This window comes from Cibotium barometz, chromosome 60 (assembly GCF_041138505.1).
Source record: "Cibotium barometz isolate CiBa-2024 chromosome 60, ASM4113850v1, whole genome shotgun sequence".
Lineage (NCBI taxonomy): Eukaryota > Viridiplantae > Streptophyta > Polypodiopsida > Cyatheales > Cibotiaceae > Cibotium > Cibotium barometz.
In genome coordinates this window covers 28,207,680-28,279,768 of record NC_141105.1, presented here as the reverse complement: position 1 = coordinate 28,279,768, position 72,089 = coordinate 28,207,680, and the positions used below count along the sequence as shown (strand labels likewise).

At 43.3% G+C, this 72,089-nt stretch overlaps 1 protein-coding gene across 2 annotated transcripts; it reads right to left on the bottom strand.

The window, feature by feature from the left end:
• Nucleotides 1–30,019: 30,019 nt before the first annotated feature.
• Nucleotides 30,020–56,919, bottom strand: LOC147605203 (pentatricopeptide repeat-containing protein At1g07590, mitochondrial-like). Of its 2 annotated transcripts, none has more exons than XM_086794418.1 (3): nt 56,549–56,919; nt 55,293–56,421; nt 30,020–31,618 (listed from the first exon to the last, which is right to left on the bottom strand). In XM_086794418.1, the coding sequence occupies exons 1-3, from the start codon at nt 56,581–56,583 to the stop codon at nt 30,380–30,382; spliced, it is 2,403 nt and encodes an 800-aa protein (XP_086650544.1). In that variant the 5' UTR covers nt 56,584–56,919; the 3' UTR covers nt 30,020–30,379. The 2 variants fall into 2 exon arrangements, with proteins under 2 accessions (XP_086650544.1, XP_086650545.1); XM_086794419.1 differs by having other exon boundaries at nt 55,293–56,424; nt 56,549–56,892.
• Nucleotides 56,920–72,089: the final 15,170 nt, after the last annotated feature.

Sequence of the window (72,089 nt, the reverse complement as noted above, 5' to 3'; positions counted from 1 at the left end):
GAATGGTTGAAGGCTCCATAGAAGAGGAGCAAATTGCAACATCCTCACTTTCTCGAGCCAGGGATAGTTGTGAATGATATTCACATTGAGAATAAGAGTGACCTTCTTACATTAGGAGACCTTTGGACATCTTTTGGGCCTTGTAAAGATTCCTAATTTTTAGGGATTAAGGCTAATTTTGTGCTTTCTTAAGGAGACAAGGTCAATCAAGAGGGCTACTTGGACCCTATAATTTAAGCTTTCTAGCCCATAACTCCCCTACAAAAATAGGGTCTAATGTTGTCATTATCTCTCCTCTTATCTTTCTAGCAAGCTCATAACTAAGGGGGAGGGGGCATAATGGATAAGTTTTTTCCCATTTTGCAAGTTCTATACTTTGAAACTGACCCCAGACCCATATATATGTAAAACATTCATTTTTAAACCTTGGTTTTCCCCTAAAACCCACTCTATCTCATCATTGAATGCCTCCACCTTTTTCTCCTTCATTTAATGCCTCCACTTCCCCACCAAATCAACCAAATCAAAGATCTCTTGTCACTTTCCACATCATCAATCTCGCAACTAAGGGGGGCCAAAATTAGTGATTTTTTCTCTCTCATTTTTGAACTTTTTTTTCTTTAAAAGTTATCCCAAACCCATATATATGTCAAGAAGTCATTTTTCAATCTCTTTTCCCCCCCAAAATTGAACCAACTCTCTCTCTCTCTCTCTCTCTCTCTCTCTCTCTCTCTCTCTCTCTCTACTCGTCCCTCCACTGTGAGCTTGGTCTGCATAGCCTCACTCTATCTCTATCTCTACAATCCTCTCATCTACTCTGAACTCTCTCTTTCTCTCTCTACTGTGAGATAATGGCCTACAAACACACACACACACACACACACACACACACACACTCTCTCTCTCTCTCTCTCTCTCTCTCTCTCTCTCTCTCTCTCTCTCTCTCTCTCTCTCTCTCTCTCTCTCTCTCTCTCTCTCTCTCTGCGCCCACCCCTCCCGCTTGCACCCCTCCCGCTTTGCTGCCCGCTTGCACCCCTCCTGCTCTTCGCTCTCCCCCCCCGCTGCTTGCCTGCGCCCCCCCTTCCGTTTCGCTCTGCGCCCACCCCTCCCGCTGCCTGCCTGTGCTTCTCTTTCACTGTTCACCTACATTCGCCCCCTCTGTGTGCAGCCCGTCTCTTTCGTCAAGCCTCTCTGGCACTGTTCACCTGCATTCGCCCCCTCTCAGCCCGTCTCTTTCGCTAGGCCTCTCTGTCACTGTTTGCCTGCTTTTGCCCCCTCTGTCTGTGCCCTTTTCCCACCCACCCTTGCTCAGGCCCCCAAGGCAGCAACATAATGGGGACTTGAATTTCATCCATTTCTTCTCTCTCTCTCTCCCACATATTTACCTGCTCCTTTCAAACATTCCCTCCCTCTACAATGGGAGGGTCTGTAGATGACAAAATCAGCCAGCTTGATCATATCCTTAGGAATCTTATTAAGGACCAGAAGAAGACATTGGACAGCACCATCACCGCCATCAAGAAGGACTTATTGACGCGCATGGGGAAGCTGGAGGCTGAAGCCGAAATATGGAAGGAAGAGAAGCTTACCATGCAAGAGGAGTGGGAGAAGGAAAAGCTCGCCATGCAGGAGGAAATTAACCTTTTGAAGGGCGAAGTGGCATCCTTACCACGGGAGGAAGGAGAGACTCTTGAGGTGGACAAAGAGGCAATCAAAGAAGAGATCACCAAAACCCTCACCCACACAATCGAGGGGAAAATGGAGGCGGCCCGCAAAGGATGGGTAGAAGTGATGAAGAAGAACATCAAAAAGGAGGTGCAAGAAGATGTACAAGTGATGAAGAAGAACATCAAGAAGGAGGTACAAGAAGATGTACACATGATGCAGTCTACTCTTAATGAAGAGAAGATGCGACGGATCCGGCGCCTCAACATCCGAGTCACAGGGATACCAGAGAGCACTACCTCCACCCCCGAGATTGACGGGCGGAACCTATGTACCAAGGTAGGACTAAAGGAGGATGAGCCGCTCCCATTCACTAGAGTATGGAGGACCAAAGGCAAGGCCTTAGTGCTACAGTTCCCGGACGAGGAGAGTAGGATGAGCTTTATGAGAAGACGGGCTATCTTGAGGAGCTTGCCAGGGGACCCCATCTACTTCGATGATGACCTCACATGGATGCAACTGGAGCACAGAAGATTATGCATGCCGAAGATCAAGGCAGCATGCAAAGAAGGGAAGAAGGCACATTATAGGGATGGTCACATCTACATTGATGGGAAGAGGGTTGAATAGCGCCATTTGGCCTATGAGACACGGAGGAAACAACATGAAGACAAAGAGATACACATAGTAATCTGGAACTGTAATGGAGTCCTATGGACACATCCAGGGAGACTTGAGGAGGTGATGGAGGGCCGGGATATCATCTTGATGACAGAGACACATGAGAGCCCGGAGAGGGGCTAACCACGGGTTGAGGGTTATCAGTGGGAGTCAGCTCACCGACAGGGGATGAGACAGGCCACCTCCTGAGGTTCAAGAGGTATTGCAGTGCTTTTCAGGCATGTGTTACATGAGCATGTTCGAGTCATAGCACGAGACTCGGAGGCGAGATACATGTGGATTAGCTTACGCCTCTCGGAATACAGATGGATTTATATCGCCCTTTGCTACTTTCCTCCGAAGGGGTCACGGTTTGCCACCACCGAGGAACCGGGTGGAGGAGAGGCTAGTGAGTCTCCATACTCTATCTTATCTGAGGAGATCTTACACTATTCAACACTGGGAGAAGTCTTCTTGATGGGGGACTTCAATGCACGGACTCAGAGCAGACAGTGCGAGATCTATGACTTTGAGGATCCCCTGAGACTAGAGCCGCTAGCTACAAAGGATACAGGGACCACTCGGATCTCCGCTGATGGAGGAGCTGATAGCACTGGATATGGGCAACATTTGCTGGAGCTTGGGGCCCGACACCATCTCGTTATTTATAACGGGTGGCCAGATTCAGGTGGGTTGACTTGCTTTCCAGTGGGAGGCGGTAGTAGTACAGTGGATTATGTGATGGGATCCCGGGAGGGAGCAGATATGGTGTCTCACTTCACCGTACCACCATGCCCCATTGGGGCGGATCATACATACCTATCCCTCACTTTCAGGAACTTTGCAAGTAATGGCCCGAAACATGTGGGCAAACACATGCATAGGGCTGCCCGCTAAGACCAACCGACCTTGAGGCCTTTGTGTACTTCAAAAAGAATGTATATCATTGGCCATCTTTGCTTTAAGAGCAAATATAGTCCAAACATCAGGCATTGGCCATTCAGCACTAGAGAGGGAAGGAGAGGGGACTTCTTCAAGCTTACCAAACCCATTGACCTATGTCGGGACTACATATTTGTGGGTGTAGAAGAAAATCTTTCGACTAGCAAGGTTAGAAGGGGCACTGTTAGAGAATACACCATCCCCAATGTGCACGTGTACGACATAGAATGTTCCTGTTCGGCTCCTTATGGGCTGCTCCTCAATGATGTTGGAAGTAAAAATATCTGGAAATGAGGAAATTGTCAAATAAAGTTGAAAAGAACAGTTCACATACCGTGTACACTAACGTATTAAAGTGAAAGCATATAGTTGCAAGGGAAACGAGGACTATGACGATGTGGGCTCAAAGAAATTTTTGATGCCGAGTACACATGTTGCACTAGGGCCACCAATCCATCATGCCTTGTTTCCTTGAATCCTAGTAGGTAGACGCCCCTTCCCAACGGTGCTCAACCACATCTCGACACCAAACTCGATGCGGTCCAGTGGCACTGGGCTACAAATACACCCAATCTCCCTTTGAAATTGTTTTTCAACCCAAGCACTGTGTTCATCCCTGGTATTGTGCATGACCAGAGCCCCAACCTCGTCCCTTAGCCTTCTCCTTAACAAAGATGCACTACTCTCCATGGTGTGTTTTGTTAGAAAGGTTTTAGGGGGGAGAAAGAGAGAAATAAGGTTGCATAGTACATATTAGAGATTGTTGGGGGGAGAGGGAGATAGATGTAGTTGCTGAGGAGATTCGAATGTGTGCACGCGCACATGATAGAGATAAAGAAGACTATAAATTTGAACACAGTACAGAGAAGGAAGGGAGAGAGCGAGAGAGAGCGAGCGAGAGAGAGAGAGAGAGAGAGAGAGAGAGAGAGAGAGAGAGAGAGAGAGAGAGAGAGAGAGAGAGAGAGAGAGAGAGAGTTGCACAGTAGAGAGATAGGTTGAAGATTTACTCACAGTATAGAGAGAGAGAGAGAGAGAGAGAGAGAGAGAGAGAGAGACTGAGCTATGGAGATTTGAGGTTTGGGGTAAAGAGGATGATGTTGGAGAGAAGAATAATGTGTAGGGAGAGAAATCTGAGGTGAAAAAAGAAGTTTTTTGATATAATATGGTTTGGGTTGGGTTTTGAGAAGGCAAAATGCACTTTTGATTTTTTTTAAAAAAAAAACCTATTTTTAAGGGTTTTTTGACCCACGAGATTGATGCACTTGAAATTGGTGAAGCCCTCTACTTTTTAGAAGCTACCCCCTTGCTTTATGGCACCCTCCTACTTTTTGCACTCCACCTCCCTAATTTATGAAGGCCACTCCCTACTTTTTGAACCCCACAAATGTAGTAAATGAGGGAGACAAGCCTAGTTGCCCCCTACTTTTGGAGGAGACCAAATGTGCACACTCCTCTCTTCCTATTAGTCCATTGCTAATGAAGGTCATTAGCAAAGGGCCCAAAAGATGTCCAAATGTTTTCTAATGGAATTCCACCATGTTTGCAAAAGGATGTAGAAGGCAACAAAAGTGATGGTAAGCAAAAGACAAAAAGCGAGAGCAAGATGACAATGAACTTTGTGAATAAAAAAGTGAGTGTGAAAAAAGCTGGTTTGATAATAGAAATATAGGGTTTTGCATAAAAATGGTAGAAAGTGAAACACACAATTTCATGACAAAATTAGAGTGTACACAACTCCATGCGATAGGGTGGCTAAGAGAAATGAAGCGGAGGCCACCCCATGATAACCCAACGGCCATGCAAACAAGCCAATGCATGATCACTACGTGGACATGGACATGTGTTATATGAGTGTGTAACAAAAATAGTGTAGGTAATGGTTCTGGTAGCCTTCCAAAATAAGGCTTCAATTTGAATCCATTTACAAGCTTTGGAAATTTCACACCATCTAATGATAGTAATTAAAATGTCCCTGTTTCAAGCTTATGGATATCTAGTATGGGCTTGTCCACCTTAACTTGAATTTACTTGGATGTGGACCCATTCTAGTTAAACAATAAGACCGAGTCACCTACATAAAAATTTTTAAATTTAACATTTCTATCCACAAAAGGCTTCCACCATTTCTAGATGACATTAGCATTCCAGTTGCTCTAGAGCCTTTTTTCTCCTAATGCTAGCAACTGCTCTAGCTGATGTGTGACGGATTCTTCCGGTGATAATCTATGAGTTACTACCACCCTGAAATTGGGAGTTATATATTCCATTGGTACTATTGCTTCTAAACCATAAACCAATGAGAATGGAGTACTTATAGTTGCCACTTTATATGTTGTTTTGAATGCCCAGAGTGCTAAATATAGCTTCCCATCCCAATCTATTCTATTCTCAATCACTATCTTCATCAGGATTCTTTGCAATACCTAATTGGTGGATTAAATCTCATCATTGGCTTGCAGATAATAAACTATGGATTTTTTTAATGGATAATCATATGATATTTAGTTAGACTTTAGATGACATGGCTCAAGAAATATCCACCCTGATCACTAATCAGTTCTATTGGGGGGTAGCCAAACCTAGTTGTAATCATTTTGTATAAGAATTTGGCTACGAATATTGCTAGATTATATCTAAGAGCCTTGGATTCCACCCACTTCGGATGACATGGCTCAAGAAATGTCCACCCTGATCACTAATCAGTTCTATTGGGGGGTAGCCAAACCTAGTTGTAATCATTTTGTATAAGAATTTGGCTACGAATATTGCTAGATTGTATGTAAGAGCCTTGGATTCCACCCATTTAGTGCAGTAATCCATGGCTACTAGTACATACTTGTTGTTGGTTCAGGCTTTAGCAAATTGCCACACATCTTTGAGCGTTGTCGGCCATCATAATCCAACTTGGAATATCTTTTGACCTGTGATTTCTTTGGAAAAATGCCCTCCACTAATGCCTTGATGGGCTTCTTAGATCACTGCTATCTTCTTATGATCTAGGACACACTGCCTCAAGATCTAATCAATTTCATCTTGTACAATTGCCCAGCTACCACTGTAAATGTTCTACTACAAAGTTCCAGGCTCTTCCAATGATCTTGGCTTATGCCTTCTAGAAATGGTCCATTCATCAAGAACAACATTTCATCATACCATGTATTTGGTGGGATATCCAAAAACGAACAATTTTGCATCCAAAAACTGATTTGGGACACCGTCCATTGGCTCTCCGGATTCTATCCAAGATAGAAAATCAACAACTAAATGCTCATTACCAGGTCTATGTTCGATGGTGAACTCGAACTCTTGCAGTAGAAGTAACATCCATCCTGCCAAGTTACCTATAAGATTAAGCTTGCTCACTAGATAAATTAATGCATGGTGATTAACATGGAAAAAAAATTGATTACCCAAAAGATAATGACTAAACTTGTTCACAGAATACACCATGCCCAGAGCTTCTCTCTGTCATGGAGTAATTCTTTTCAGCCTACAAATAGCATATGATTGGCATAATAAATTGGACAAAACCATCTAGCCTTGGTTTGTTGCATTAAAGCACTACTGATGGCAACATCTAATGCATCCACAAAAACATGAAATTGCCTCTCCTAATTCGAAGGTTGCACAATTGGCGTTGCTAGTAGATAACATCATCTTTAGGTTCCTGAATTCTTGTTCACACTTCTCATTCTAGCTGTAGGAAGCTAGAGATAAATGATCAGTCGATTAAAGGTTTGGCAATTGAAGTTGCCCGCAATCAATGATTGAGGCGATTGGAGACAACAATCGGTTGACTGAAGGTTTGATGATTGAAGTGGCACCAATCAATGATTTTTCTTTCGATTGGAGAAGTAGTCGATCCATGCTAGCATTTGGCAATTAGAAGCAGAGAATCGAGCGATTTAAGAGTAGGATCGACTGATTGATGAGTTGGATGGTCCACTTGGACCATTGGATCGATGATTATATATATATATATATATATTTTAAATGAGTTTTTTGGGATTTTTTTTCTATTTTCTCCTTCTCTGCCTGGCTTCCAATAGTTTGTTAGTGCCTAAATTCATGTCATTAATTGTAGACATCCCTAGAATGCATAAGACATGTGGTGTGAGTACACTCAGTGGGGTTCATGGGATTTTGCTATCGAGGTTTACTAAGAGTGTTCCTACATCTTTTGTATATTTTAAGGACTTTACGCCATCGCTCCTCGTTACTCCCTCTGACTTGACACTTTATGCCTATTGTATCCCGCATGTACATAGGTGACTCAACTAAACTTTTATGCTTGTCTCTCTAGCACAAGGGACTCGACTTGTGAGAAATAGCAATCGGTGTTCATGTGTATAAGTGAAGTGAACCTTTTTAAGGAAATTATGCTTGGGTGTGTTTTGGCCTTTTGCAACTTGACTCTTAACTCTTATGTCTTAGGCTAATTTTGGTCATTGTGGTGATGACGACTTTTGATTATGCCATTGGTGCATTTCAGCCTCTAGTGAGACGACTTGACTTAGAGTTGGATGCTTACTTGATGTCTTTTTTCCCCCCCTCTCTTGCTATTCTTTAAGCAACGGTGTCTTTAGCTTTGTTACCGAGTTAAGGGGTTCTACATCATCTTGATGAGCTTGGCTTCTACTACCCAGGTTAAGAGTGAGACTTTGATGGTTCTTGGGCTTCCTTGTGATGGGACAATCTTGACACTATGCTCACCAGAGGGTTCAATGGTGGGTAGGGATGTTGGTATTTCATGATGGAAAGCTGAAGAAGAGAGTAATCCTTTTGTTTTGAAGATGCTATTTCTCTTCAACAGTCCATGTGTGATCTATCTTAGCTTTCCCTTTATCTTTCTTCTTGGGCATCCACACCTATTTTGTGCGATTTGTTGATGAATGGTCCTTGAGCATGATGATGGTTTTGTCAACCTTTCTTTCCTTGCTTTAGAAAGGTTTTGTCAACCTTTCTTTCCTTGCTTTAGGAAGGTTGCATCTTTGGCTTCTTTGTGCGATTGCATCTTTGGCACCCAAATTTGGCTTCTTCCTTTTAGTAGTATCCTTGGGCTATTAGTAGTGACCTTTATGTGGTCATGCATCCCTACTATGTTGTTACATCACTGTTTGGCTTTTGGCTTCTTGTTATCAGCTCAGGGATCCACACAAGCTTGTCTCGTCAACTTTCATTAGTGTTGTTTTGGGGATGCTCTTCTTTAAAATCCACACATGTTTGGGATTTATTCTTGGGCTTTGGCTATTTGGTGGGCACATAAGTGGGCTTGTTTGGTGTCTTCGTTGTACCCACACTTGCCTTTATTTGGTTCTTTGGGGCTTTATGAGAAACTGAGGTAGCATGATTGGAAGTATTCGTTACTCGCATTTGGTTTCTCTTGTAGTGTCTCCTCAATTTTTGAGGAAGCTTTTTCTCCTTTGATTAGGATTTTGCCTCCTTGACTATCGATTTTAAGGGATGTGGTGGGGGTTAATTAGATGAGGCCTTAAGTTTAGAGATTTATTGCACTTACCAGCCCGATGGGACCTGCTTGTAGTAATGTTAGTAAGTTTTGGATCACTGTAGAGATCTGTCATGGCTGTCCTTTAGCAAGAGAAGAACACTCACCATCCATTGTGCTATCTTGATTATGGCTATCCTCATGGTTTGGTCTATGCTACATTTGTGTTTGTTGTTGGCGATCCATCCCCTTCAATATCCCTTTACATTCATTTATAAAGATTTCAGATTTTTTATACCAAAGCTTGGGTCAGATCTAGGGAAGTTTTTCCTAATGAGACCCAAGTATCATATGATATTAAGTTTCTCAGTGCTCTTATATCCCAATAAAGCAAGTTTGGCTATGCTTATTTGTTCAGGAGGAAGTGTAGGCAAAGCCTTGTGGGTTTGACCTCTTCCTCCTTATGATCATTATACATTTCATCCATGTGGACATGTATAATACCTATCCTTTTCTTTTCTCTTCCCTAGCCTTTAGCTTCCCATTGGGATTGCTTCTTCATTTCAGACTCCTGTTTTCTCTTTTCTTTAGCCTTGTGAATGGCTTGAAGTAGTTTATAAGACAATGGCCCATAGTACTCTCTAAGTTTTCTCCCAGTGAGGAATCCTTAAATTTGGACTCCATTGAGGGTTTCTAGGCATAATGCCTCTCTAGTCGTGAGCTCGTAGATCCTGAAATCCCTCTTAACTTCAATTTTCTTTTATTTTTCTTGAGGTTATAAAATAGGACTAGATCCCCTTCCTTGAATATCTTGGTTTTGGTATTGGCATTAAACCATCTTTGCTTGTCTTTTTCTTAACATACATGCCCCCGCCACCACTGAGTGTACCCTTACTTTATCAGATAACTCAAGCTCTATGAGTCGTTCAAATACCTTGTTGCCCATCCATTCTATTTTCTTTTCTACCCGCAAGGTTGGGATCATAAATTCAATTGAAAGTATAGCATCAAGTCAGAAGACTAGGTTATAAGGCGTAGTCCTAGTTGAGGTTTTATAGGCAGTTCTATAAGCCCATGAAGTAGATGAGAGCTTTTGATCCCAATCTGTCCTTAATGCCTCTATTTTCTTTGTAAGCATAGAGCATAGGACCTTGTTTGTTCTTTCATTTGTGGATAGTATGGGGAAGACTTGCAGTGTACTACCATCGATTCTTCTAAGAGAAATGCCACCACGTCACTTAAGAAATTGGCCCCTTGGTTGCTAATTAGCTCTAGAGGGCATCAAAACTTAGTGATGATGTGCTCATAAATGAACTTGGCGGTTGTTCCTACATCTGCTTTTACTGTGGCTCGAGCCTTAACCCACTTGCTCACATAGTTGGTAGCCAACGATGATGTATCATGCTTGTTTGCCTCTAGGTGACCGGGCTAATGGGTCCTATATATGAATTCAATACCCCATTTGGCAAAAGGTCTTACAGACATGATTGGTTGTAATGACATTCTATCCTTTTGTTGTGGAGTTGGCATACTCATCACATAATGTTTGACATATTCCATTGTGTTGCCAAAGAGCATCGGCGGCCACTATAGTCCTATATATTCCTAGGACATTTCTTACTATAATGTCTCCTCCAAAGTGTCCTTCGGTGACTTTTGCATAAGCTTGTTCTAGAATATCAATGTACTTGTCCTTACATACATAGCGTCTTAAGGCATCATCTTTCCCTCTCTTATAGAGTTAACTTGAAATGAGGGTGTACATGGCTGCAACCTTCACTAACTAGCATTTTCTTCTTAGGGACATTGCCTTATCTAAGGAGGGAAGTCCATTAGTTAAGTATTCAAGTATTCATCAATTTCACAACTCCACCTTAGCACTAATCTTATTTGAAATAGAGATTCATATGGAAGATCATTCCTCGATCCCTATTAGTCCCTCCCCATTGGAAATTCTTGATAGGAGATTAACTCTAACATGTGATGTTCCTTTATAAACTGTTTTGCAAACTGACACCATGAAATCAAATTCCAAATGAAGCAATAAACACCATGTAATTTAGCATGTGGTTCATTGTTTGTTCACAAGGTAAGGCAAACCCAATTGTCTACAAAAAATACAAACTTATTAATGGCAAAACTTCTTTACCGCATCGCGAAGCCGTCCCTCTCTGTGTTTGTATATAACTTATTTTAATCATTGAGTTGCCTAACTAGTGGCATAATTGATAGGAAATTCCATGTTCTTTTTGCTAGGTTGAACTAATATGCATCTTATGAGGTAAGCTATTGATGTATCTATGTGTACATTGAAGATAACATCGCATCTTGGTGCTTTGAGAATTATGTGTGCTTAATCTCATCAATGAATTGGAGCTATTAGCAAGGCCTTTTTAAGCTTATGGAATTACTCTTCACACTCCTTAGTCCACACAAAATATTTTAACAGGGCATATAGCAGTCTAGCAATCCCCACGTACATGAATATGAAGCATCTATAATACCATGTGTGACCTTTGATGACTCTTTGGACTACTTTTGGTGTTTCAGATCTTTCCAGTTCTATAATCACTCAAATCTTTCCTTTATCTATGTAGATTCCATTTTTAAATACCATGTGCCCTAGGATTACACCCTATCTCACCATGAACTTGCACTTTTTAAGGTTTAGACATAGTCTATATAGTCAACATCTTTCCAATACTAGCTGCACATGGGGTATATGCTCTCATCTCAACTTTGAGTTCATGTAGAAATCATCCCCATATCTTTAAGAACTTCCTTAGGAAATCCTTGTACTTACGTTGTGCACATAAGTCTCTGAAACATAGCTGCCTAGCGTGTTGGTTAGCGAATGTTATCTATTGCTGGTCCTTTGGGTCAATGAATATTGGTTTTTCTCGGAAAATCCATGCAAGAATCTATAGGCTTCTTTTCCTATCACTCTTTCAAGCACATGTTCAATGTATGTAACGATCTCTTACCATGGCTACATTGACTTTTTTCAAGTTAATTCATACACAGATCTTACCGTTCTTCTTGGGCACAATCATGACTAGTGACACCCAATATGTGTGCTCAATCTCATACATGAAACCCACATTGATAAGTCTCAACTTTATCTTTGATTGCCTTGCCACATAGGTCTCATTATATGTATACAATTGTTGTTACCCAGCCTAGCACCATCCACTAAAGGAATTATGTTATGGCAAACCTTTGGAGGAACTCCTTTTAAATCAGCATAGCTCCAAGAAAACACATCTTTGTATTCCTTGAGAAATGCTACAAGTTTTATCTCCTCTTCCCCTAGGTTAAGTTAGTTGGCTATCCATACCAATTTGGGTTCCTCCCTAGGCAATGTTAAATCCACTTATTTTGCATCTTCTATTCCATCATAGGACACTCTTGGTTCCTCAGGTTTTTACCTTTTTGGTGGTGGCATGCACACCTTCTTGTTTTCCATTTTGTAGTTCTTAAATAAAGAAGGGACTTTTTTAGAGTCCTCTTCTTGATATCACTAGTGGTTGGGTTTGGCCTAGAGTCCTTTTTAACTCTCCCTTCCTTTATGGCCTTGTTTTGTCTTCTCTGTCTAGACTTGGAAGTCTTTTTGGAGTCCATCGAAACCACATTATAGGAGTAGTCATGGGCTAAAAATTCAGCTATCTCAAGATCTATTTTCATTGCATTTACACTTGGTTTTTTCATTACATCATTCCAACTAGAGAAAAACTCATGTTCTTATCTTCTTTGATGATATCTTGGTATACTCAAAGAATGCTGCAGATCATGAAGATCATGTGCACAAGGTCCTAGAAATCCTAAGGAAGCACCAACTCTTTGCAAAAAAGAGAAAAGTGTTCTTTCCCTGTTGACTAGGTGGAATACTTGGGATTCATAGTGTCTAAAGATGGAATTTCTCCTGACCCCGCAAAGATCCAAGCAGTCGTAGATTGGCCAGAAACCAAGACAGTAAAGGAAGTCAGAGGATTCCTAGGATTAACCGGATGGTATAGGATCTTTATACCCAAGTATACTCAGATAGCATCCCCTTTAACTAACCTTCTCAAGAAGAGTACCCTATTTCAGTGGACTACAATGTGTTAGAGTGCCTTTGATAAACTGAAGACAGCCTTAGTAACCAACCCTATCCTTAAATTGTGAGATTTTACCAAACCTTTTGAGGTAGTTACTGATGCCAGTGGGTTTGCCTTAGCCAGTGCTCTTATGCAGGAAGGTCATGCAGTGGCCTATGAATCCAGAAAACTCAAAACACATGAGAGAAATTATGCCATCCATGACTTGGAGTTACTCTCAGTAGTTTATGCTATGAAGTTATGGAGACATTATCTTTTGGGACAGAGGTTCACCTTGATGACAGATCATCAAAGTCTGAAGTGGATCTTCACCCAAAGGGATCTCAACATGCATCAAAGGAGATGGATGCAGACCCTGCAGGAATTCAAATTTGAAATTAAGTATCGACCAGGGAAAGAAAATGTGGTGGCAAATGCGCTCATCAAAAATCCTCCATGCTTGCAATTACAGTGGTGTCAAATCCATTAATCAATGAAGCAAGGGAGAAAATCGTGCAGGACAAATTCTTTGCCCCTATTGCTACCCTTCTGATGGATGCAGGAAAGCAAGACTAGGATTTTGATAGAAGCCCATGATAGCTTGATAGCTGGACATCCAGGGTTTATAAAAACCTATATGTTTGTGAAGAAAAGCTTCTTCTGGCCAGGACTCAAAAAGGATGTACTTGATCATGTACGGCAATGCTTAATGTGTCAGAAAGTGAAGGTAGAGAGAGTCAAGATGCCAGGGAAACTGCAGCTTCTAGACATTCCACAGATGAAGTGGGAATGTATCAGTATGGACTTTGTCACTGGATTACCTTCAGTGCAATCATGTTACAGCTCCATTTTTGTGGTAGTTGACAGACTAACCAAAGTTTCCCATCTGATTCCAGTCAAAGAAACATACACTACAGTGGATGTTGCCAGAGTTTTCCTTAAAGAGATCTTCAGATTGCATGGCTTACCCAGGAGGATAGTAAGTGACAGAGATCCCAAATTCCCAGAGTTTTCCTTAAAGAGATCTTCAGATTGCATGGCTTACCCAGGAGGATAGTAAGTGACAGAGATCCCAAATTCACGTCAAAATTCTGGTCTGCATTCTTCGAAGCAGTAGGAACTTTCTTGGATCTCAGTACAGCCTATCACCCCGAAATAGATGGACAGACTGAAAGAGTGAATCAGGTAATAGAAGATATCCTTCGGTCATGCTGCGGTGGTAGGGAATCCAAGAAGTGGTTAAGCCATTTATATCTAGTTGAATTTGCTTATAATGCTTCTTATCATCGAAGCATTGGGATGAGCCCTTTCAAAGCTCTGTATGGACAAGATTGCCTTACACCATTGAATTGGTCCGACCCATTGATCAGAATCGAGATGTCCAGATAAATGCTTGATGACATGGATCAGCAAATGCAATCAATCCGTAAAGATATTAAGGTAGCCCAAGATAGGCAAAAGTAGTATGTAGATAAAAAGAGATCAGAGAGAGAGTTTGAAGAATCAGATATGGTCTTCATTCAAGTACAACTAAAAAGAAGTTCCTTATCTTTAGGGAAGTACAAGAAGCTCTCTCTCCCAGATACTGTGGACCATATGCTGTTATAAAGAAAGTGGGCGATCTAGCTTATAAACTTCTTCTGCCTCCCCATCTCAAGGTACATAATGTATTCCTCCATGTCAGTTTGCTTAAGAAATATGTACCCAGCCCGAGTCACGTGCTTGATGTGATGAACAATTGATTTCTCCAACTCAAGGCCAGATGGTACTCCAACCTGAAGAAATCCTTAACGTTCGGGAGAAGGTTCTTAGGAGCAAAGTCCTCAGAGAGTTTTTAGTCAAGTGGAAGTTCTACCCTCTAGAAGACGCCACCTGGGAGAAAGAAGAAGAGTTGGCAAAAGATTACCCCCACTTTGCGAGATGAGGACATCTCGCGTTTTTCAAGTGGGAGAGGATGTAAGATTCCTCCTCAGCCTGAATAAGGAATAAGCTTTTACCTCAATCCCCTGTAATCATTTCCTATTTCAGAATACAAGAAAATATTATTTTTCCTTGTTTTTACCTAGAGAGAAGAAAAATTCTAGAGAGAGATAATTTAATATTGATATTTTTTTGATATAAAAAATTCTCCTAATATCAAAAATATATTTCCCTGAAATAGAAGTTCAAAATAAATTCTCCAAGGTGCATTAGGAATCAATTAAAAATGATATAAGGGACCTTAGTCTAAGGGTCTAGATTTTTAGAAATTTCTAGATTATAGTCAAATTGAGGTTCCAATGGGCCAATAGGATTAATCCAAGTGTTGGGATGAGAGAAATCCAATGAATAAAAAAAATACCCAAAAATGAGTAAATGCTCACATAAGATGAAGAGTTGACTGAGTACAAGGTTTATTAGTAAAAAATTAAGAGATATTACTAAAAAAATGAGATATTTTGGAGGAATGATGAATTTTTACACCTTGGTAAGGAGATGGCGACCTTTGAGGTAGGCGCCTCCTTCACATGTGTGCGAGGGTTTTTAATTTAAAAAAATTGTGATATTTTTATCTCTCCTCTCTCCTGGATCAAACTGGATCAAACTGGGAGCTAAATTGATCCAAATCTTGTCCAAATTCAGCCCAAACTGAAGCTGAAAAATTCTAGAACCTAGTTGGACTCAATTAGTGGCCTCCCTCACCTATAAATAGACCCTCATTCTTTTGTATTCTCATCTGTGAGCTATACCATGCCAGTATTACATTAAAGTAATCATATTTTCTATTATCCCTTAAAAATCCTCTACTTTTGGAGAGCTTGGAGCTTCTCTCTCTCTTCAACAACTCTTGCAGATTTCTTCTGAACTTGCTAAACCAATTGATTGGTTGGGGGCTTCAATTCTAGAAAAAGAAGCAAGTTAAACCTTGAGGTAAGAAGGAATTTTATGGTTTTTGTTAATATTCTCAAATGACTTCTCTTCTAAACCTCTCTCAAGCTTGAGAAGTTTCTAATTAGTTGTTTTAAGTTCAAATCAAGCTTTCCCTAAGAATTTTAATGAGTAATAAAGAAAAAGTTAATCTTTATGCTTATTTAGAATGCTTTCTTATGAATATCTCTCTCTCCAAAAAGAATAGTCATTCCTATGGCTAATTCTTTAGCAAAAGAATGCTTCTCATTGATAAATTCTTATTTCAAAACCAAACTCTAAGCTTGTTAAGCTAGAGGATAAGGAAATGGTATTTTATGCTTTTATATTAACAAAATAATGGTAAATTCTTTTAGATTATTTATAAGTAGTTAAAAAACTACTTATGTGATTCTAAGTGTGAAAGAGATAATCCTATCATTTTGGGAAAAGAGGAATAATAAAATAGCTTAATCTAGTAGAATAATTATAATTAAGTTTATGATTATGATTTAGTTTCATAGTTTAGATTTAAGTTTAAGAATAGATCTTCTATCATAATTGTATTACAATGTCTTATTCTTTTTTAAAAAAATTAAAAATTATCAGTAATAGTAGCGAAGCTATAGCAAATTTTTAGAAAATAACACATATCTTATTTTTATGCATAATGCTAAAAGAGGACTTCCTACCATATTCTAGGATTGGACATCCAATGCTAAAAGAATGATTTTCATCATATTCATGGTGGGAAACAAATTTTTAGTGTTTATGCATAAATAATTAATTAAAGAAAAGAGAAATTTTGGTAAATTTATTTTTATACAAAAAGAGGAATTTCCATGATAATTGAGATCCAAGTAATTAAATGATAAAAGAGAAATTTTTGGTATATTAAAATAATGGATATTTTTATTTAATTTAAAGAGGAATTTTAGACAAATTTATTTTATGCATAAGAAATTTTTTAATGTTAAGACTTTGACTCATTAGATCAATTCTCAATTGTGTGATACACATACTTGAGGAGGTTTCTATATGATTGGTTGAAGCAATTATGCATTATGGAGCTGATTATGGGCTGATTAAACAGGTTGTCTATAGTGATTAGTGAAACAGAGGAGGGTGATTAATCGACTAATTATGGGCTGATTAAACAGGCTGTCTATAGTGAAACAGAGGAGGGTGATTAATCGACTAATTACTCTCAACTTAAACAATTGGTCTAATTCCTTTAACGTGGAGTTAGTAGACATCATTGCTAAGCTAATGAATGCCTGGTCTCTCAATTTGGACAAGAATCAAAGGAATTAGAGCACTTTTACTACTGGTCTTTTTTGGTTTTACTGGTTTTTCTCAAAACAGAGAAGGGGATTTGATAAATTTGGTATGTACGCACCTTGGATGGTCTTGATATGCAACATTGAGCTTGTTTAGGTGTCAATTCAAGTTATCCACACTTGATTGAACCACTACATTGCAATTTGAGGCCTTGGAAAGCGTCCCAAAATAGGATACTTTGGACTGTGTATGCCAGTTCAGTTTGGATGCAATCAGTTTGGATGCAATCAGTTTGAATTTCTACATCAACAGTGAAGTTCTTTGAGTACTTTGGAGTATCTGGGGAACACTTATTAGAGTGTGGTTGAGATGAGGAAGGCTCGTTTTTACAGATTTGGACATGTGCGGAAGGTGCATTTGCATTGAGCAAATATGTCATACAACCCAGTACAGATTGTGGGTGAGAAGTTGGATAGAAAGAACTTCCAGGCATGGAAGTACAGGATTAAAAGCTTTCTAAAGGAAAAAGGATTTTGGAACCTTGTTACAGGTGTGCGGAGCCAGAGCCGGAACTACCCCGACAACCTACACAACAACAGGTTGTAGCTCATAAGCAATGGTTAGAGAGAGCATACAAAGTTTTGCATTACTTGTCTATATGTATCTCGGATGCTATACTCATACATATACATGATGTTGAGAATCCTAAGGATGCATGGAATACATTGGTAAAGCTATTTGATACAGATACTAGTGCTCGTAAGTCTCAGTTGAGACAACAGATTCATAATGTGAGCGCAAAGGAAGGAGTATCCATGATTATGTTCAAGAGATAAAGAAGTATGCAGATGCAGTGGCAACTATCAATGCCCCCATGCCTGATGATGATTTGGTAGACATTACCTTGCGTGGTCTTGGCAAGGAGTACAAGTCTTTTGATACATCTATTTCTGTTCGGAGTACAGGTTTACCAAATTTTGATGAGTTGGTTTCACTCTTGCTTGTTGAGGAAATCAAACTCAGTGACTCTTTTCATGATGCATCTATTAGCCCCATGATGATAATGGCAGAAATCAGGCTTTCTATTCAGAAAGGGGATTTAGAGGCAGGGGGAGATTTGAATCACGTGGTCATGGTAATGTTCGTGGATGGTAGGATAGGTCACCACAACAGAATTTTCAGCCTACATATGGTGCTAGAGGTGGTCGTGGATATACACCTCAGAGAGAGGCAGAGGTAATCCTCATGGAAGAGGACGTTTGCAAGGCCAACAAACATCTATGCAAAAGGTGGAATGCCATTGCTGTGGGAAATTTGGTCATATGGCACGTGATTGTTTTCGCAAACAAAATGATTTGAGAGGGGGTAGAGCACAACATCGTGGACATTATGCACAACATGGTGGAAATTATGCACATGGTGGAAATTTTGCATCAAGCAGTAATGATGGCAGTGCAAATCACTTGTTTGCCATGAAACATGTCGTGGGATCTATGATGACAAATGGTGATAGTGATGACACTTGGTATATCGACTCTGGAGCATCAAACCATATAACTTGTCATGGCGAATAGTTTGAACATATGAAGCATGTGGATGTGAAAGGCTATGTGGAGACTGGAGATAATACCCAACATGCTATCACACATGTTGGAAGTGTACCATTGGTTATGCACAATGGTGAAACAAAGTCTATGGCAGATGTCTTGTATGTGCCTTCTATTACAAAAAGTTTGGCCTCAGTTGGTCAAATGGTGGAACAAGGTTTACAGGTTTGTTTCAAAATGAGCATGGTTGCTTCGTTGAGGATTTCAAAAATGGATGTAGAGTCATTGCCAAAGGCAAGAAAGAAGGCAGGTTATTTAAGTTGGATGCTGGGATTCCTAAGTTGAAATCAGTCGTGTTCTCTAAAAGCTGAAATGTGGTACAAGACATTGACATGTGGCATAAAAGGATTGGACATGTGAACATACAAAGGTTAAAGAACATGCAGGCAAGAGGCATTGTTAGTGGGCTGCCTAGATTCAAGTATGATGGGAATATGCATGTCTGTGATGCTTGTCAGTTTGGAAAGCAAGCAAGGTTGCCATTTCCTAAAGAAGGCAACATGAGTAGCAGGCCACTTGAGATAGTTCATAGTGATGTATGGGGTCCTGCACAAACCCATCCATTAAAGGCAGCTTGTATTATGTGACATTCATTGATGATTTCAGCAAAATGACTTGGATTTACTTTCTCGGAGAGAAAAGTGAAGTGTTGGAAAAGTTTATGGACTTCAAAGCTTTTGTAGAGAAGCAATATGGCTCTTGGATAAAATGTTTGAGGACACATGGAGGTGGTGAATACACCTCACATGCTTTTGAGAATTTCTTGAGAAAGCATGGCATAAGAAGGCAGTTAACTTGCAGGTACACACCTCAGCAAAATGGTGTTGCTGTTGAGAGAAAGAATAGAGTCATTTGTGATGTGGCTAGGGCGATGCTCAATGAAAAGAGCATGATGCCAGACTCTTATTGGGCAGAAGCGTGTGCCACATCGGTGTATGTACTTAATAAGACACCCACAATAGCCATACATGGAAGTACGCCAGAGATGCGGCTTACAGGTTTTAGGCCAGACATTGGACACCTCAAAGTGTTTGGTTGCATAGCTTATGTGCATGTGCCTGATGAGAGAAGGGAGGAAGTTGGATCCTAACGTAGAAAAGTGTGTTTTTATTGGGTACGCACAGGATCGCAAGGTACATAAATGTTACAATCCACAAACTAGGCAAGTGGTTATCTCACAAGATGTGGTATTTGATGAACTTGCTAGTTGGTACAAGGCAAAGGATGAGGGTGTCATTGATTTCGTTGATGCTAATGTGCATGTGAACTTGCCACAAGCAAGTTCTATTTCTATGTCTGGGCTAGCAGAGTCTGAGAGTAGCACTATACGTCCATGGTCAGGACGCTTGAGACATGAGAGTGTGAGCAGCACTGGGAGTAGTGTTGTGGATAAAGGGAAATAAAAGGTTGAAGGAATTGACATTACAGGTTATGAGTCATCAAGTTCAGAAAGTTTGGATGAGGAACTTGGCATACCAGTTTTACGCACACCAGGTGCAAGGCACGATAGATATGTGCCTCCACATACTAGAGTGATAGGTGTTCATATTGATCCGCATGCATTGCGGAGATCCCAAAGGGTCAGGTATCCAATTGATAGGTTGACATATCGTGACTTTGCTATGCATTACGCATATATGACCTCTTTGGTGAAGCATGTGGAACCTACATGCTATACACAAGCTATTGGGAAGCATGTATGGGAGAAGGCAATGGATGTTGAGATGGACGCATTGGTTCAAAATGACACTTGGGATTTGGTTGCCTTACCACACAAGGCAAAAATGTCATTGGTTTGCAAATGGGTTTATAAGGTGAAATGCAAATCAGATGGTTCCATTGAGCGCCATAAAGCACGGTTGGTAGCTAAGGGTTGTGCACAAACCCAAGGCTTGGACTATGATGAAACATTTAGTCTAGTTGCAAAGATGGGAATAGTGAGAGTAGTCATTGCTATGGCTATAGCAAATGGTTCCATTGAGCGCCATAAAGCGCGGTTGGTAGCTAAGGGTTATGCACAAACCCAAGGCTTGGACTATGATGAAACATTTAGTCTAGTTACAAAGATGGGAACAGTGAGAGTAGTCATTGTTATGGCTACAGCAAATGGTTGGGAAATGCATCAAATGGATGTGAAAAATGCATTTCTAAATGGTGATTTACAAGAGGAAGTTTATATGGCACAGCCAGAAAGGATATGTACACCCGAGGTACCCCACTCATGTATGCAGATTAAAGAAAGGATATGTACACCCGAGGTACCCCACTCATGTATGCAGATTAAAGAAAGCATTATATGGTTTCAAGTAAGCACCTCGTGCTTGGAGTGATAAGATAAATCGATATCTTATCTCCCTTGGATTTTAGGTTTCTTCAGCAGATTCTTCACTCTACGTGAAGAAAACAAATCATGGGATTGTCTTGCTTGTCATCTATGTGGATGACTTGATTGTCACAGGAGATCATGCTACATATGTTATGCATGTGAAGAAGGCATTGAGTGGGCAGTTTGATATGAAAAACTTGGGTGAATTGAGATATTTTCTTGGGATTGAAGTGATCAAAGACCATGCAGGGACATGGTTAGTGCAACGCCAATATGCATTGGATATGTTGGCAAAATATGGGATGACAGGGTGTAAGCCAATGAGTACACCTTTGGAGCAGAATGTGAAGGTGCGGGCTGATTTTGGTGAAGAGTTGGATGATCCATCTATGTATAGAAAGATGGTTGGTAGTCTTATTTACATGACTATCACACACCCGAATCTCAGTTACGCTGTGGGGCTAGTAAGCCAATTTATGCAAAGCCCCAGAAAACCTCATTTGGATGCAGTGAGACGCATTATGCACTATGTAAAGACCACTGCACATTATGGTCTTCTTTATGAGCATGGTAAAGGCTTGGATGTACATGGCTACACAGACGTAGATTGGGTAGGTAGCTTGTATGAAATGACTCTGCCAGCATTGAACGACTCTCCCACGTGCTGCCGACCTCCATACTGACACCAATCTTCTGTACTTGCGCCATCGACACCCTGTAGCACCAATTCCTCCTAATAATTCTTCAACCACCAACTTTCCATACTGACACCAATCTTCTGTACTTGCGTTATTGACACCCTCCAGCACCAATTCCTCCTAATAACCACACCAATCAAGAATCCATTGCCTAGGCTTGAGGATGGACCTAAAACCAAGAGAGGGGAATATTAACCCAATGTCAATGAGGACCATCTACATGCATCAACGGGCTTAAACCATCACAATGGATGTGCATTAGCCATGAGTAAAGATGAGCCGTCTACAACAAGCTAATAGTGTTTAGAAAGACTTGAGAGTCACCAAAGGATGTACACACACAATGGGCACCGCATAAAAGATTTTGTTTGCCCTCAAGAATGTGGTGTTCACCCAAGTGGTGGAAATTAATACCGTGATTACACTTAATGATGTACTCGCCGAGGGATGACCAACCCAAGTAAAAGAGCCGGCAACAACCACCCAATGTATGCTTAGACTAGCCTAGATATGATTAGACAATAAGTTACGTGTCCAATTAGCTATTAGGTGTGGAGGATGACCAAGCTTATAACTCTCTTAGTATAAGTCGATTTCTCTAATGAAAAATGGAGAATCCCTTGTGTTGAATGAGAGTGTGATGTTATTTCCTTGTTCCCAAGTTTTCTTGCGCTATTACCTCTTTATGTGTATACTATTGCTTATGTGTGAAAGTGTGTGAGTGTGTGTGTGATCCACTTGCCTTCTTGCCCTTCTTTGGCTTGCATATGAGTGGATGCATGAGAGAGTGTGAGAGAGGATTGGTGTCTTGAGAGGCTAGTATGGTCTCTTCTCTCTTAAGCCTCCCAAGCTCTACATAGACACCACTCTTGGTGGGCTAACAACAAGAGGTGGGTCTTCTCAAGTTGCTAGCTAGCGTCAATGTAGCTACCTTTTCTCCAAGATGATGGAGGTGATCATCCAAGTTTACCAAGATAAGAGAAAGCTAAGTGCATTGATTTTGAATCAAATCTTTGCAAGCAAGAGCAGCAGTAGGCAAGCGCAATAATAACATGCGTTGTCACATCCAAGTCGACCTTCTCAGATTTTGGATTCAAGGCTATTTTGGGCCCTCTTTTGGCTCTACAAGTTTTTCGCCAGCACTCTGTGGAAGTGTCAATTTTAAATGTGTATGCCCAAATATTTGGTTCAATGCATAGTTGCAGAAATTTGGTTGCAGAACATTTTGTGCAAAGAATTTGAGATTTGCAGGTTCTTGGCAGATGTATGTTTATGTGATTGGCTCATATCCACTTGTAGTATAACAGGTTTACAATATCACATAGGAGGTGACTAGGTTGGAGATTGCAAGTTTGCTATAAGTGCAAAAGTTTCTACAAGTACTATTTGGTAAGTTACTGTAGGTAATCATATCTGACAATCTATCCCAAATTGTGAGCAAGAAGCCAGACAAGAACAACGTCTAGGCATGGAAGTTGAGAATGAGAAACCTCCTCATGGGAAAAGGATATTGGGAGTTTGTTTCAATTGACAAGAAGGAGCCGGAGGTTCCAAAAGAAAATGCCACTCCTCAATAGGTGTAGGGCCTTTAAGGCATGGCATGAGAGAGCTAGCCACACACTTGCTATTTGTTAGCATGTCGGATCCTATAATTAGCCATATACAAGATGCCTAAGGATACATATATCTTGGTAAAGATATATAGCACAAGTACCAAGGCAAGAAAGATGTATAGCATAAGTACCAAGGCAAGAAAGATGTAGCTAAAGTAAGAGCTACATAATGTGCAAAGAAATAACCATTGAAAGTTAAAGGACTTGCAGATACCGTCATCTCTATACTGGATCTTCAATTGATGGTGGTGGCAGTCACATTGAATGGGCTTGGCAAGAATGATCCATTTTATACATCTATCCAAACTTGAGAAAACTTTCCAAACTTTGAGGACCTTATATCCCTTCTGATCATTAGGAGATAAATGTTCGGGGTAAATTATCTTTCAAAAATATACAAGAATATACCTTCTATATGGACACAGGTAGAGGTAGAGGTAGCTCTTCATCTAGAGTAGATTGTTTTGGAAATAGATAGAGGTAGAGGCAGATCTTCATCTATATGCCTTCTATATGGACACAGGTAGAGGTAGAGGCATATCTTCATCTAGAGTAGATCGTTTTGGAAACAAAAATCATGGTCAACAACAACCAGAATCTAATGTACAAACATGTGGAAGAGGCAACTCTACAAGCAAGGGGAGCTAAAGAGGCCAAGGTGGATAGCAAAAAAATCAGAGTGAAAATAGCATGGAGTAATATTATATGACAAACTGGGGCATATAGCAAAGGTCTGCTTTAAAAAGCAGAATGGCATTGAAAGTGGAAAGTTGCAACAAGGGAACTATGCATTTTCAAGCAAGTAATCAAGCTGAAGATAGAAGTGAGAAGTTTTTTATAATGCAACATATGCTTAGTTACAGAATCTTAGAGATGTATGGAATGGTGATTTAGGTGCTTCTAACCACATGACAGTCATGGTGGTGAGCGGTTTAGAGATATGTAGAAAAAATGAAAACTAGGGTATGTGAAAACAGGTGATGATAGTGCGCGCATCCTACTGTGCATGTTGGTAAGGTGCTATTGTCTATGCAAGATGATGAACTGATGTACTTCATCCTCCAAACATTACAAAAAGAACCTCGTTTTTGTTGGACAAAAATGGTTGAGAAAGGTTTACAAGTGTTTACAACTGAGGATTAATCCTCATGGATGTATGTAAAAAATTTCAACAAACAGTTCCATATGGAACATAATTAGTAGAATGTTTACATTGGATGTAAACATTTTTGGAGTGAAGACTACAATGTTTACACATTTCGTATAAACGCATTAGTCATTTCAATATTCAACAACTAAAAAATATGTAGGCCAAAGTATTGATTTAGAAGAATGAGTACATATATCGACCTACTACTAAAGGAAGAAAATGTTTTTTATCTAAAGAAGAGTATTTATATTGACCTAGGAAATGTAGCAAACACTTGTTTTCATAAGAAGAGTATGTGTACCATAGACATACCTCTCATAGGAGGGTATGCCTATTTTGAAAGAAGAGTAATTGTATCAACGTATCACGTATCAATAGACATACCTCTCATAGGAGGGTATGCCTATTTTGAAAGAAGAGTAAGTATCAACCTATCAAAGGAAGGACACATCTGCTACTAGAACAATATATTATGTATGAAACCATTAAATAAAGGATACACAATTCTGCAAGACGGGTATAAGACCAACGATTACATTTGTTTTGACTAATTAAAAAAATGTGTATATTATAATTGAAAAAGAAGGGTACATCTATTTTATCTCCATTCTAATTGAAGATGACTATGTCCACTATAATTTAAAAAAGGGTACATCTATTTTATCTCTTAAAGATTTGTACAACATACCTTTTTGATGGGTACGCCCACATTAATAAAGGAAACAAGTTAGATAGATCCATGAGATCCTTCGACGACATGACATGCCCTCATCATAGTCACATCTCCCATCAGGAGGCTTATAGAGTCATGTTTCAGTTTTTGGTTTTCATGTTTAATTTTTCCATGGCATTGTATTAGTCATGGGTATTTTCACTAGTCATGGGTTTCTTCTACTGGCCGACTTGGCTATTTGTGTTATATATAAGAACATACTTTTCGCCATTTAATTCATTCATCATTTTCCTCAAGTGTTGGATCATTGTTGGATGCTCCAAGTCTCTCCTCTGCTTCTACTTGCTACCTTCAACCATTCTCTCATAATATTAGAGCACTGAGGTTCTCAGCCTCTCGCTTCCACACTCTACAAGAAGACTATCAACAAATGTTTTCTTCTTTTTTTTCCAACCCTCCCTCCCTGTAGTTTAATGCAAGTTTTTGCAGCATCCCTATTTTTTATACTCTGTGTGTACACTAGACTAGTCTCCCTCCTTGCAATTCAACACAAATTTTTTGTAGCATCCCTATTTTTTGTACTTTGTCTATGAATTGATTCCATTAGCCTCTCCCTCCCTTACTTCATTGCGCATTGGGTCGACTCCCATCTTCACCCTTGTGCCGTGATCTCCGAAAGGAGTACAGTTCTACATCTTTTTTAACCTTACCTAGCATCTAGGGAGGAGTGGATAGCCTCCAGGTACCTACATGCAACTTTTCTACTGTAAATTCAAGAGGAGGATTCCATGGCTTCTACACTGATTGTTATCTCTTCATCTATCCCGCAACTTCCCAAGGAATTCATCCTAGATGGGACCAACTACCTTAATTGGTCTTTGCAGATGAAGACTTACTCCGGTATCATCGGCTATGGGGTATTGTTATTGGGGCTGAGACCCCCAGCCAACTGTAACTTCTCTTCGGACTGAGATTGATGCCTCCCTTGATAAGGATGCTCAGGCACATGTGTTCATCATCTTCAACATTAAACCATCTTCAACATTAAACCATCTATTGTGCTCGTCAATTTGATGACAATGATGATGAGACCGTAGAGGAATTGTGGGATGCCATTCAAAGGAGGTATCATAAAGAGAACTCTACTCAGGAGATTACCTTGGAGAATTAGTTTGCCAACCTGAAGATCTCCAATACTCTCAACATCATGGATTCCATCATCACATAGTTTGTTACCATCCAGAAGCAATTGGTCTCTTTGGGGAGCAAGGCTACTGATGAAGACTTTGTTCATCGGCTCCTAGCCAACTTGCCCAAAACCTTCTCATCTTTCTATGGTAGTATTTCACTTCTTCCCTCTACTCCCGATTTGCATATTGTTGTTGGCATGCTTCAGGATAGAGCTACGAGGAAGAAAACAAGCCAGGGTGCTTCCAAGACTCTTCTTTAGGTCAAGAGCAAAGGCAAATGGCAGTCTAAGGGTTCCAACAGCAACAAAGTTGACACTAAACCTACTAACAATCCTGTTCATAAGGATCTTACTTATCATTATTGTGGTCACAAAGGTCACAATCAGCTTGACTGTCGCAAGAAGAAGAGAGAAGGTGGTTCTCCAAAGAAGCCCACCAATCAAAAACCTCCATCTACCAACCAATCCCAGAGTTCCTCTTTCCACCAACAAGGAGACTGTCTTCATCGTTGAGGAGCTTCCCAAGGACTCACCTGTTCTTTGCCACCACCTCATGTCTTATGGATTGGGTGGTTGATAGTGGGTGCACTACTCACATGGCTCATGACATGTCCATTCAACATGATATTCGGCCTAGCTCTTCGAATGTGTCCATTAGTGATACTTCTAACCTTGAGGCCTCTTGTTGGGTAACGTGCGACTTAACTTTTCTCCTAGCCAGCCTTCTACCATCCAAGATGTGCTTTATGTTCCCAAGCTCTCTAGCAATCTACTCTCAGTGTTTCGGATTGCAGAGAAAGGCTATGGCGTGTAATTTGAAAATTTAGTTCTCGAGGTAATTGACAACATTACCTTGCAAATTGTTGCCATAGGTGTATAGGAGGATACAACATTGTGGCATGCTCGCTAACGGGCACTTGAACTATTCTTCTCTTCAACAGTTGTCTTCTCAACAGATGGTCAAGGGTCTTCCGCAGCTGAAATCCTCCCACTCTACTTGAGTGGCTTGTTTGCATGGCAAGTAACACAGAGAGCCCGTCCCTCACGAGGCTACTAATCGGGCTTCACATCCTGGAGCTTATCCATATGGACTTGTGCGGTCCCATGCAAACTACTACTACCCAAGGTGGTGCCAGGTACTTCATGCTTATTATTAATAATTTCTCACACAAAGTTTGGTTGTATCTCTTGGCAGAAAAATCTCAGGCTTTCTCCCGCTTTCAAGAGTGGGTGGCTCTGGTCGAGAATGCGACCACACAAAAGGTTCGACAAGTCCATTCAGACAATGGAGGAGAATTTATCTCCAAAGTCTTCCACAACTTTTGTTCACAGAAAGGTATTGGCCCATTAGTTCGCCACACCTGGCACTCCACAACAGAATGGTGTGGTTGAACACAAAAACAGGACTGTGCAAGAGATGCCCCATACCATGCTTGCTTCTTCTGATCTTTTCCTCCCTCTTTCTAGGGAGATGCTGTGGCCAACCACTGTTGTCTACATCATTTCTCCCATAAAGGCGGTTGCTAATATGACACTAAAGGAGGCTTTTACACGACAGAAACCTTCAATTTCACATCTCAAGGTTTTCAACCGTGATGCCCATCGCTCATATCCCTAATTTTGCCAAGTCTAAATTGGATCCCAAATTCAAGAAGTACAAAATCCTTGGTTATAGCTCTCAATCCAAAGCTTACAGATTATGGAATTCGGAGACAAAGTCCTTGGTGATTTCCTGCGATGTTCACTTTGTTGAACCCCCATCCGATGATTCCCAATCTCACCCCAAGCTTACCATAGAGGTTCCTCATCCTCCTACTTCCTCTTCTTCCTCAGCACCCCACCCCCTCAGCTTCTCCACCCCCAACTTCGCCATTCTCAGCTTCTCCTCCTCCTGCACCTGTGTGACGAAGGATTTCCCCTAGGCTTTCTCAATGACTGGAAGCCACTATTCATGACTTGTCTCTCAGATGTTGATCTTCATCAACTTGCTGACTCCTCAATAGCACCTTTGACATGGGCACATAGCTTACAATAGCTTTGTCATTCATGTAACCTTGCCTTGATGAGTAGAGTGGTGCAATCATATGAGCCTACACAGCTAAAGAGACTCTTTCTCTTCTTGAGTGGCAAGAAAACCATGGAGGCCGAGATTGATTCCATTGAAAGGAATGGTACATGGGAATTTGTGGACCAGCCTTTGCATAGGCACATCATTGGGGTCAAGTGGATCTTAAAAACCAAGTTGCAAAGGGGTACTCTTAGATTGAGGGTATTGACTATGAGAAAACTTTTTCCCCTACAACTAGATACAACACTATTCGGACAGTTCTTGCTCTCTCCGCTCATCCTCACTGGCAGGTTTATTAGATGGATATCAAGTCTTCCTTTCTCAATGGCAACTTGCATGAGGAGGTGTATGTTGAACAACCTCTAGGTTTTCAGGTTCCGAGACACAAGGGTAAGGTGCACAGATTGCACAAAGATCTTTATGGTTTGATACAAGCACCCAAGGCATGGTATGATAAGATTGATGCTTTCTTTCTTTCCCTTGGCTTCCAAAGATGCTTTGCAAACATATGTCTTCGCTCAAAATGCTTTGATCTATTTGATCCTCCTATATGTTGATGATTTGTTGATTACTAGCTCTCATCTTGCCAAGATTGAATAGCTCCGATCAAATTTAGCTCACTTTTGAGATGACTGATTTAGGACGTCTCCACTGCTTTCTTGGTATGGAGGTCTATCAAAAATCCTGATGGAGCTTTCCTTAGCTAGTACACATCTATAGCAGCTCCTAGAGACATTTGGGATAATAGGGTTCCGTCCTCTTTCTTGTTCGATGGATCCTAACTCCAAGCTTTCCCGAGAAGATTTTACTTCCATCTTTGAGGACAATATGCAATACCAGAGGCTTGTGGGTTGCCTTATTCACTTGACTTATACCAGGCCCGACATTTCTTACAATGTCGTAGATTCTCTTCCACTCCCTGACATTCTCATTGGCAGGCCACTCTCAAGGATCTTCGATACTTATCTGGTACCTTCGATTATGGTCTCTCTTTCAAAGACGGCATTGAGCTTGTTGGATACTCTGACACTGATTGGGCACATGATCAAGATACCACGCAGTCCACTTCTAGTTATGGCTTCACTTTAGGTTCCGATCTCATTTCCTAGCGATCCAAGAAGCACGATACAATCTCTACTGAGGCCGAGTACCAAGCCTATTTAGATACTTGTGAGATGTTATGGTTGATACAGATGCTAAGTAATCTTTCGGACTCCACTATTCGCGTTCTTACAGATAGCCAAAGTGCCTTGGCGTTGGCTCGAACTCCATCTTTTCATAGCATGCCCGAACACATTGAGGTCCATTTTCATGAGTTGGCCACTGACAGCATCATTTCTCTAGAGTATTGTCCCTTTCACGACAACCTAGCTAACCTCTTCCTTGAGATTCTATTGGTCAGCTCCTGACCCGTACGAGAGTCGGTCCACCATGCTGGAGCTAAGAGGAGGTGTTGGACTATGTTCATCCCTAGCAATTATCCCATTTATTGCAACATATTTATCTGATGTATTTTACTTGGTCATGGGTATTTTTTTCCATGTTTTTAGGCACTTTTCCCAATCGTAGGTATTTTCACCAATCATGGGTTTCTTATATTGGCCAACTTGGCTATTTGTGTTGTACATAAGACTAGCCAAGTAATTCATTCATCATTTTGCTCAAGTGTTGGATCACTGTTGGCTGCTCCAAGTCTCTCCATTGCTTCCGCTTGCTGCCTTCAACCATTCTCTCAATCATTTAACAAGAATAAACCCTGCCGGGTTTATCCACCAATTGTGATCGCTATCTATCACTCAATACAATATAATCTCATTTAAAAAAAGACATGATTGTGCTGACAGGGTGGTGGAACAAAGACGAGCAGAGTTAGAACAGCTGTGATCACAACATCAGTAGCCTGCCAACCATAGATTTTCCAATCAACTTAAGTCTCAAGCCCACTGCTTTGTTAGGTTTTTCTGTGTTCCCAAAACTAGCAGTAGAATGAAAAGGATGTAGATGCTCACATTGCCCTTCCATTACTAGTCCTTACAATTTTGATTCCACTGCACAAAGGGAACTATCAAACTCCAGTCCATGATCGTATATACCTAGCATCAAGTACCCTTGACCCTGTACAACTCTCTTCTGATTTGTGAATTTGGAATGGCACCATCAGCACGCATTCTGTCAATGAACCCATACGGTGTCATGTTTGCCTTGACATAGGCCTTCAGCAGAGCACTGTACATTTTATAGCCACAGGGATATCCTGCAGCCCTGAGATCTTTGATGATGATTTCTGCGTTTTCCACATCACCCTTCTCCCCAAACATCTCAAGTATGGTCAAATAGGAGGCATACCACAGCTTGTGGCTGGAGAAAGTTTTACTGGCCTTTTGGGCCTTTCTAAAAGTCTCCATGACTTTCTGCTCATTGCCAACCCTAGCATACATCTCAATAAGCTGGTGATAAGTGGAAGAGCCAGGGTTGAAAGAGTCGAACATTTTTTTCACCAAATTCTCTGCTTTTTGGATCATCCCATGGCTTAAGTACACGGAGAGGAGTGCATTATATTGATGAAGGCGTTTGATACCCAACTTATTCACAACTTCCTTGAACATCTCTTCCGCCCTCTCAATTTCGCCTGCCTTTCCCAGTGATTCAATCATGATGGAGTAGTCATCTACACAGGTTTTCGAGATACTCGTGAGCAAGTCCCAGACTCTTTCAAGATCATCTGCTCTGCCTTGTTGGGCATACAGTTTAAGAAGCCATCGATACACCACCTGCTTCCTTCGGTGAGGGATTGATTCTACTTGTTTGATTGCACTCTCTGCCTTACCACGTAAGCCAGCATTGATATAACCCCTGGCAAGTATAGCATAAGATGCAGCATCAGGCTTCACTTTGTTATCCTTCCCTAGCCATTTCCACACATTTCGCATCCCAGCAACGTCACCTTTTCTTGCCCGCAGGTCAAGTATGATATTGTATGTGTACAAATTGGCATCTACACCATGCTCATCCATGTCTTTCAGTATATCAGCAACATCACTAATTTTTCCTCTCCCCTTGTAGAAAAGCATCAACTGGTTGTACAAGAACACCTGCTGGCTCAGACCCACTTGTCTTGCTCTTGAAAGAAGTTTCTTGGCACATTTTTCCATGTTATGCTGAACATATGCTGCGAGTAGAACACTGTAAACCATGGTAGTTTGAAATTGCTTGGGAATATCTGTGTAGTATTTTGACGCTTTCTTTACACCATCAATCTTGCTGATCAAGTCTATGCGAATGGCATAATCCATGTCTGTCACCTCAAAAGGCTTTTCCGTCATGACCCAGTCAGAAACCTGCTTTCCAAAAGAGTAACACAGGCACATTACTCGTGTTAAAAAGACAGTTTAATACAAAGAAACAGAGCCACAATAAAGTATACACCTAAACCCTAAACCAATTAGATCCTAACTATAACACCCATGCAGAAGAAGTTGAAGAAATGTCCTTACAATACTATGAGCCTGCAAGTGAAGGGGTTGCCAGGGCAAGAACCCTTTTGTATGCATCAGAGGGGTATGCCTGAATTGGATCAAAGATCCAAGAACCGTTGTTATGAGCATTCAACAATATACAAGAGATTAGGTCTATCTTGTCTATTGTGTGTTTTCAAGTTAAGTAGGATTAGTGTTAATCTACCTTGCTAAGCATTTAATCAAGATCATGCTTCCACAACACATGTAATAGCAAAAGTAGAACACCTGGTTCTGCATCATGGTCACTACCAATAGCTTGTCCAAAAGAACAGACTAGTCATGCACTGAACAGGAAAGAAAGCAGAACTGAACAGGAAAGAAAGCAGACCAGCCCCATGTCCAAGGGTATGCATGCAGAATTTGGTTGGGAGTCGAACAGCACAAAGGACACATGGGAATGATGATGCGGTGATGACGTTGCATTGATGAAGTGGCAATCGGGTACAAGTAGCCGACAACAGTACTATTGGCCAACTAGGAGCATTGGTGCATGTATATACGTGGTGGGTAGCCAAATCGTCATATTCATATCCTTTCCTTAGTGTTGGACTTCACAAAGTGTTTCTCTGTAGGCGAAATGCTAGCAAAGAGTGTAAAGTAGGTCATATTTGACGTCTTCATTCTCAACCACATCTTGTACTTGAATTTCAATTGTATTACTTCTTTCTTGTACCTAATACAAAGCAATAGTTTAGGACTCTTGTGTGTGTTGTCCACACTCTTCTTTCTATCTCTGGAAAACCCTAGCACCCAGGCATAAGTGTTCTACAGTTGGTATCAAAGCCTAGGGAACTTGCAATTTCTTTATATTTTCTAGCACCTTGCTTGGATAGGGTAGAGCACTTAGATTCTAAGCGTCCACAAGTTCAGGTTTGGGAAAAATGAACATTTGAGTTCTCTTCATTGCACCTAGGTTATTATTTGGGGTATATTGTGCTTCCCTGTCGCACCAAACCCTTAACCTCATCGCGCAAGGCTGATGTAACACGCGGAAGCTCTGGGAGTCTTCTTTCAGCCCTAAACACCATCCGGAACATGCTGATGTAAAAACGCAAGAAGAAGAGAGAAGATAAAGAGAGCTAGCTGAGGATTCAGTATATAATATGGTACAAAAAGGTACATCTGTCTGCTGCCTCCTTGAAAAGGTATAAAACCTAGCCTAATCCTAGTTCTATGACTCAGCCCCAAGTCAGGACTGAATGAAGAAAACGATAAGCAATTGTGCCTTTTTATAGGCCTTGGAGGACCTAGTGAACTGGCCGACCAGCAGCCGGCCAGCTTCTAGACAAACAAATCCAAGTCGGCGGGCTGCAGCCGACAACTATCCTTACAACCGACTGCTGTACTTGCAGCCGACAGGAGTTTCTCATCCATCACCAGTCCATCACTTGCCAAATCTAGCAACTCATGCTCCAAAATCTGCTCTTATCTGGTTCTGATCTGTTTTTGTCTGGTTGCTCTCCTCAAGATTAGCCTTGAGATCAATCCAATGCATGTCTTGCACATGACATCCCCCTCTACTAAACTTGATGATAGGATTCCAATCTGTTTCTTGGATGACTATCATCATCCCCTTCAATTCCTGGAGTCCCTCTATCATCCTTCCTACTATGGCAACCTTTTCACTAAACACCCAGCCCGGTCTCCAAATCCACTCTTAACTCTGACGAAGATCTATGCACTTGTTCCATCCAATCCCCATTCCATTCCTTCCCTGCCCCTGAACACTTTTTGGTCTTCTTTCCTAAGAAATGAGTTTGGCACTCTCACTCCACCCCTTGGAGGATCAACCTCCCTTGGAACTGTTGCTTGAAATCCTTTCCTAGGTGCCCCAAGTGGCACCCGACTCACATGACTGCCATCCCCTTGGGCTTTGTGGAACAACACCACCAACAAACCTCTTGGGAGTTCTTCCCTGTCTTGTGTTCCTTGCCTTGGGTCTCGTACTTGTGCACTTTCGTGTACCTTGGACCTATACACCTTCATCTGGGACTGAATCAGTGTTTAGCCTTGCTGAGCTTGATGCTCTAATACCCCAATGTTACACGCGGAAGCTCTGGGAGTCTTCTTTCAGCCCTAAACACCATCAGGAACATGCTGATGCAAAAACGCAAGAAGAAGAGAGAGAAGATAGAGAGAGAGCTGAAAATTCAGTATATAATATGGTACAAAAAGGTACATCTGTCTTGCAGCCATAGGCTACCTCCTTGAAAAGGTATAAAACCTAGTCTAATCCTAGTTCTATGACTCAGCCCCAAGTCGGGACTGAATGAAGAAAATGATGAGAAATTGTTCCCTTTTATAGGCCTTGGAGTACCTAGTGAACTGGCCGACCAGCAGCCGGCCAGCTTCTGGACAAACAAATCCAAGTCGGTCGGGCTGCAGCCGACTGCTGTCCTTACAGCCGACACGTGTACTTGCAGCCGACAGGAGTTCGTCATCCATCACCAGTCCATCACTTGCCAAATCTAGCAACTCATGCTCCAAAATCTGCTCTTATCTGGTTCTGATATGTTTTTGTCTGGTTGCTCTCCTCAGGATTAGCCTTGAGATCAATCCACTCATCGCGCAGGGCTGAAATCCCTCACCCGCTCCTTGATCACTTATACTTGTCATGGATTCACAACTCACTAATTTGCTTCTAACCATGAAGGCATCCATGGACACGCAGGCGGCTAAAATGGAGCCTATTGTTGGAGAATGCACAAGCGGAAGCATAAATAAAAATAGAGAGAGAGTAGAGAGAGCTTGTGGACAAGATCACCTTTTATATTAACTTGAAGCTTTACAATGGCAATCAGCCAGCAAGAGAATGTTGAACTTGTGCAAGGACTTGGATGAGAAAGTGAGAAATGGGAGGCCTCCTTATATAGTCCATGTGTGAACTGGCCAACTGCCCATGACTCATAAAATAGGAGAGAAATACATAAAATGCAAAATAAATGGTACAACCCAAATACACTGAGATGCATAAATTCTAACACCCCCTCTGCAGCTCAGTGTGTGCAAGAGTATGAAGAAGATAAGCTGATGAAGATGCAACCATGGACCCTCCAGCACCGCGAATACTGGAATCACCCCAGAGAGAGCACCCGCCAACCTGTTTCCTCGAAACAAAAATGCCACCACAAACAACAAGGAACTTTGCTTGGCTACGAATTCCCACACAAGTGTGCACTGAACTCCAAGAATAGATGATGAGCTGCTGGACACACCGCGTCCATAATCCACAGCAGTGGAAGGAAAACACATCACGTCCCAAAAGCCTTGAACAATGAACAGATCGAGTTCATAATCTTTGCTACACAAAAGATAACCATGTCCTGCCAAATGTCTGATGCTTGGAACTCTGAATCACGGTCCCCATGCACCAGTAAGTGGAGCTGTAATCAACCCCCTCTCCCGCCCACAAGCCTGCTCTAGCTGGAAGCACATGGGGGGAAACTGGATGTATACTATACAAGTACACCATCTGGGTCCTCCTGAGCCGGAAGCGCCTTGGGAGCCCTAGAAGTGGTACTAGAATCTTTATCACTATCAAGTGTCACGTTTTCTGCCCTTTCTCTGAGATGAAGCCTTGCCCTTGGTCTTGTCCTTCTTCTTGGAGACAAACAATCCTTGGACAGATGTCCTCTTTTCTCGCAAGAGAAGTAGCGACTCCGACCTTTCTTCTGAGCTGAGAAAAGTGCCTGGTCAAAACTGTTGACTGACACCTTCAACTTACCCTGTGAGACGAGAACAAACTCTTCCTCCAATAGTAGGGAGCTAAGATCATCAAAATCCAATTGAGTGGATGTGACCTGGCACCGCAAAGATCGAGAAATCACATCATAGTCCGGGGAAAGCTTGGTGAGGATAACTGCAGCCAATTGAGCATACGACAAAGCAACACCCATAGCCAGTAACTCGTCATGCATAGCCTTAGCCTTCATGAGAAACGACTACATGGAACTGCCTTCAGGGAATAAAAAACCGTAGAGCTGCCCTTGTAAGGTGACTGCCCTCATCGACGAATCTCGAGCAAAGAGATCCTCCAATTTAGACCATACCTGATGAGCACTGGTGAGTTTGCACGGCCAGCGAGACCTCTGTGATGGTTCACACAAGCACTGAATGCGCCTTCGAATCCCGTTTGTCCCAGTCTTGTGATTCCACAACAAATTCATCCTCTTGATCCTGAGTTCACCTCCTAGAGTTCTGAGGACGCTCGAGCTTCCTCTCAGTGCCCTGAACAATATCCCACAAACCCTTGTGGATGAACCAAATCCACATTTGAAGCTTCCAATGGGCATAGTCGGGTCCTTTCAACTTGTCATCCTTGTTCGTATAGGGGGGAGCCATATCCACAGTAACAAGAAACACAAAACTCAGCTCTCCAAGACCTCTCCAATGAAGCGAGGCTCTAGAACCAATCAGCCCCCTCTCAAATCTGAGAGAGAAAGAGGCTGGACAGCAGCAAAACAGTCCCAGAAACCACCGGGAACCTCCTACCAGAAGGGTAGGGAATCATGGAGGAAGAAGGAGATGTAGTGCCACTTGTCTGGCAACACCACATGAAAAAGAACTCACCAACAATTGATGCCGGAGCAAAAAACACAGCCAAAACTCCGATGCTTGCCTCTATAGAAAAAAACACAGCCAAGAAACTTCACAACTTGCCTCTTTAGAAGAAAACGCAGCCAAGAAACTGGCCGGCAGCAAGAAGAGGGCTAGCTGGACCAGAAAACGCAGCAGAATAGGGAAACGCAGCCACTGTTTGGGACTGATCTGCAGCCAGAAGGAGCTATGGCAAAAAACACAAGGCGCAAAAGAGATGGCGGGCCAGATTTGCAGTATGATGGAGCAGCCTGAACCTAAGCAAGTGATACCATGTTGGAGAATGCACAAGCGGAAGCATAACCAAAACTAGAGAGATGGCTTGTGGACAAGATCACCTTTTGTATTAGCTTGAAGCTTTACAATGGCAATTAGCCAGCAAGAGAATGTTGAACTTGTGCAAGGGATTGGATGAGGAAGTGAGAAATGGGAGGCCTCCTTATATAGTTCATGTGTGAACTGGCTGACTGCCTCTAGGGACAGGCCAACTGCCCACGACTCATAAAATAGGAGAGAGATACATAAAATGCCCAATAAATGGTACAACCCAAATACACTAAGATGCATGAATTCTAACACCTATATCTACTCGTCTCGACAAGATGGAGTCGGCACCTCAAGCACCTAGTATTCCAAATCTGGAATCTACAAGGGCACTTGCTTCGGAGCAAGGGTTGGACGATTTCAAGGACAAAATGGCAAAACTTTCCAGAAGAGGAATTTTCACTCCTTTGGATGCAAGCAAAGATGTCTTGGATGAGCTTTGATCCCAGTCCAACAGACATCATTCCACACCTGCGCGTAGTTAGCAAGAGAGCGTCATCGGGGCGGTGTCCTTTGCAGAGTCCCTCTCCACCAGATTCTTCGGACGGTTCCCGCTAGCTTTCACCATCTCAAAGTTAAGGAACCACCGATTTGCCAAGTTCTTTTTTTTTTCCCCCCCGAGAAAAGATCCTTTCATTAGTTATAAAAAACGCCCACTGGGCTACAAAACCCCTCTCTTGCTCATAAGAAGGCAGAGCAGAGATGCAATCAAGGCAGCTAGGGAGACTCTCCGTAGGTGCAAAAAAGTGCAAATACAAGTACAAATAACTGAGAGGCTATATCATACAATAGGAGGGGGGAAAATCCAAACAGGTGGCCTGTAGTGCCATCGGGGGGTACCCGCGTGTAGACTATAGAAGGGGCCGTTGCACCAAGTGGTGTGAAAGGCCTGGCGCCGCAAGATCGCTCGATCCGAGTCGCCCCGGATGCGGTCATACTATCCTCGCAGGGTGTGAATCAACTCCTGCTAGATACTCTGAACAGTCTCTGCTGGTGGCTCCAATCTCCCCTCAAAGGCCCTGAAACAACGGGCTCTCCAGGTGAACCATATGGTGAGGCTACTGAGGAGCTCCCATCGTAGATCCCTCTCCTGTGTCCAACCGGCGGACGAGAAATCCGGTGAAGGAACAAGGCAAGGCTGGCCCCGAATGAATCCGATGGCCTCACTGTCCTGCTCCGATTCGTATCCCAGAGCAAGCCCTGACGAAGTTGACCAAGCAGCGGCTCCCCACGTACACATGCCCTCTGGAGAGAGGGGGGCCAAAATGCGCAGAATCCTCAGCCAAATCTGCTGCGCCTGTGGACAGTCCCATAGGCAATGTTGTTGTGTCTCCAATGGGTGGCCGCATCTGACACAGGCCGACGGAAGGCCACTGTAGACAAGCCAGGTGCCAACTGCAGAGCCCCTGTGGGCAACCAGCGAGTCCCTGTAGCCTCCAATGCTCCGATGCAGCTGGAGAGACCATCCTCCTCGCAGTCAAAATATGCCTCTCCAACCGAACAGTGTACTAGAAAAAGGTGATCTCTGTGGCCTCAGGGGACGCATAAGGATCATGCCACTCGTACTCGCCAGGGTCCCACTGGAGCCCGGGCCAAGGGGCACGCAACATATGCCCATATGCGCCAATCAGAGTCCACATCTGCAGGGTCTGGATCAATATGCCACTTCCGAGAAGCGGCGGCCACTACCCGTATCCTCTGAAAGATGCACTCTACAACCAAAGGCGACTCCGCCTCCACTCTCTGAAGTCTGCCCTCATCCTATATCTCATAGTAGAGGCATCTACCATCCTCAGTGCAAGCTCTGACAGCAATCAGGATCTCCATCTGTGTAAAGGCTCCCATCCACCATGGGGCCGCTGGCTCGAAAGGCGTGAACCACTCCTCAGTGAGTGCCTCCTGAATGTCATCCCTCATAATCAGCCCCCCTCTGAAGTGACTCAGCCTCTCCGCCTGGATCTCCTCCGGGAGGCTGCAAAAGGCCTGCCAATCTCCAAAACTGCGTGCTGGGCCTACCGCCAATGGTCCCCAGGCTAGACGAGGCCGGGAACCCAGCATATGACCATGCTCTGTGCGTATCGCAGGGCTCCAGATGAGCGGCTGTCTGGCCCGCTCCTCATCACAAGTGGGAGGTCTCTGAGAAAGCCCCGGTCTCAGCAACTCCCAAGCTCGCAGGATGCTCAAGGCAAATCTGTCCTCCCATCCTCTACTGAGGCCTGTCCTCCTCATCTCTATGAAGATCCACCGTATCTCTGGTGCCCAAGTGCCCCCTGTTGGGGGAGCTCTAGCCTACAGCCGCTGAAAAAGAAGCTCCTTCCAAGGCTCAACGCCTGCAGCCTTCCCCAACAAGGCTCTACTCTGATCAGTTGGATCTATAATGCCCAAGCCCCCCTGGGCCAGCGGAAGAGTGATAACTGCCCAAGCAACCTTAGCCCGGGCCGGCTGACCATCCCGCCCAGACCAAAGAAAGTTCCTGATCAGCCTCTGTACCTGGTTGATGCAAGAGCTCGAGAAGATCCAGCAAGACGTGATGTACCACATAGTCGCTAAAAGCACCTGATTTGTCACCACCACCCTCCCAGCCAAGGATAGCCGAGCTGTACTCCAATATAAAAGCTTCTTCCGAATGCTCAGAAGAAGCGGGGCGATCTGTTGCTCAGGTGACAAATCAAGTCCAATCTGGCATCCCACATACCGCACTGCTGTGCCAGGAGGAATCCATCTAAAACCCAAGTCTGGGCTCTATGACGGAGCGGGAGCGCTACTGATCCAAAAAGCCACTGTCTTGCGCCAATTGATCAATGCTCCCGAAGCCACACCAAAAACCTGTAGCGACTGCTCTGCCCTCTGCAGATTGGCCTCCTGGCCATGCAGAAACAATCCTGTGTCATCAGCAAACTCAGAATCGAGCAGGTCCTCACCCCGGACTGGAAACTGGAGTCCTCTCAAACCAACCTCCTCTGCAGTCAGAAACACGCTCATAGCCTCTGCAAAGAAGAGAAAAAGGAACGGGGCAAGAGGGCATCCCTGACAGACTGATTTGGTCAACTCAAAACTCGGCCCCCGTCCTCCTGCCATCAACACCTGGCTACGAGCTGTGGAGTATAGAGCCGCCACTCCTCGAATCCAGTCTGGCTCAAAACCCAGGCGAAGCATCGTGCCCTCTAGGAAGCCCCAATCGACTCTATCGTATGCCTTCTCAAAATCGAGAAGCATCACGACCAAGTCCTCACCGAGAAATCTAGCTCGGGCCGTCGCCTCCCAAAAGGTGAAAATGTTGTCAAGGATGCTGCGCTCCTTGACGAATCCTGTCTGGGTAGCATGAATCAACTCCCAAGGAAGGGCTGGATCCTCAAACTCAAGGCCTTTGCTAGGACCTTGTAGACAGTATTGAGGATCGTAATAGGCCTCCAATGCCGAATATCATCTGACACTCCCTCCCCCTTGGGGATAAGAGAGATCAAGCCCTCTGAAAAGCTCTGTGGCATCACCCCAGTGTCCAAAACATACTGAAAGCCCCTGCGGAGGCCTGGCCCCAAAAGGTCCCAATAGCGCATAAAGAAGGCAGGCGTCAATCCGTCCTCCCCAGGGCAACTATGACGCGGAAGGACTCTCAAAGCCTCAACAAGCTCATCCTCTGAAAGGGGCTCACCCAAAACTGTGCGCATACGATCCGTGACCCTCCTCTGCACATGGGCCCACACAGTCTGTCTGCAAGCATCACGTGCCTCCGTGGCTGGCTCCGCTGAAAGCAGGTCTCTATAGAACTCAGTGGCAATGGCTCTAATCTCCCCGAGCTCAGTGGCCAACAATCCGTCCTGCTCCTGCTCGAGCATGGCGGGGTCCGGTGATCTCAAAAAGCTCCCCAGTCACTCTATCACCAAGCTGCGTCCACTAAGAGGCCTGGCGATGATAGTAGAACTCATGTCTCTGCTCCTCTGCCTCTCTAACCTCCTGGCGTGCCTGGCTCAGCTGGGACGCCACCCACTCACATGTAGGCAGCTGCTCCTGAAGATGCTGAAGCGAAGCAAGGCTACGTCTCAAGCGATGTTCCCGCTCTCGAGTCTCTCCCAGCCGTGTCTAGGCTGTAGTGTGCAAAAAAGAGCTGAGCTCGATAAGTCCCTGGGCTCATTGGCCTGCTGCATCCAGGTCAAAGCTCTCGCTATCATGCCATATCCTCTCAATGTCCTCAGAAAGACTAGGATATGTAAGTATCCTCTCTGGGATCCTCAACTGCAAGCTGGTCTCCCGTGTCCTCTCCTCCAGTGTCAAAATAACTGGCGCATGGTCTGAAAAAGAGGTGCCAACGAGAATGCCAACGGAGCCACCACGCTCCCCGAACCTGTCGCCCACATAGAAGCGATCAATCCATGATAGATTAGTCCCTCCCTGCCGGCGATCTAACCGAGAAAAACTAAGACTGTCCTGAGAGCGAGAGAAAGCCTCATGCTGCCATGCATCAGTGATCTGCAGTGTCATACAAAATCGCTCCCAAGCTGCAAGCTCTGTGCCGTGCACTGTAACATGACTGCCTCCCACCCTATCGGCCGGGTCCTCAAGCATGTTGAAGTCTCCCCCAACACACCAATGTGCGGCCTTGGGCAATGCATCTGTAACAAGGGTCTAGAACTCTGCTCTGGCACTAGCATGGTTGGGCGCATAGACATTGAGCACACCAAAGTGCTCATCGTGCATCCAAAGAATAACATACTGTGCTCTACCAAGCACAATGACCCCGCAATCCACAATGGCCTGCCGCCATACATCCGCAATGACCATACATACTCCTCCCTGCCCACCTAAGGGGCCAAAGCCTGCAGACCAAAATGTGTCCCATCTACCAGTCATCACCGACCCATATCTCCGAATCCTGCTCTCACTCAAATGGTGCTCCTGCATCATCAGAATATCAATACTGCCCCCAACCAGGCATCTCTGAAGCTCCTGCCTCAAGCAACCACGATAACGTACATAGTGTGCGCCGCCAAGGCCCTGTACATTCCATGAGATGATCCTCATGGATGACCTGCTGAGGTGGAAGCTGTCTCAGCCATACGGCGGGCCTTCGCAAGCGGCTTGGATGGAGAGTAATCCCCATCCGAGTGGCTACGAATCTGCCCACCCGATGTGCTGCAAGAGTCTCGGACCAGGCGCCAGTGGCTGTGTCCCATAGCGACTGCCTCCCACTCGGAGAGAGAAACCTCATGTCTGCATACATAGCCAGGGTCTCGTGCTAGGTCTGCCACTATGCAAACCACCAAATGTCGAATCCCGGAGGCATCCGCACTCCCGGTATCAAAGAAATGTGCCAACTCCCAGAGTCGGCCTATCACATCTGTCATCTCCAAATCGCTCACATGGTGAGAAAACTCAACTGCCTGAGTCTTCAACACACTAAGAGCGAGATCTAGAGTCCACTCCCGGTCGCTAGTACCGCAAAGAGGGAAGGAGAAGGCCACCGCTGAATCAAGTGCCTCCTCCCCTCGGGCCGGAGGTATCACCACATGAACTCTGATGGGTGCTGGCTCATGGGGGCCCTCCGCTCCAAAGAGGCGTGTGAAGGAGTAGTCGAAAGCCTCCGAGTGCTGTCTAGTGTCGAGACTACTCAGCCGACTGCGGATAGAGGATATCCGTGAAGCAAGAATCGGCATGGTAGGTCTCCTTTGCGGTGCTCGGGCAAGGTCGGTGCTCAGTGCCCGCTGGACTGCAGGTGAGCACCAGTGCCTCCCGGGGAGCTGAGGTGAGCGGAGGGGGAGGAGGGGGGGGAGAAGGGGGTGGAGAAGGAGCCACGGAAAAAGCGGGAGCGGGAACGGGAGGAGGCGAAGGTGGAAGCGAGGCGGGAGGGGGGGACGGGGGAGGGGGAGGTGAGGGCGAAGGGGGGGGGGTGCTGGCATCTCCTGATCCTCAGCTTGCGCTGGGGACTTCTCCTGGAGGGGAGCAAAGCTATTACTCACTGGAACCCAGTGATGCTGAGGCTGTGACTGCTGCTGCGTCGGTCTCTGGGCATGCTGTTGTGGCTGTCTCCCTCTACGGCGCCCCGGTCCAGGCTGCCAATCCGAGGTCTCTGTGGGCTGAGCAGGTGTCCCGGAGGCTGCCTGCCGAGCTGCATCTGTTGGCGGGCCATCGGGGGTCTGCTACTGCGGTGAAGGTTGGGGTCTCCTGCGAGGGCAGGCCTTGGCCAGGTGGCCGACCTGCTTGCATATAAAACACTGGTTCGGGAGCCCCGAAAACTCCACTCTCTGATCGATCCATCCCCCCCCCCCCTATCCTAGGTAACTGAATGACATTCAAAAGGGAGGAGATATCAGGAACCAAAACTCTGACCGAAGGCAGGCCAGCTGCTCTAGCCACCACTGAAGCTGCTATGGGGCCAGTCTCAAGCACCGAGCCCACCAATGATCCTATCCTAGAAAGGAGCGGAAGGTACTCGCGGCAAAGTCCAAGAAAGCAAACTGTAACATGAAATAGGCGCTCTCCCTGCTCGGCCGCTGCTGGGTCGAAACCATGCTGCCAAGGTCTGAAGAAGGCCCGAGCGCCCCTGATGTCAAGGAAACTCATGGCTAGGACCTGGGCCACGCTCTAGGCTGTCTCGAACTCAATCTGGTAGTGTCCACGGCCTAGTAACTGAACGTCCAGGATCTTGCCCACATCTCCAAGAAGGCGGGCCTGGAGTAGATCCCGGATCTCCCCTCTGCTGGGGCGGGTGCCAACTATACGGCAGATGGTGGAATGTGCCTGGAGGCGTTCCACCTCTGCGGCGAGGCTCGCTTCCTCTTCTGGCGAAAGAGAAAGCCTGATGGGAGTATCCTCAGGGGCGGGCGAGGAGGCTGCAGAAGAGTCCCTCTGAGGTGGGGCGGGAGGAGCCTCCATCAGAGTCTGAAGCTGAGTCGAGGGCAAAGCGATAAACGGGGGGTACTACAAGAGCCAAGCTGCACGAGAAAACGGAGCGAGGAGGGGAGGAGAGGGATAGGCGGAGAAAACAGAGGGGAAGGGGCGGAAGACAGAGGGGGGTGGGGAAAAAAAAAAGGGAAGCGCGCAAGGGGGGGGGAGGGCGGGGGAACGAAAGGGGGGGGGGGGCAGCGAGGAACAAAAGGGGGGGCGGGGAAAGCGCGCAAAGGGGGGGGGAGTGGGGAACGAAGAGCAAAGGCGGAGAAGAGGGGGGCAGCGGGGAACGAAAGGGGGGGCGGGGAAAGCGCGCAAGGGGGGGAGGGCGGGGGTAGGCAGGGGGGGGACGCGGAGGAAGGAGGGGAGCGGGGGGCGCGAATGAAACAGGCGGGCAGGGGGCGACGGGCGAGAAGAGGGAGGGCGGAGGGCGTGAGGCACACACGGGCGCGGAGGGGGGGGGGGTGCGAGCACGCGGGGAGAGGCTAAATCACGAGGGCGGGGAGGGGGGGTGCGAGCAGGTGGCAGCTCGAGCAGGGTGAGGGCGAAGGCTTCACCGAGCAAATTTTCAACCGATTTGCCAAGTTCTTCCTCCATGCCTAGTGAGAAACAAGCTCAATTATTGTTAAGCACTCACTAGGTTAACATGGTTTCGCCCGCACGACCTACCATAAGATGATTTGTCATCTTACTCGTGCAAACGGACACCTATCTCTTGTAAGACGGCATTGGAACGTATAAAACAGCCTTACCCTACGCTTAATGTCAAGTAGGGAAAGTCTACACACCTAGTGTACATAGTTGCTTAAGACTAGTAATAGAGGATGGACCATTTTTAAGTTTGGCCAACTAGTGTGAAAACTATTCATTTGTAAATAAGTCATTTTTGCAATAAACAATACGCAATCATTTTCTTGCAATAGTTTTCTTCTGAGCTCTCCTTCTTCCCTCTTCTTGCTTACTTACATGCTATGGAATCTTGCTTGCTTGATACATGCATGCTAGATAGGTTTTGATTGTAGATTTTCATCTTGCATTAGCTCTTCTCCTGCCTTTTGTGAGAGAGAACCATCGCGAAGGACCATCTCTTCTTGCCTCTATCTACACATTGAACACTCTCCCCTCACTCCTTTGGTAAGGAGCATTCCGGTGTGACAATAGAGTGAGGATGCGAAAAACAAGTTAGCATACCCACATTGGGAAGTTACATTTGTGGCTCGAAGGCAAGACCCAATGACACATGCTTCGGCAACACTAAGGTAAGCTCTTGACTTACATATTTCACACCACTACCGGGGACTAGCCTGGGACCTAGCTCTGTTTTCCCATCCATTCCAAGCTATTGGAATCATCCAATATTGCCCGATGTTGATTAGGAGGTTGTACTCTGAAAAACATACGGTTTTGGAGCATTGGATGTGTTTGTTTGTGTGTTTGTTTTTTATTTGAAGTTTATTTTGCATTAGGGCATTCTATCCATCTATTGTAGAGCAAAATCCTGGTTTTTTGGTAATTTGCATGAAATTGGAGCTCAAGACGCTTAGATTTCATTGCTTTGAGCCAAGGATTAGCTTAGCAATTGTAACTAGCCTAGGACTTAGCTCTGTTTTTCTGTCACCTGCATCCCGAACTTAGATGCCACGCGGACATATCTATAAAGCTGGTGTAGGACCTAGAGTGGAAACTGGTCCCATGTGAGCCCCAATCCGGGACGAGTCAACAAAGGTTCCACTCGAAGCGTCCAATGTCACGTGTACAAGTCTCGTACATGGTCTTAGTCAAGTGTGCATTGTCCTACACCTGAAGCAGTGCTAGTCCGTATTGTGAGTCACCCTCTCGAATGATGTCAAGTGTTACGGGTGTTCGGCTTGTAGCCAGATATCAGGCATCCGGGTCTTCAAGCATGTAGATGCAAGTGGGAGGAGGAGGCAGCCTTTTGGGGTACCCCAGGAAGGGGTTGTATCCCTTGAATGGGCATGGGGTAGGTCTTAGGGCCCATGAGGCCCATGGCCAGTGGCCACCAGCCCAAGGAGAGGCTAGGTCGTGGTCGGCCTGGTCTTTGGGGGCCTGGCAGCTTGTCAGCCATCCAGCCAACCAGCCAGATCATGGGCAGCCAGCATTAGGTGTGAAAAGCGCATCTTAATAAAGGCCAGATTCAGGTCGTGGAGAATATAAACAGGCCGACCCTGTTTTATGCCAATCGACCAGCATCATTAGGTGCTATAAATAGCAAGGCCAGGAAGTCATTTCAGCATCTTAGCATTCACTAAGGGTTGCAGTCTTCCAAGGGCCAAGACAGCCAAGGGGAACTCTTCAGCCAAGGTGAAGGTGAAAGGTCAAGAATCAGAAGATTTTTAGAGATTTGCATCAGCAAATACACCATTCGTGGTGGGAACCCACAGAAGCTATTCGGGACCCAATATTGTGTCCAACTCGAGGTGAAGGTGAAGGTCAAGAATCAGAAGATTTTTACAGATTTGCATCATTCTAATAAAGCAAATACACCATTCGTGGTGGGACCCTACGAGAAGGTGAAAGGTCAAGAATCAGAAGATTTTTACAGATTTGCATCATTCTGATAAAGCAAATACACCATTCGTGGTGGGACCCTACAGAAGCTATTCGGGACCCAATATGAGATTCGAGGGTGCTACCATTGCCTTTTCAAAGAGGGATTTGGACCACTGGCTAGAGTCATGGACTATTGTGATCAGAGATGCTTGGGTTTTTATCTCCTGAAGATCCGCAGGCTCAAAGAGTTCATTATCAGGAGCAGACGGCCGACTGGCAGGGAGTCCACACAAAGACAGATTACTGACTTCTTTAGAGGGACTACCCGGGAGGACACAACCGACAGCCCAGTAGCAGGCACCCCGTGGGACTCTAGTTGAGAGAGCTATCCAGTTGGGCAGATCCACACGCCCGAGGGTTCGCGGATCCTCACATCGGAGACGGTGCCTACACCGGAGGATTCAGAGCATCATTGTGAGGCATTGGGCTCGTCCGACCAAGCATCTCACTATGGCAGATATTAAAACCGATCCCGTCAAGAGGGAGTAGACTCCGTTGGACACCCACACGCGTAATAGCACAACTTAAATATCACAATATGAATGGACACCTCAATAACAACTGAAAAAAAACTGAAATGAAATAAAGATCAATGGACACCAGCACTGGGGCCGGAACGGGCCGATCCCCCCCCCCCCCTCAATATATATAATATATTATTGGGAGTATTTAAGGGGTACAATGTTCCATGGGTTCAATGAACCAGATGATGTCCATGTACAACTGAAATGAATACAGTTACCAACAATAGTTTTGAAGTAGACGTTCGAAGTAGAGAGAACCACTTGAAGAAGTCTAGTCTCTACAGTCCCGTGCCTTCACTGGAATCCGCAGAGAGCGCTCCACTAGTGTTCCAGGACCACACACAAACAGGCACTCCTGTACGAACGACTGGCTCTCCTGATCTCGGCACCCACGGACCGTGGTTCTCCAAAAGCTTGGACTACCCGGCACCGAATGGGTGTTAGCAGCAGTGAATATCCCTCGAAAGATTTACACCAAGGACCTTTGCTTGAATCCCTTTCAATAAGCTTTGCAAAAACCTTTGGTATCAACAGAGTATAAGCTGGCCAATATGTGTGAGTTCGTGGAACTATTCCCACGCTGCAGCATCAAGTATTGAGAGATCTGAATATGGGACTGTTTTGGGTCTGAATCGGGCTGCCACACACACCCGACTGGAGCTCACGCTTGATGGAGAGATGGGCTGCTGCAGACTGCTGTTGACCGGCTGTGCATGCATGGGAGAAAGCCCTGAACTGGCTGCTGTTGCTGCCCAATAGCCAACAAGAGAGAGAACCGCCTGGTTGCTGCCGCCAGCCAGCAAGAGAGGGAGTTGCCTGCAGCTGCTGCCCGCCTAGTCGCCAAGTGATGGAAAGGGGGAGAGTGTCGCCTGTTGCAGCCCGCTTGTGGGGTAGAGAGCAAGAGTGAGAGAGGCGCCAAGCGATGGTGGGGGCCCCTCGTACAGCTGGCCGACCCACCCTTTGCATGTGGGCGGCCAGTTCAAAGGCTCCCAAGGGGGGGTGGGTAGGTGGCCATGCACCCACCCCCACACTCACGATTAGGGGAGGGCTTCTCTCCCCACCATAGCCCATGTGTGGGTGCCCATAATGGGTGCCCACCCTACAAAAGGGCACTATAAAATATTGAGGAGGCCGCCCACTCATTAATGAGTGTGAACCTGCAACCTTATTAAAAAAAACAAAGGTTAGAAATAATGCTATAAAATAAACAAATGAAATACACTTACCACTTGTTCACACGCAACAAAACTCGTCAGAAGACAGAGCAAACTTCACGAGGCGTCCCCGCTCAGTAAGTGGCACGTCAGGCAGGCAAACACAAGAATACAAGACACGCGAAAATAGTTCCAGACATGCAAACATGAATGCATGTGCCAACAGTATCATGGACATATCTCCCGTTCATGGAACAAGTACTAGACATTCCTGTCGGGCACAATGTTGGCACGACAGAAAGAATAAATCCCGGTCTTCCTATGGAGTGACAATCCCATAGGTAAGACACACATCCAGGCATGAGCCTCCCTATGGAGTGACGGTCCCATAGGCAAGACACGGCACAAACACTGGCTCTTCCATGGCGTGACAATCCCATGGATAGAACACAGTCTAGGTCATACACCGGTGGCACCAGTCTGGCTCCCGTCCATACGACACCATCCTGCTAACACACGGGTGGCACCAATCTGGCTCCCGTCCATGTTATGCAAAATACTGGCCCCTTCACATGAGTCACCGGCCTAGCCTCAAGTGAACAAAACACAAATCTGGAGATGGACCAAATGGTTGGCCAATTGGTGACATATCCAAGCCATCCGACAGAGACCCATGCTAGAGCTCCTAGGATGATTACCACTCCAGCCATATACTGTTGTATTCACTGTCACTTTTGTACTCCCCCATATTCATGCATTCATGTATCCATGTACTCATGTACCCCATTTTGACTAGTAGCATTAGCTTCCCACTCTCCCTAGTTGCTGCTTCCGGATGCTCCCTACTGATGTATTGTAGGGCTAGATACTTACCTTCAGTTCTTTCTTTTCTTTTCCAGACAGTGTATCAGATGTCACATGGTTGTAACTTTGGTCTCATAGGTCACTTTGGCCTTTTGAAGACGTTAATATAACATTTCATTTCATCTCTCTCTCTCTCTCTCTCTCTCTCTCTCTCTCTCTCTACACACCAGCGCGCTGCGGACCTCCGAGCCAGACGGAGACCGGGAGCACCAGGCTACCAGACTCCCAGACTACATCAGAGGGAGATCACAGAGATACGGGCTCGACATCAGCACCATATCCAAGAGCGGCTAGCTCACTTACACTCACACCCGGAGATCATGCTCCGAGGTATTTTTGCCTCGCCATCGCCTAAGTATCATATATTACACCCCCATTATGGTACTAGTTGGAGCTAGACAGATCTGCATTGCATTCTTGTATACCCTGCACATATAGGTTGCATACTGAGCCTCTAGCAGTAGTGCTCCATCTATCACACCCCCCCACTAGCTCAGTACTTTCACAATTTATTTCATGTTCATTTTGTCCTTTTTTTTTGGACATCCAAAAGACATTGACAGTTGTACATTGATTTGTCTCATAGGTCGAGTTCGGCCTCTAGTAGACGTTAATACAGCTTTCTCTCTCTCTCTCTCTCTTCGTTGTTCGCCCCTGCTCGCCGCCCCCTCTCTCCTGCCTGGGCTGGCCCGTCACTCTGCCTCCCTCTGTTCTCCCCTGCTCGCCGCCCTCTCTCTGTTCGCTTCCGTTGCCCTCTCCCTGTTCGCTGTTCGCCCCTGCTCGCCGCCCTCTCTCCCTCTGTTCGCTTCCGCCGCCCCCTCTCTCTCTCTCTCTCTCTCCCTACTGTTCGCTTCTGCCCACTCGCTACTGTTCGCTTCTGCCCAGACATTTCAGCGCCGTCTCTCTCTCTCTCACTGTTCGCTGCGCTTTGCTTCACCCACGCTTCGCTACTGTTTGCTTCTGCCCACTCGCTACTGTTCGCTTCTGCCCAGGCATTTCAGCGCCGTCTCTCTCTCTCTCTCTCTCTCTCTCTCTCTCTCTCTCTCACTGTTCGCTGCGCTTCGCTTCACCCACGCTTCGCTACTGTCCTTCGCTACTGTTCGCTTCTGCCCAGGCATTTCAGCGCCGTCTCTCTCTCACTGTTCGCTTCACCCACGCTTCGCTACTGTTCGCTTCTGTCCACTCGCTACTGTTCGGTTCTGCCCAGGCATTTCAGCGCCGTCTCTCTCTCACTGTTCGCTGCGCCCGCTTCCCCATCCGGCCAGCCACCCACCCTTGCTCAGGCCCCCAAGGCAGCAACATAGCTCTCTCTCTCTCTCTCTCTCTCTCTCCTCCCTGCCTGTGGGAAGGACTGCAGAGTGATCCGGAGGAATGGCCCTGAGTCCCCAAGAGAAACTCGAGGCCCTCGAGACGGCAATGAAGGCACTAATCAAGGAGAACAAGAAGACATCTGATTCCAACCTCAATGAGGTGGAGAACAAACTACACCGGCACATCATGGCTCTCGAAGCACGCGTCACGAACCTCGAACAAGAGAACACGGCACTCAAGGAGGAGGTGAGTGCATTGAAAGTGGAAATGGTAGCCATCAAGAATACTGAGAAGGAAGAAGGGGAGATTACCACCTGCAATTGCTGTTGAAGTAGAAAATGTGCGTGGCATGGGTGCACGTTATTTCGAATTAAATTGGGGAGTCTTTGCAGGTGCTTGTTTCACTTGTCATAAGTTTGGGCATATGGCTTCTGAATGTCCTTCTCTGCTGCATCCTCCGCCGTTATCTGTTGTACCTCCCATTTCAACGAATGAGCAGCCAACTCAAATTAAGGAAATACCAACAAATCAAGTCACTCGAAATACTCAAAAGGAGAAAGAGAAAGGAAAAGCTAAAGTTATTCCACAAGTTGTTTCTTCTTTGGCAGTGCCTAATCAACCTAAGGATAAAGGAAAAGATAAAATATCTTCGGCTGAATGGAAAACTCCGAAAAAAGCTACTATGGTTCGTCGTGCTCCCGTTCCTTCACATAATTGGACTGCATCTGCCACTATTGCACAGTCTTCCACTTCATCAACTATGCTTTCTAGAATATGGTCGGATGTAGTTCGAGGTGCTTCCTCAAGTATGGATGCCGATGTAAATGCTTTGGATATGTGTGTTGATACGAATATGCATGAGTCTCTCTTGATTCAGGGCGAGGGCTCTCTCCCTGATTCAGTTGTTGTTATGCAGCATTGATTTTGCTGGCTGTTCACTGTATATACCTTTGTACAGATTTAATGTTTGATGCTCCAATAAAATGTCTTTCGTACAATATTAGAGGACTTTGTGATCCAAGTAAATTTAGGTTGTTTTGGCACTATGTACATAAAATGCAACCTCATCTGGTGTGTGTGCAAGAACACAATCAGCATACCTTAGTGGGTCAATCAGGTCACTTTGCTGGTTATGATATATTTTATGCGGGCACTCAGCATTACTCGGGAGTTTTTATGCTTGTTAAGCATGATCTGCAACCAATGTTGGCATACAATGATTCTGCTAGCAGATGGATGGTCATTCAATGTTTATTGTATGGACAAATTTATGAATTTGCAGCAGTTTATGCACCACAAAGCTCAGCTGACAGGGCAAATATATGGTCACAAATGTTGGCTTATCCCTGGCTCCATAATGCATTCCTTTGTGGAGATTTTAATAATGCTCCATCTCCTGAATTTAATTCCACTGGAAGAACTCATATGCTTGGAGCTGAACGCAGAACATGGAATGATTTGCTCTCTTCCTGCAATATTTTGGACCTATGGCAGCATGTATTCCCTCGTCTGCAAGGATTTACTTTTAACCACAATGCTTTTCCACATATCTAGACACGTCTGGATCGCTGGTACTTGTTACATGCTGACCAATACAATGATTTTGTTTGCAAACTATGGATTGATCGTTCCATGTTACTCTCTGATCATTCTCCTTTATGGTTAGGCCTTTATTTCGACATGCCACAAGATGTCTCTATTCTTCAGAAACATAGGCTGTTGCTCTTAAACAACAGTTATCTTGTGCATGCTGATTTCAAGGAAATGGTTTTGCAAGCCATTGAGCCTTTGCCCCTTCAAATGCATGAGACATTGACATTGCTTGGTTTCAATTTGTTCAGTGCATGCAGGCTGTGATCTGTGATTATGGTCGTTATTACATGGCCGACTTGCGGGATCGGATCTTGCAGGCTAAAGAAACATGTCAATCTATGGCTGATCTTGCTCAGTATAGGGTTTTAAATACTAATGAACAAGAATCTTTAATGCAGGCTAAGCATTTCCTCATGCTAAATGATCAGAGAAAATTGCAAAAATGGTTGACACGTTCGCGACATCGAGCTATCATAGATAAGGGTTGCTCTTCCAAAGATTTTTTCAAAAATCTACATGCTTCAAGACAAAAGGAATGCATCAGAAGGGTGAAAAAATCTGATGGTCAATGGACTCATTCTTTGTCGAAGCTCTCATATATTGCTAGTCAGCATTTTGCAGCTCTTTTTGCTAAACCGCCAACTACTTCATCTGACATACTTAATGCTCGTTATGCTTTATTGCATCATGTTCGGCCCATTATTTCTCCACAGGATGCATTGGAATTAGAATCTCCGTTCACTGACATTGAACTTAAAGATGCTTTACGTTCAATGGGTCGATGGAAATCTCCCGGATGGGATGGATTGACAGTGGAATTTTTCCATGCTTTTTGGCCTCAGCTGGAACAATCATTGCTGTATATGATCAATGAAGCTTGGGCAAATGATGTACTACCATCTTCTTGGAAAGAAGGATTGGTCAAGCTTTTCCCTAAACGGGATCTTTGTGAAGCTTTTTCTGATTGGAAGCCCATTACTCTTATGCCTGTCATCTATAAGCTTCTGACTAAGATGTTGGCAAATCGTATTAAAGGATTTTTACATGATGGTTTGCATCCTGCGCAATATGGTTTTGTGCCTCGGAGGCAAATCAATGATAATTTAGCCAATGCTTATATTGCCATTGAATATGCCAAATACACTAAGCAGGATGTACTCATTTTGCAGGTTGATATCGAGAAAGCTTTTGATTCTGTGCATTGGGACTATATAGCTATGACTATGAGTTATCTTGGTTTCGGTGCGAAGTGGCAAAATATTGTGTATTGGCTCTATAATGACAGTGATGCTTCTTTGATTTTGAGCTCTTCTCTATCGGATTCATGGAAATTGGGACGTTCAGTTCGCCAGGGTTGTCCGCTTAGTTCCTTGTTGTTTGCTATTGCCACACATCCTTTTCTTTGCTACTTGGATTTTTTGCAAGCTACTGATGAATTGCATGGCTTACAGCGTCCTGCTGGGCATACGTTCCTGGCTCAGGCTTATGCTGATGATTCTTTTTTTATGCCCAAGAATACGCAACAAGATCTTCAGAGATTAATGGAGGCTTTGGAACTTTTTGGTCTGGCTGCTGGTTTGAAAGTGAATTTCCATAAGTCTACCTTGCTTGCGCTTAACGTACAGCAATGGCATCATGTATTGTGGCCCGGTGGAATACCTCCTGGTGGACATATCGTTCGTCATTTGGGTTACCCTTTGGGTTGGCAGCTGTCATCTTCGCAAATGATTCAATGGGTTATGCTAAAATTGAATCGCAAAATTGATTATTGGCAGCTTTCCACTTGGCCTCTTCATGTACGTCTCAGGATAGTGCAGGCTATTGTAATGGCTTACATACAGTTCTTTCTTCCTTTGATTATGTGGAGAAAAGCTGATATAGATCGGTTTATGTCTCTGGCAATGGCAATTGTGTGGAAAACTCAACATCGTAAAAAGGGTCTTCGTCTTTTGTCAATGCCAAAGATGTGTTCTCCAAAGATACATGGTGGCTTGAACATATTGAATATTCATTTTCATGTGCTTGCTCGTAAATCCACTTTGCTGTTGGAATTTGTACATCAGCGACAGCCATGGGCTATTATGTTGGGTCATATGTGTATGTTTATGTCTTCACCTGCTTTTGGAAAGTGGACTGTTACGTATTGGGATGCAATTTTCAGCCATTTCGATGGAAAAATTATCGGCTGCCCTCTTTCATCTAAGTTAATTTTTGCCTAGAAACAGGTTACGCAATATCTTTTTTGGAATCCCAGGCTTAATGCGCAATCTTCTTCGCTTCGCCTTGAGAGTATTCATTGGTCAAAGGCTTTTGATGTACCCTTGGCTCTACGAGAGCCTAGGAAGGCATATTTCCTTTCAAAGAAAGGAGTTTATCTTATTGATGATGTTTTGGATGCTGGTGGCCATGTGCTTTCTTTTGTGGTTGCTGCCAGAAAATTTGGTCTGGGGATGCATTATAGATCAATCTGGCAGCTTATTCGAGAGCTTCTTGCTCCTTTTGAACCAATTGCAGATTTGGATCGTTCTGATCGTTTGGCTGATTGGAGCCTTAGAAGAGAACAACCTGCACGAGGCCCTTTATCAATGGCTAAACTTTCGGTTCGTTCGATATATCATCTCTTGTTGCCTGCCTCTTGGGTTCAAGAACATGCAAATCAGATTTGGCATCTTCATAAAAGTCAGGGTTGGTGGAAACAGCGGCTTCATTCTCTTTGGAAATGCAGTCTTCCTTTGAAAAGTAGACTTTTTTTATGGAGATGCTTGATTGGAGTCTTGCCAGTCGGCCTTTTCTTGGCTAGGCGACTTTTGGCACCTTCAACTTGTCATAGTTGTGGTGCTTCTCAAGAGACAGTCTTTCATCTTTTGTGGAGTTGTCCTCTGACCAGGACTTTATTGGATCGGATTGCTGCACGTTTGAGAGCCCGCTTCCGACAGGCACCCTTTGGGAAATACTTTTGGATCTTCGGTCTTCTCCCTTCACCCTTAGATCCTATAAAGTCTTCTTTGATTGGGTTCGCTACTGGGCTTTATGGACTACCTGGCAGTCTCGCAACAGGATAGTTTTTGCTGGGCCTTATTTGGATGCTTACTCATTCTTCCGTTCCTCTCTTCAGCAATCTTTATATGACTGTCTCTCTCTTCATGAGATTGACTCATCTCTGTATGCTCTTTTTACAGATTGTTTTTAGATGTTTAACTATGTTCACACTGAACATAGTGAACACTCTAGTAGTCTCCCTTCTATATGGTCTTTTTGGTGGGTTTTCCTCATTTTGAGGTTTCCCACCTGTAATTAATGACATGAAGCTTTACAAAAAAAAAAAAAAGAATGAATGCAACTAGCATAAACTAACAAGGTATGCCTATTTTTTGAAGTCTATAAATAGAACCCCTTTATTCCCATTCCAAACAACTTGGCCTCCTCTCAATTTTCATACCAATTGTCAATGCTATGTCGACCAAACATATACAACTTTGCCATGTAAAGCTTGACTGTGCATTTGTTCTACCGATCCATCAAACTTCCAACCATTATTAAAAGAGACATGAATGTGTCCAAAAGGCACTAGTATCTACCAACAAGTATCAAATAAAGTGTAAGTGCTGAAGCATTGCTTATAAAAAACAAAAGCATTTTGAATGATCACTTTTCACTTAAGGCATAAAAACAAACCTCCAATGCTCGCTTGTTTTTCTTCCAACTCCGAAAGACTATGATGGTGTAGAGTATAGCGGGCCTGGAAGCTATATTGCCTTCAGCAAGCCAAGAATTAATTACAGCCTCGCAAGTAAACAGATGCCTCCTGGCTGCCGCTTTCTTAAATCTCTGCCAAAGAAACTGACCCTGCTTGCTTCCTTCATGCACAATATCCTCCACTGCCAAATCTAGCAAGCTTTGAGGCATGAGAGGCTCACCTGCATCATCACTAATTCTGATTTCTTCATAGAAATCACCTCCCTTGGGAGTATGCAATTCTTCTGCATTATCCTTGGTCTCCCCAACTCCATGGTCATCATCAGAAGGGGAGCAATCCCTAGTTTGTTGCTTCTTCACAGCCACGTGTTCACCCGGCAAATTCTCATCCAACTCTTCATTATACACGGCCTGCATAACTCCTTGAATATCTGAAAATAAAAGAGCTCCAGAAACATCTTCATCAGTCAAGTCTTGATTCATACTACCATCTGACTCATCATCCCTGCCATTAACACCTCCACGATGTTGAGTTGCAAGGCCTTGTCTAGGCACGCTAGACACATTTTCATCAGTGAAGTCCTCATCCATGTTATCATTGGACTCATGGTCCTCGGTCTTAACACGTCTGTGATGGCCAGTTGCAAGTGCTCGTCTAGATTCCATGGGCATATCTTCATCAGTCAAGCCCTCATCCATGTTACCAATTGACGACTCATTATCCCTGCTGTCAACACATCTATGACAGCGAGTTGTAAGAGCTCTTCCAGATGTCATAGGCGCATGTTCATCGGTAATGGAATCGTCCATGTTACCATCTTCATCAGATGTCATAGGCACATCTTCATCAGTAATGGAATCATCCATGTTACCATCTGACAGAGCATCCTCATCGTTGACACTGTGGAATGTAAAATGTCTAATAAATACCAAATTCGAGGAACCTAGCCTCCATGTTTGGCTACTGCCTTGCAATCCAGTAGTGTAATAGAGATGATCCCTTACATTGTTCAGGTGTATTGTCTTTAACCAAGGATATCTGGTAACCTTATATGTGTGGTCTCTTGTTTGACTTGCAAGGTTGAAACTCTTTCCCTTTTCAAATGGTCTGCTACAAAGGGCAAAGTAAGCTCTCTCTCTCTCTCTCTCTCTCTCTCTCTCTCTCTCTCTCTCTCTCTCTCTCTCCCCACACACACACACACACACACACACAGCAAAATGATAATTTTACCTACCGTTTGAGGCCTTTGAGTTTCCAAGCCCTCCACATGCTAGCCTCGGAAGTTTGCGCAGCTCTACAAAGTTGATCAAGAATCCCGTGCTATCCCTTTTCCTCCCTGCACATTCGAGCCATCCTTCGAGTGCCTCTTTTTTTTTTGAGTGGGAGAATATTGTACTGAAGGAGAAACTTTTTTAAAGGGTTTTTATACCCTCGCGCTTGCTGCAGGCTAGTTGTCAAAACGGTCCTGTCACATTGAGCAGTGTTGCCATTTTGCAATGTGAATGATGTCCGGGAATGTTTTGATCGAAACTCACAGGTGTTGCTATTATGAGGCACTCCACTCACATCCTCCTCAAGCATGGCTGAAATTTGAAGGCCTACCCTAACCTTCAATTTGAAAGCCATAAGCTAGCTTGACCTTCAAAAATTCACTAAATATGTATGCTTATCTATAAAATTTATAGAAATTTCAAAATAGTGGTAAGACCCTATTTTCTAAGAGGCCTTCTCTAGAGCTTTGATGCCCTCTAAAGGCTTCAAATTTTAACACTGCTCCTCAACCCTCGTCGTGCGAAGGAGAACAACAGACTGGTAACTAAGCATACTACAACATATTGGTGACTATAATAGTGACACCTATCATCCCACCCGATAGATCACACCCTTGCTAGTAAGCAAGCCTTGCATGAGTGCAAGAGAGAGAGATAAAGACAAGTTATCAAAGGAGAACAACACATAGACATTGCTAAGGAAAGAGGAAAAAGGAGAGAATGAAAGAAAGTAATATTAACGTCTACGAAAGGGCCCAAAGGGTCTTTGAGCTTAAAGGTGATAGACAATTGTATCATGGATATACTGAGCCCAAAGGGTCGTTGAGATCAAAGGTGATATACAATGGCACCATGGATATATTCGAGCCATGGAAAACTGAAAGGTAAAACATCGAACACTAGTGTATGTACAAGTAATCAATAGATGATCCTTTGCAGAGTGAGATATGTCATGATAAACTAATGATGATACTCGCCTTAGCTAAAATTGATCCAATGGCAGCGAGAATGTTACGCCTCTAGGATGGGAGCATAACGGTGGTGAATCTCCTGGATCGACCTCTACTACCATGAATGGAGGGTCATGGTGCTATGGATCAAGGGCGTCTAGCTTGTAGGATAAATTGGGCTTGCTTATTAACTGAGAATTGTAGGCTACAGAGCTGAAGCGCTGGTATGGGGGGTGGGCTCTGATGTCTAAGTGGAGGTGGTGGTATGGGCGGGACTCTGATGTGGATGCATGTACTGTGAAGACACATGTGATGGCTCTTTAAGAGGTGTTATGTCGAGGTTGGGCATGTCTCCTAGCATGTTGTCTCAATGCTACATCTCTATGCCATCTGAGCTCCAGCTAGTATATGCCTAGGCATCTTTGATCCTCATATTGTTATACCCATCCAGTGCATGTGCATGTGTGTGTGCGTGTGTACGTGTATGCGTGCATGCATGCGTGTGTGTGTGTGCGTACATACATGCGTCGTGTGTGTGTGTGTGTGTGTGTGTGTGTGTGTGTGTGTGAGAGAGAGAGAGAGAGAGAGAACGTCTATCCATTACTACTATGTTGTGCCTTCTAGTCGAGTAATGAGAGAGAGAGTTTACATTTTTTATTCTTTTCATCTAAGGTGTTTACATTTTTTATTCTTGTCATCGAAAGTGTTTACTGAGTTTAAACATTGATTATAACATTGAGCTATAGGGAGTTATAAGTGCATCATTATTTGCACATGAACACTCCTAATGCAGTACTTCCTTTTTCATGTGAAGTGTTTACATTTTTTATTTTGAAGTGTTTACATTTTTTATTTTTGTCATCGAAAGTGTTTACTAAGTTCAAACATTGATCATAATATTGAGCTATAGCAAGCTATTGCCAAGTGCGTCATTTTTTTTGCACATGAACACTCCTAATGCAACAGTTCCTTTTTCATCTAAAGGGTTTTTTATTCTTTTCATCTGAAGTGTTTACATTTTTTATTATTGTCACTGAAAGTGTTTACATTTTTTATTCGTCATTGAAAGTGTTTATTGACTTTAAAGATTGATCATAATATTGAGCTATAGTGAGCAATAGCCACGTGCATCAGTTTTTCTCTTGAACACCCTTAATGCAATAGTTCCAAAGGGGATTTTTTCTTTATTTCTACTCGTGTGAACAATAGCCATACTAACCGATTAGAAAGCAAGGGGGAAATTCAACCTATAAAACATGTTCCAATCCATTCTTCGTATCGCATTCTTGCATCCCCTTGTCACGAGCAAACTAGCAACAAAGAACACAAAGAAGTCCATTGAATGGAAACTAGAAGTATTCTAAAGTTTATATACAGAACCCAAAAAATGTTGCTATCAAGTAGCATTCAATTTGTATTATTTTTTATATCAGTAAGGTAAATACTTCTCCAAAGGGGAGAGAGGGAGGGGGAAGGGGGAGGGCATCCCACATTGCCTCATGCATGTGAAAGGTTCAAGTTTCATTAATATTATTTAATTAGTTTATTATGTCATCTTCTATTCATTAGAAAAATGCTTGTGTAATGCTTACCTAAAAAGTGGTATCATAGCTAAGGCTAAACGATAAAATTTTAAGTGCATTATTTATAAATATGCAAGGTGGAGTTGCATTCCATCAAGTGTACAACAACATCAATTTCGATAGAACTTGTGATCCAATGCAATATTAATCAAGTTTTCAAAGCTTAGAGACATATCAAAAATCATAGCTTATGGCTTATGTTTTGATGGCAAAGTTAGGTAATGATTTTAATCACCCGACCCAACAACAAATTAAATTAATTATCATAAACTTAAGTTTGCTTTCACAACAGGATTTGCTCAAAGTGCAGTAAGATGGAGTGCAAATGCTCAAAGTTTATAACCTTATACAAAATGAAAGTGAATGTTGCCAAGATGAGTATCTTAACTTGAGATGCAATGTGTGAAAAAGAAAGAAAGATATATTAACATCTTCAAAGATCAAAAGGGTCTATGAAATCAAAAAGGTATTACAATGTATCCATGATGAATATTGAACCATGGAAAAGAAAAAAAACTATGTGAGAGTAGATACATAAGCAAAATTATCCATGTGATGCTATATGGTGACAATGTATGTTCATACAACAATACCATCCTCTTGTAGAATAGAACACAAAGCACCATAACATCTCCCCTCTATGATGGGAGCTCACTATGTCGAGAAGACAAAAAGCTTGACCAAAGATAAGATTCATTCAATTGCATGCTCAGCTTTTGTGTTAATATATTTTTATATTATTAAGGTAAATACTTCATGAAAGGGGAGGGAGGTAGGGGGAGGGGAGGGGAGGGGAGGGCATCCCACATTGCCTTCTACATGTGAAAGGTTCATGTTTTATTTATATTTTAAAATTAATTTATTATGTAATCTTCTATTCAATATGTCTAAAAATTGGTGTCATAGATAAGACTAAACAATAAGATTTTGAGTACAAAGATTTTTTTTCCTATGAGTTTTTTTTTTGCATTATTTGCAAACTTGCAAGGTGGAGTTGCACTTCATCAAGAGTACCAACATCAAATTTAATACAACTTGTGATTATTCACAATTCAAGGCATTCTTTCTAACATTGGGTGCCATGCTATTATAGCGAGGCTAGGACCTATATATTTGGGTTACGTGAAAATGAATTCCCAACATGGAATGACATAGCAAGATGCTATCATCAACATGGAAGAGAGTTCTAGGAATTCATCGTCGTAAAGTCATGCTTAAAAGAGGGAAATGTAGTTATTGAACTATATTGAGGAGTAAGATATTTTGCTCTAGTGGCCCGTTATGAGGGCAGACGTGTTGTATGTGTGGAGCCTGATGAGGCTATTGTAAATGCCATTCTATATACATTGGCTTCTTAAAGATCACAGTAAATTAATTTGTATCTCTTGTGTTCCTTTAAATCTCATGTATTTGAAAAATACAAGGTGGATGACATGTTCCATAGCGTTAAGACATGTTCATTGCTATTTGAAAAGATAGATAGATAGATAGATAGATATATATATATATATATATATATATATATATATATATATAGAGAGAGAGAGAGAGAGAGAGAGAGAGAGAGAGAGAGAGAGCAGGGGAGAATGAGAAGGGGGGGAATAGAGTTAAAGGGACAGAGGGAGAGAGAGGGAGAAGGACAAACAGAGGTGGAGAGAGCGTGCATGAGAGTGTGTAGAAAGAGGTAGAGAGAGAGAGAGTGTGTGTGTGTGTGTAGAGGGAGAGCGAGAGAGTGTGTGTGAAAAGAGAGAGGCATAGGGAAGATAGAGATAAGAGAGTAGGTGAGAGGTGTTGTAGAGGAGAAGAGACAGTAGGACAATAGAGAAATGAGCATAAGACAAGTGGAGAGAGGTGCAGAAAGAGAGAGGGAGAAGGATAGACAAAGGTGGAGATAGCATGCATGAGGGTGTGGATTGAAAGAGGTAAGAGAGAGAGAGAGAGAGAGAGAGAGAGAGAGAGAGAGAGAGAGAGAGAGAGAGAGAGAGAGAGAACGTGTAGAGGGAGAGGGAGAGACAATGTTGAGGGAGAGGGTGAGGGATAGAGACAGAGAGGGAGGGGGAGAGGGAGAGGGAGGGGGAGGGGGAGAAGGAGAAGGAGAAGAAGTTGGTTGTAGTGAGTTGTAAATGGAGAGAAGGGGGGAGGAGATGGTGAGAAAGAGGTAGAGAGAGAGAGAGAGAGAGAGTGTGTGTAGAGTGTAGAGTGTAGAGAGAGAGAGAGAGAATGTTGAGGGAGAGGGTGAGGGAGAGAGAGGGATAGAGACAGAGAAGGAGAGGGAGGAGTTGGTTGCAGTGGGTGGTAAATGGGGAGAAGGGGGGAGGAGGTGGTGAGAAAGTGAGAAATGAGCATAAGACAAGTGGAGAGAGGGAGAAAGAGAGAGAGAGAGAGGGGAAGAGGGAGGGAGGCCATGGAGTGAGTGAGAGAGAGAGAGAGAGAGAGCAGAGGGCAAGCATATGGTGGCACAATGAGAGAGAGGGAGGGATAGAGATAGAGAGAGAAAGAGAGAGAGGGAGAGACAAAGGGAGATCAAGTTGGTTTCCAGTGGTGGGAGGAGGGGGGAGGAGGTGGGCTGGTGGGTGGACTGAGGTGAGAGGAGGGAGGAGGGGAGAAGAGAGAGAAGACAAAGGTATAGAGAGAGATTGGTTGTGAAAAAAAACCTGCTCCAAAGCCCGCTCAGAGAAACGGCTTACATATAGAGGTGACTAATTTTCACACTAGTTCCGTCAAACTTAAAAAATAGTCTGGTCTCTATTTTTACTCTTAAGCAAGTATATACACGAAGTCCTTAGACTTTCCTTATTCAACATTATGCTCAAGGTAAGGCCGCTTTATATGTTTTAGCATCAGCTTACGAAAGCTAAGTGTCCATTCGAGCACGTAACATGGCAAAGCACTAGGTGTTAACCCATTCCTAGGGTTAACAAGAGATACCGCCATTATCTTACATCAAGGAGTCAAGGTAGATACACCAAAGGGTCATACATTCAAGATATGAAGCAATGGTGTCCAAATCGACAACTTGAACGGGCGCCCGTAATGGTGTGATGAAGTATTTATGGCAATTTTCGCTTCAAGAGAATGTTGTAGCATGTAGGATGAAGTCCCAAGTGATGTACTCATATATTATGAGAGTAGTCATTGTAATAGCATTAGGCCTCTTATGAGCCTAAAGTGCCCGGCCGACAACATTTTAAGTGAGTGTGAATACTTATGGCCATGTATAGGCCGACAACATTTTAAGTGAGTGTGAACACTTATGGCCATGTATATAAGTGAATTTCTCTCATCATACAACATACTCTACCATTGTGCAATTGAGTCTTGCTCTTGCTAGTCCTCTTGTCAATCTCTCTCTCTAATGCATACTAGTGAGTGTGTGTGTGTGAGTGATGTGAGGTGAGGTGAGAGAAGTAACGAGTACCCGTAGTGCAACGCGAAAATGTGAAAATTCTTGCGGGAGGTGTGGTGGAATTGCTTCTTAAGAAGTTGTAGAGCTTGGAGATCTCAAGGGTTATGAGCTCGGCCATTGGAAAGATCCTCACAACAGTTGCAGTTCACCAGGTAATCTCTTGTCGGATGTGTTTCAAGGGGGGTTAGAGTGAGCCATAACATTTTTGGCACTATTGCCGAGGAGCCATCCCTTGGCTTTTTCCATCGTTTTTTCTCTAATCTATGCATTATCCATTGTCTATTATCTTGATTAATGGTTTTCCATGAAAAAGATGCGGATTTGATGGAGATTTGTGTGTGATTTTGTGAGAATCTCATTTTTGTTTTGTAAAGAATGTTTTTTTGCTTAATTTGTTGTTTTTGTTTTTGTTAATATGGTTTTTAATGTTCTTAGGGCTTACACATAGTTTGTATTAGGCTTAGTTTGCATCCATTGCATCAAACAATGCAATAGAATGCAATTTTTAGTGAATGTTAGCTCTCTTTAGTGTTAAACATAGAACTAAAATAATTAATTTTAGCTTAATTTGTATGTTTTTTGTTGAAATTGTTTGCATTAGAGTGTTAGCAATTAGGAGTAGCTTAATCCTTCAAAAAATTTCTCAAAACCATCAAAAAACCCATAAATTCGACTAATTTCTCTTAATGGATTGGTTCTTGTCATTAAGGGTGATTAATCTTATTCAAGAGGTAAAAAATTTAGAAAATGTGTTAATTAAGGTCCAAATTGATCATGTAAGTAGTTGAAATTAGTGTTTTTAAGTGTTTTGAGAGCATCTACATGATTCAAAATACTTAATTACATCAATTTCTTCATCGATTGGAGGAATTTGACTCTCTTTTACTTAATTTTGCCTTAAAAGAAGAGACCAAAATTAAGAGTCTAATTAATCTCATGTTTTAGATTAATTTACATATTTGTTGATGCACATAGCTTAGCATTTCCTTGCTCTATCCAATGATGTGCTCAATTGTTTGAATTAATTAGAGATTAGTAGGGTTAATTAGAGTCCTTAATTAGTATAAAAGAGAGAAACATTAGTAAAAAGTTTAATTTTTTATTAATTTTTAATCACTTTTTTACATAACTCATTAAGGCTAATGAGCATTCAATGAGTAGATGCCCATGAGTTATCAAATTGTCCATTTTGGGTGTCATTTATGAAGGGTGTAAAGGGTTGTCATAAAAAGGTTGACTTTTTTGATTCTCACTTATCTTTTTGGGAAAATGCCCATAAAAATTCAAAAAATATTCCTCCCCCCTCCAAACAAGGAAATTCGAATTTCCCACTAGACTCCAAAAAAAAAAAAAATTGGTTTACGTGTGACCATTTTTTGTACTCTCACGCCTTAAGGTCTCATGGCCTAGGAGTTCACACCCAAAAATCAAAAATAAAAAAGTTACGTGAGCCATGTGGCTCATGTCATGAACCATTTCTTCACTCTCATGTCTTAAGGGTTCACGACCTAGAAGTCTGTGCTGCCAGAAAAAAAAATTTCGCGTGAGCCGCTCACGTCATGAACCATTTCTATACTCTCATGTCTTAAGGGTTCACGTCCTAGGAGTCCGTGCCAAATTTTTTTTAAAAAATGGTTCACGTGTGAACCATTTTCTACACTCACGCCCTAAGGGTTCTCGTCCTAGGGGTCTGCGTGCCAAAAAAATTACTAAAAAATAAAAAATAAAATATAAATCGTGTGAGCTATGTGGCTCATGCCGTGAACCATTTTTACACTCTCATGTCTTAAGGGTTCACGTCCTAGGAGTTTGTGCCCAAAAAAAACCCGCGTGAGATACATGTTTCATGATTCATGGCCAAAGCATCTCACGGCCTAAGCATCTCATGGCGTAAGGGTCTCACGGCCTAACCATCTCACGGCTTAAGGGTCTCACGCCTTAAGACCTTACGCAAAAAGAAGAAGAAGATGAAATCTGTGGTCCATTTCACGCCGTGAATTGCACCCTGCTAGTTCACGAGGTGATAGGGGGTCCATTGGCAAAAAAAAAAAGAGGACTTTGAAAAACACCCCTATTTAGAGGCTCGTATCTCCTAAACCGTGAATCCAATAAGGGCGCTCTAGTGCTCATCGGGAAGCCGACATCGAGCTCTTCAAATTTGGTCTTGGCCGTCCGAAGTCAAAATCGATCGTTTTGGCCTCCAACCAGCAAAACTGTAAAATTCAACCCAGAAATTGAGGCAAAAAACAGCCCGAAAAGCACAATCATAAAACAGCACGAAAACGACTCCGAATCATATTCGGGCTACTTTTTGAGGGTCTAAATGACAAAATCACGAATGACTCAGAGAGGCAAAGTTGTAGTACTCCAAAAATACTACAACTCTCTCATATAGAGATTTTCCAAATTCTTTTTGGAATACCCTCAAAAACGTGTTGCAAAACAGGAAAAAAATTTCTAGAAAATTTTTTTATCTTTTGAGACAGTGATGGAAAATAGGTTTTAGGACCCCCTCTTCCATTTGGGAAGTTACTAGCATGCACTTTTTTTCGAAAAAATATCCCTAAGAGGTTCACGTGCGTAGCGTCTAAGCTAATTAGGCCAAATAGACACTCGTTTGACCCAACAAAGAGTACGCTAGGCCTCTTGAGGCTGTAAATGCAGGACATAAACCCAAAAGAGCCAAAAACTACACATGATATGTAGAAGCATCCACCTCAAAGGCCACCACACAAACCACAAAACCCATATGTGCGACACAGGATATAAAAGCCCAAAAGAGAATTCGATCTCGTCGCATGGGCAAACATAAAGAAAACTTGACGATCCTTTGTGGTTGAGTATGTGTTAAGAGTAGATTTGATCTTGCAACGTAAATGGACTATTGCTACTACCTAAGCACCACTGTGCTCTGTCAGTGAGGGTCATAATAATGATGGGTTAGCGACACAAAGTTGACAATACCATACTACAAAGAAGAGGATCCAACCCTAATGGATTTCTATGATGCTGAACACAAAAAGTTACAAGCCCCTTTCACATGAAAACCCCTCTACACAATGACCTACCATCAACGACTGACTTTGATAAAGCATCTACTCCTTCAACCCCATCCTCACCAATGAAGTTCGATGATGCCAAAACCTCTCAGTCACCCAGCAGTTATTCCTCAAAAAGTTTCCCACGCACAACCATTTATCTTTAACAAGGAACGTAAAGAAAAATCCCCAGAGCCAACGCCTCTTTTATCAACAAACCTCACTAAAGGAGATGGCAATATGCTCAAAAGCCTCATCATCAAATGCCACTTTGTAAGAGACTCGAACCTCATTGGGCAACAACACCCATGAGTCTCAAACCTACAACCTCAGTGCCTACTAATGTGAAGGAGGGCTCACAACCTCCCACTTCAACCGAAAAGAAAAATCCACCAAGACAATAGAAATCAAGGTATCTTAATGGTATCAAAATGTGGGTGGAGAAGCAGCTACTTGTTGCTCAAGGCTACTACAAAGGTGCCAATCAAATTGGGTACCTCGATATTCAAATCCTCTTCCTTAACGCAGCACTCAGGGGCCAAGGAAAAAGAAAAGTACTCCACAACACCCTCCACAAAATCCTATGTGACACCCTCCACAAAATCCTATGTGAGTTCGTTGAAGAACTCCACAAAATCCTATGTGACACTCTCCACAAAATCCTATGTGAGTTCGTTGAAGAACTCCACCAAGTCAATAAGTGTGGGTACCAAAAAAAATTACTACAAGAACAAGGGTACTATACCAAAGTAATACCAAAGCTTGGATTTCCAAGTGCATTAAAAAGTCCCCTAAGCATGTTCAAAGAAACAAATATAAGCACCAAAGGCATCAACCACGAATTTACTATGTTTATCAAAGATGAGTGCATGTGCACGTGCTTCAACAACAAAGATATTATGAAGGTAATACCATCATATGATTGCCAAAATCAAACAATGTGAAGAAAGCCTCACCACAGACTTCAACCCCAACAGCTTCACCTAAAGCTCGATAAGAATGGAGGCCCAAGCAACACCAATCAAGTCACTCAACCACTCTTGTGCATTCAACACCCACACAAGAGCTTGTGTGTTCAAGCAACCCTAATGGTAACCAACCAACAGTCTTATCTACCGCCTCGACAACATTTGAACCAAAAATTCAAGAATCAATTCCCACGTCTACAATGGAGACTTATGAGTGCATCAAAGACAAACTCACAATGCTCTTTTCACCCCTTTGGATGTGAAGTGTAAGTGCAGAAGCTACGCGGTAGACATAAGAACCTATTCTCTCAAAAAGGAGAGTAGCCACAAAAGCCTGTTGCTCGCAAGGTGGTAGTAAAAAAAAAACACAAATACAAGGGAGTCACACATATGGCCTACCTAAAAGTGGTAGAATAACACAAACAACTCCCAAGGATCTTAAATAGCCATTTCATTTTTGTTAAGCTTATAGCTTACTATTCTTTTGGCTATGTTAGTTCAATAAGAGTCTATATGACTCACTTCTTGTGCTTCCTAAGAGCACTTAAATATACATAAAAACATAAAAAGCATATGGAAAGAAGCATGCAGGAACAAGTCCTACTCAATAAGATTTCACAAGAATCTTGTCACACAAAGGGACATCATTCAAGGCCAAACTCTTTAAATGATGAATGTCGCTTCAATGAATCAAATGAGGAACTAAGAATTACCATCTCATTTTGATGATTATGTCTATATTTCTCCAGATCCTTCCCTCTCTTCTCTCCCATTATTGACATTTCTTAGCATCCCCCACTAACACAAATCCCATTATGATTGACAAAAACAAAGTGAGAAAAAACCCATGTAACCTTGCTTATGATTGACAAAAACAGTGAGTAAAAAACCCCAAAAGAATGCTCACACAAATATAAAAATACAATCATTCGTGCAAATAAACCCTATCCCCTACCCCATTAGGAATTCCCACAATAAACCACCAACCTTTTCATTCACTAACTAGATTTTCTTATTCCTTCTGGAGGAACAAAAGACCATTGAAGGTCACTCAACATCAAAGCCATCTACAAGCTTGTCAATTCTCCCCACACAAAAGTCTTCAACGCGATCACGAGGATGCGATCGCCATCAGGAAGGGGAGAATGTTAACCCATTCCTAGGGTTAACAAGAGCTACCACCATTATCTTACATCAAGGAGTCAAGGTAGATGCACCAAAGGGTTATACATTCAAGATATGAAGCAATGGTATCCAAATCTACAATTTGGACGGGCGCCCATAATGGTGTGACCAAAATCTGCTATCTGTGCTATGAGAATTCAGAATGGCAAACAAATCCAAAGTGGGGTAGACACTTTTCAAATTGGTGTGTATGGGCTTAAAGAAATTGTACTCATGGAGTTCCTAGTGCCAAGCACGAGAGTGGTAATGTAGGAGTAGCTTTCCCCGGATTAGTCTATGTATCATAGACTAGGAGATCTTCTAGTACAAACTCTTACAAAGGAAGGGGACTGGATGTTGGTGTTTAACTCAAGAATGGGTGAATAGTAGCTGGTGTTACCACTCTAAAATAAGAATAATATGGGGAGAGGGTGAGCTTAAGCTCCTTGCAAGCTAACTTCTTCATACACACACTTATACACTCAAGAATGGGTGAATAGTAGCTGGTGTTACCACTCTAAAATAAGAATAATATGGGAGAGGGTGAGCTTAAGCTCCTTGCAAGCTAACTTCTTCATACACACACTTATACACACAAGAATAGATAAGCACACAAGAGATGGGATGGTTGAATTTTCTTCTTTCTTCTTCACTTCTCTAAAGCCATCACATAAAGACAAGAGTGCATACTATATGGTAAAATACTCTACTACTAAAACATACAAGATTCATGGTGTTGTGAACCCAAATCTATGAGATGGCACTACAACTATGCCATAACTCTAGTAAACCAAAGTGCTTTTTATATACATCTTGGTGATGTATAAACCATAATCTCACCAACAATGCCAGTGGCATAAGTGCGGAGGTGCCATCCTAATGTGTCATTATCCATGTCCATACTACTTAAGCTCAATATCTTAACACTTTCCCAAGCTCAACTCCATATCCATACTAGTTGAGCTCGATATCTCAACAATTTTCCTCAAGCTCAACTCCATACCATGCACTCCAAGTAAGCTTATAAATCTACAAAGCTACTCTATATCTAATGCCTTTCTAAAGATGTTAGCCACTTGATCCTCTGTGCTAACATAAGCCAAATTCACATCACCTACTAGAACCATCTTCCTCACAAAGTTATAATGCATCTTAATGTGCTTCATCCTAGTATGATGCATTGGGTTACCAGCCAATCGTTTTGTCATAATATATGACAACTTCCCTATCTATGGGCTCACCCATAAGCTACCTCACATGTATACTCCAAGTAAGCTTATAAATCTACAAAGCTACTCTATATCTAATGACCTTATTGGGCTCATGGATAATGGGGCGGGTGGAGGAGGGGGGTAAAGAACATGTGGAGACAAGGTCCTCACGTTTCTTTACTGCTCTCATCAAGCATAATCACTGATGTCAACCTTGAAATACCGTTGCCCTAAATCTTCAGGAACCTACAAAAGTGGTCGTATACAAGAACGTGCAAAAGTGGTCGTATACAAGATGCCTCATCCCACTCCATGCGGAGATAATGCCAAAGTAGTCCCTTGCATTCTCTAGAAAGGGTCCTAGTTTTGGTAAAGCAATCTAGAATTGTATCCCTTCACTTGGTGAATGTCTCAAGTAACCACCTACCATACATGCTTCTTTCATTAACATATATATATATGAATGAATAACACAATTAAAAAAATAATGAATATAGAATGATTACACTACTTGAAACGAATTGTAATGAAGTGAATGACATAGGACAAAGCTCTACTTACCTTGCAAAAGCCTCGCTATGCTTAACAACATATCGAATGGAATTGCCTCTCACGGTTTAGGCTATATGAAGATATTGTCATCCACCTCAAAACCTGGATGATCGGTAGCTATCTCACCCCCCACTTGTCATACTTTGGTCGACTAAATGTACTCTGACGAGGGTGCGTAAAGATGGTGATGACCAAAACAGTGACCTATGTACACACACATGTAAGTACATTAGGGAAATCATGGTTCTTCACTTAAAATATAAATTAACTACAATCCACTCTTTTACTCACCTCTTCTCATCCATCTTCTGACATGAGATACATGTATTGCGGGACATGCATGATCAAAGTCCTACATAATGTTAAGTTGCAAGTTTCTACCTCTCGCACTGCAATCCCCAAGTGCTATGTACATAGAGTACAAACCACAGTACCGTTGGCAAGTAGAAACTTTGCAGTAAGTACAAAGATTGACTCCACAAGCACCTCCCTAAATACATTTCATCGGGGAACAACATACTCGGTCTTGGAGAAAGTAACATTTGCTGGAAAATCTGCCCACACCAAGTAGAGGCCTCCAAAGCTATCATAAGCATCCATGGTTTCTTACCTTGTCAACGATCTCGTGAATCGTTGCAAGAGTGAATGATTTTTGGAACAACATAACATATAAGTTCTTTGCAAACTATATAATCACAAAATGAATGGAGAGAGCGCCTGGCACGGGTAAGAGATCATACCTATGTTTTCACTTTCCCAAAAGTGCCCAGATGGAGGTGATCAATGTTGGAGTTGAGGCCTAAGTGGAGAGTGTCCACCACTTCTGAATTGAAGTCTTCATTTTAACAAGACCAATCACATGTTATTCCCAATGTTCAAATAATAAACTTATGCTAAAACATAAAGATGTTGAGTTCATTTATTGAATCCCAATGGGTCTCTATCATCATTCAGACTCTCCATAACATGCTCTTCGCTCTCACCACTCGAGCTTATCTACTCATCATCCCGTGCATGGGGATTTTGCCGAGCAACGCTCTCATCATCCCCAGTGGTGGTGCTCTCCTCGGAATCCTCTTCCCCTTCCCAGCCTTGGCTGTGATCTCTTTCTCGGAGTTGTTGTTATGGTTGTGGATGATGGCATGTACGGCTATCTTCTTGCCCTTTTTCTTGGGTTACTTCTCAATGTCTGGCTTCTTTTCCTTCTTCGCTCCTGTATCCAACCCATATAGCAACTATAAACTCCCTATACAAACTTCATAGTTCATACAAACATGGTACCCTACACAATGATACTTACTTTGAAACTGCTCAACCTCGCTAAGAGGGAACTCTCACTCGGGGTAGTCTATCCACACCATGGGCACGATGGCCATGTCTCCTGGCCTCGTAGCTCGTCGATCCAATCCTCAAGGTACAATCTTGTCTCCTCTCTCTCCTCGGACTACACCCATGCATTTGAAAGGTGCTCGGGAATACATACCCAATTACACACACAATCTCTCCACCACCTAGTATAGAAACATTTGAATACTCTTTCAATATACGATAGAATAACAATAAAATGAGACACACAGTAATGATTATGCTACTACATACTTGTACAAGCGGCACCATGCCGTGCACGGCAAGTGTGGTTGCCTGGTCATGATCTAGGATGGCATGCATTTTCCCTTTCCACCACCATAGGAACACCTTTTCAAAGTGTGTCTTCCCAAAAGCTTTCAAGGCATCCACGATACCCACCCTAGAGTTGAGTGCGGCTCTCTAGTGCATGCCGGCTAATGGTGGGTGAGTTCTCCTTCAACTTTGCATAGAGCTGTAGTGTGCACTCGATCAAAATTGGAACTAGTACACATGATGATGTATCTACATAAAGAATGCTCTATTTAAAGAAGAAATCTAGGCATATCTCATTGCACACTTGCCACTTGCCAATATGTCCAACGAGCCTACATTTCCTACATTGTGAACCAACTTTATGTGTCTAATGTGTGATCTTACTTTGCATTTGGAATGTGCGCTCGAGCGATCTTTGCTAGCTTGGGAGTAGTGAATCTCACCCCAACCCTGGTAAGAGATTACCTTCTTGAAAACCTTTTTGCCCTGCAATCGAGGTTGGTAATTTGTGTCACCTCGTCCCCTCTTTGTAAATAGTGCCTCCATCTCCTTCAGGGAATCTTTGTAATTCTTATCGATTTTCATTCTAATTGTATTCTCTACTCCCTCTCTTAGGCAAGCCGCTGACCTTTTCTTGGTACGTCGCATTGAACTCAGACTACAATGCATTTTTGTTTTAGAAACAAAATATTTGGAAATCAAAATATGACTTTATTGTAGTGTGTTTATGAGAGGCGCGCAGACACCTTGAACACCATTAAGAGAGGAGTGCATGGGAAGCTTCAGCCACTTTGATCTGTTAGGCCCCCAATGCCTAAGAGCTTTTTGTACCCATGCACGATCCTCGTCACTAAACTTTGATGACAACGACTGTGGATCGGCAAGCCCCACATGTTGCATCATGAATATGTCATGTGCCATTGTGTTCAACACATGAATGCTACTCACCCTATCAATTTTGTATGCATAATAAATCAAGTAAATGATCACATATAAGATGTTTTTTCCTTTC

Bases quoted from the DNA above. Each gene is read 5' to 3' on its own strand.
- LOC147605203 (XM_086794419.1), bottom strand. From the start codon at position 56,583: ATGTGGAGGGCTTGGAAACTCAAAGGCCTCAAACG. The intron at 56,425-56,548 runs GTAGGTAAAATT...TGCCCTTTGTAG, and splicing joins AAACTCAAAGGCCTCAAACG to CAGACCATTTGAAAAGGGAA. The intron at 31,619-55,292 runs GTTTGTTTTTAT...TTTGGAAAGCAG, and splicing joins AAAACAAGCGAGCATTGGAG to GTTTCTGACTGGGTCATGAC.